This window comes from Salvia splendens, chromosome 15 (assembly GCF_004379255.2).
Source record: "Salvia splendens isolate huo1 chromosome 15, SspV2, whole genome shotgun sequence".
Classification (NCBI taxonomy): domain Eukaryota; kingdom Viridiplantae; phylum Streptophyta; class Magnoliopsida; order Lamiales; family Lamiaceae; genus Salvia; species Salvia splendens.
Window position 1 is genome coordinate 13,999,762 of NC_056046.1, and position 57,428 is coordinate 14,057,189.

Below are 57,428 nucleotides of genomic sequence, written 5' to 3' on the forward strand. Positions count from 1 at the left end.
CCCTAATCTCGTCCAGGAGCTATCTTGTAATCAGATCTCAGTTGGCTCAAAGTTGAGCTCCTCTTCTTGTTCTTCTGTCAAGTCACAGGAACCCAGCAGAATCCTCGGGCTCTTGCCAGGTATGGTACCTTGGCAGGGCGAGGAAGTGGGGATTCAGTGGATTTCCCTTTCGCCTTCTTGGTCTTGGAAGGAGCAATTGTTTCCCATTCCTTTTCTTCTCGGCCGCGTGGCGGCGTTCCTCTGCATCACTCTCCCCTCTGCTCGGTCTGGGAGATTCTGCCTGCTCAGGTGCTGTGGCTTCTGGACCCAGCATTTCTTCTTCCGTCTGCTGGACGGTTTCATCTATCTCATCAAGCAGGCTCCGACGAGCCTGTCTCCGCGCTTCCCTGCGTTAACCGGTGAATCGGTCCTTCGGGGACATCAGTCAGATCCACTATCAAATCCAACCCGACATCGACGGGTTCTTGGACATTCTCAGCACCGAGGGCTTCTCCTTCCTTGTTCAACAATGGGGTTGCCCCTGAAAAATAAACAGGGGTCTCTATCCCTCCAAACCTTCTCCAACGTGGGTTTCTGTACCCGCAGACTTCTCAGGGGTTCCCCCTCTCTGACATCTTCCTCAGTAATTAGGGCTTCGTCGCCCCCAACCACTTCTGGGGTTTCCCCCTCCACATCTCTTTCAGCATCTAGGGCTTCGTTGCCCTCTAGAATTTCAACTCCATCAACAGGGGTTTCCCCCTCAACAAACTCCTCCAAAACAGGGGGTTCCCCCTCAACACGGCTATCAGTAACAGGGTTTCCCCCTCAGAAACACCAACCACTCTATCCTCTAAAACAGGTGTTTCACCCTCAGTGGCAGATCCTAACCTGGGTGCACTTACGGCCAACAACTCCAACCCCGCGGCCATATCTGCTTCGTCTTTGCGAGTTTCTGCAGCGGTTGGTTCTGAAACGGCGGCAGTGGGTTCTGCGACGGCCTCACGCTCAGCGGTGGTTTCTTGAACGGTCTCTGGTGGTGGTGCGGAGGATATTGCGGCGGTTGCGTACGGATTTCCCATTACAGCCGCGAATATGGCAAACGCCTCCATCGCCTTTTCTGGTCCCCCAACTTTTTTGTAGCATGTCTGCCATAACGCCGCCGCACTTGAATCGGCGGATCCTGAGGTGTTCCCGGCACTTTGCTTGTTAGCCATGGAGAATTCCTGCAGAATTTTTTTTTTTTTGACAAAGACTTGGACGGAAACTTCTTTGATTAGGGTTAGAAAAGAAACCTAGAGAGAATTTGGGATGTAGAGAGCGAGAGTAAGTAAGTAAAAATAAAGAACACGGTTATTATCGATAAGTATGGGCGAGGACGGTTTTTGCAGGCGGGTTGCAGGCATGACGCCAGCGACGTACGCCTCCCATAAGGTGTCTTTTGAAATCCGAACGGTGCCAACTCCCTCCAAAATTTTACTTCTCAATTCCCTGCCCAAGTAACTTCCTCTGCAAAATCACACTTAGAGAAAAACCATTAAACTAAAAAAAATGAAACGCCAGACTCCCCGGGTCTAGGGTATGACAGTATCAAAAACATTCCTTAAGGAGTCTAGTATTTCGAAAATATTTTTGGAAGATTATTTTTTTTCTGATTTGTTTGGGTTTTTCTTGATTTTAAAGAAAGCGATTAATATTTACATTTTATGTTCAAGTGTTCTCAAGATTCCCTAGGTCAGGACATGTTAAAACTTCTTGGATGCTGGACCTAGGAAATTCTCTAAGAACACTCACTTCCCAGACCGATTAGGCGATATCAGGGAGTGCGCGTAGTGGCATTTCGTCCACTACACACATCTCCGAATTATCCTTAAATACCTTCACCCTATGGCCATTGACAAGAAATGGAGTAGAGTTTGGAGCACTTCCCTGGATCTCTACTGCTCCATTGCACGAAGACTCACAACAGTGTATGGTCCGACCCATTTGGACTTCAGCTTACCAGGCATCAACTTGAGCCGGGATTGGAATAGGAGAACTTTCTGCCCAACTTGCAATTCCCTTGACTCGGAGGTTCTTGTCATGCCAAAGTCTTGTTTTCTCTTTGTACCACATTGCCGATTCATATGACTCCAGCCTTAGCTCCTCCAACTCCTGCAGCTGCAATTTCCTCTCTTCCTCGCAAGATTCGGGTCTCATGTTTATCTCCTTGACCGCCCAATATGCTCGTGTTCTACTCCCACGGCAAGTGACACATTTTGCCGAACACAAGCCTATATGGTGACATCCCAATAGGCGTCTTGTATGCCATCCGGTAAGCCCATAGTGCGTCTCCAAGCCTCTTACTCCAGTCTTTTCTAGACGGATTAACTGTCTTTTCCAGTATCGCCTTTATCTCTCTGTTGGATATTTCCGCCTGGCCGTTAGATTGAGGATGATAAGGTGTAGACAGTCTGTGGTGGACGCCATACTTTCTCATCAAAGCTTCAATAGTCCGGTTGCGGAAATGCGTCCCATTGTCAGATATTATAGCTCTGGGCACTCCGTACCGATTGAAGATATTAGCTCTAAGAAACTTCGATACCTCCTTAGCTTCGCAAGATGTGGTCGCCTTGGCTTCTATCCATTTCGAAACATAATCCACTGCCACTAGTATGTATGTATTCCCGTATGAAGATGGAAATGGACCCATGAAGTCCATTCCCCAAACATCGAAAATTTCACAAACGATCACCGGGACTTGCGGCATTTCATCTCTTCTGGAGATTCCCCCAGTCTGTTGACACCTCTCACAATTCTGACAAAACTCGAACGCATCCTTATGCAATGTAGGCCAGTAAAAACCACTATCTAACACCTTCCTTGCGGTCTTCCTAGGTCCAAAGTGACCTCCACAAGCTAGGGCATGGCAATGATTCAGCACATGCCTCTGTTCCCACTCCGGAATACACCTCCGGATTACTTGGTCGGCTCCCATTCGCCACAAATACGGGTCATCCCAGAAATAGTTCTTGGCCTAGCTTTTCAATTTCATCTTCTGGGCCCGGGAAATTACTTGCGAACTGGGCACCTCTCCAGTGACTAAGTAATTTGTCAGGTCTACGAACCATGGCTCGGCGTTTTGATGACATTTCCCTTTTTCGGCATACCCTGGACCTGTTAACACCATAATCTCTTCCCAGCTGATAGGTAGAGGAATTTTTTTACGTAGTACAAATGTTCATCTGGGAATGCATTCGGTATTGCTTCCTCGGTCTCCCCTTGAAATATCCTGCTCAGATGATCGGCTACTTTGTTTTCTGTTCCCTTTTTGTCTCTGACTTCCCAATCGAATTCCTGCAAAAGCAACACCCATCGGATTAATCTCGGCTTGGATTCTTTCTTTGGCAACAGGTACTTTATAGCCGCGGTGAAGACTATCACCCTCGACCCAAGCAAGTACGGGCGAAATTTCTCAAATGAGTATACTACCGCCAGCATTTCTTTTTCAGTAGTGTCATAATTTCTCTGAGCTTGATTCAACGTTTTTGAAGCATAAAAGATCACATAGCTTTTCCCATCAACTCTTTGACCTAGCACCGCTCCCACGGCATAATCGCTTGCGTCACACATAATCTCAAAGGGTAGATTCCAGTCGGGCGCTCTAATAATAGGCGCAGATACTAGCCTGTCTTTTAACAACTGAAAAGCCTTTTTGCATTCCTCATCAAAGACAAAATCAACATCGTTATGCAACAAGTGGGTGAGTGGCTGAGCAATTTTTGCGAAACTTTTATGAACCTCCTATAGAATCCTGCATGCCCTAGGAATCCTCTCACCTCCTTCTGATTCGTCGGGTAAGGCAGTTTTGAGATCACCTCAATCTTTGCCTGGTCTACCTGTATACCTCTTTCCGAGACTACGTGCCCTAGGACAATTCCCTCAGGGACCATAAAGTGGCATTTCTCGAAGTTCAAAACCAAATGTTTTTCCTGGCACCTTCTCAATACTATATCCAAACTAGCCAAACATGAGTCAAATGAATTCCCGTACACAGTGAAGTCGTCCATAAAAATCTCGATGCAGTCCTCCAAAAGATCCGAGAAGATACTCATCATACACCGCTGAAAAGTGCCTGGCGCATTGCACAGGCCAAACGGCATCCTCCTGTAAGCGTACGTGCCGAAAGGACACGTGAAAGTTGTCTTCTCCTGGTCCTCGGGATCCACATAGATTTGAAAATACCCACTATACCCGTCTAGGAAACAGAAGTATTGCTTGCCTGCTAGCCTCTCCAGCATGTGGTCAATGAAAGGTAGAGGGATATGGTCTTTCTTGGTCGCTTCATTTAACTTCCTATAATCGATGCACATCCTCCACCCAGTAACTAGTCTGGTGGGCACCAATTCATTCTTGTTGTTCTTGACCACCTGTATTCCTGACTTCTTGGGTACCATATGGACTGTACTCACCCATTCACTGTCTGGTATGGAATAAATGATTCCTAGGGAGAGTAGTTTCAATACTTCTTTCAGCACTTTCTCCCTCATGTTAGGATTCAATTTGCGTTGAGGATCTCTGCAGGCTTTTGCTCCTTCCTCCAAGCGGATGTGATGCATGCACAAATCTGGACTAATTCCTACCAGGTCAGAGAGTGTCCACCCAATAGCCTTCTTGTTTCTTCGGATTACCTTCAGCAGTCCCTCTTCTTGTCCCTCGGTCAAGCTGCTGTTGATAATCACAGGGAAAGTTTCGTTCTCCTCTAGATAAGCATACTTTAGGCCTGGTGGAAATGTTTTCAACTCTTTCTTGGGAACATCTTTTTCCTGGGGCAAGGGATTTTTCCCTGTTACTTCCGTTGTCATTCCCTTCCTCGACCCAGCAGAACCTTCCACACTCGCCACATAAGGTGTATTCCTTGACCTAGCTAGCTCCGGATTTGCACAGAATTTTAGAATTGCTTCAGCTAGCTCCTCATCTGATAACTCGCTTGTGTTCATTGCTTGATACCAACTGGCCACTTCTCTGTCAATGGCATGACTCATCCCGGAGTTCTCAATCTGTTCCTGCATTAATTCCGTCTCAAGGTATTCTTGGACCAAAGGGTTAATAACATCTATAGCATGCAAATTTTCAACGTCAAGAGGTTTCTTCATTGCCTCATCAATGCTGAATGTGTATTTCTCCCCATTATAATCAAGGAAAATTGTTCCATCAAAAACATCAATGATAGTCTTAGCGGTACGTAGGAAGGGTCTCCCTAAAAGTACTCCGTCCGACTCTGCAGACTCATTATCACTCATCTTAATCACATGGAAATCAGCAGGGTACAAGAAGTCATGTACCTTGACTATCACATTCTCAAGCACCCCTTCAGGACAGATGCATGACCTGTCCGCCAGTTGAATCACAACCCTCGTGTCTACCATGCCTACCCCCACTAATTTCTTGTATATGGAAAGTGGTAACGCATTTCTCGACGCACCCAAATCACACATAGCGTGCTCGATTCTCACATCACCAATAAAGATGGGCAAGGTGAACATACCTGGGTCATTGCATTTTGAAGGCATCTTTCTCTTCTGAATCACTGCGGAGACGTTCTCGCCTATCAGAATTTTCCCACTGGGCCTAGCCTTCCCAGCTATAAATTCCTTGATGAACTTGCTAAAGACTGGCATCTTCAGGGCCTGTAAGAATGGCAGATTGATTTCCAACTTCCCAAAAATGTCCATGAAGTCTACCGGTTCTTCCTTCTGTTTCTTGGCTTCCCCCCGACTCGGAAAGGGTTTCAGTCGCTTCCCTGCTCCGGTAGAACTTTCAGCTGATAACTCTCCAGTTTCTTTTCCCACTGCCTCATCTTCCAACTCCGGCTCTGGATCGAGGAAGAATGGTTCAGTTGATCTAGGCAAAGGTTTCTCTAAATCTCCTGTCTTATGATCATCCTTGAGCAAGGGACTTCCTCCCTCCAAGTGTCTTGGCCTAGGAATTGTATCCTCTTCTTCCCTGTCTTCCTTGGGATCTGTCACCTCCTTTGTTCTTACCACTGGCCCATCATATCCCTTCCCGGATCTCAAGGTAATCTGACTTATATTAGCTCTGTCCGGTAGCCTTACGGAGACGGGAATCTTCCCTTCATTTCCCCTCATATCACGCAAAGAAGTAGCTATCTGGGACAATTGCTTAGCCAGCATATCCATGGCTGCTTTCTGCTCCTGTTGAGCATCTTGAAGCTTGTGCACTACGTCATTGTTCGATTGCAGGTTGTTTTGCATATGTTGCTGAGAACTGACGAGGTCGTGCACCATATCATCGATACTTTTTGGTGGTTTCGGTGGCTGACTGGGTCCTGGGCCGATACTTAGAGTCGGTCCACTTGCTTGATTCTGACGGGCATTTCCTTGACCGCCTGAAGAGTTATTGTATTGATTTCCTTGGCCCTGGTAATTGTTCTGAAAATTCCTTTGATGTGGTGGTACATAAGAGTTCCCTTGACTGCTCTGATTCCTGTTTCCCCAGCTCGAGTGGTCTCCTTGGTTCCGATTAATCCAGTTGCCCTGCCCCTCTTGATTCATTCCTGACCAATTACCTTGTCTTTCGGGCTGAGGTGCAAACTACTGACTTTGTTGCGGTGCCGGCTGATTCTGTTCATTGTCAGTCCATCTGAAATTTGGATGGTTTCTCCAGGGCGCATCTCTCTGTCTCCCTGGATTCCAGTTCCCATCGGGATTCCAACTTCCCATTGCATTGACCTGGGCCTGATAATCTCCTTCCTGGGTCCCGTAATATTGTTGAATTTGATTATCTCCTGGACCAGAAGATTTCTCCTTCCCTTGTGAAGCCAGTGGAATCGTTTTTTCAATCGCGTTCAAAAGAGCCTTCTCGAGCCTATTAATCCTTGCTTCGACTTTGTCATCTTCTTGTTCTCTCACAGCATGCACCGATCCTCTTCTCACTGCATTCCTAGGGTTATCGTACGCCTTCTTAGCGTCAATCAACTTCCCTAGGATCTCTCTTGCCTCACTTCCCCTTTTTCTTGTGAAATTTCCCCCACTCGAGGAGTTCATTAAGTCCTTTGACTCGGGAGTGGCTCCTTCGTAAAACAGAGAGTAGGTCTCTGCCTCTATCATTCGGTGATTCGGGCATGCATCCAACAACCCCTTAAATCTCGACCAATACTGACTCAACGATTCATCGTAATCTTGCTTACACTCTAGTATTTCTTTCTTAAGTGCATTCGTCTTATTGGATGGGAAGAAATAATCTAAGAATTCTAACTTGAAGTCCCTCCACGTGCGGATATAATCCGGAGGCAACCTCAATAGCCACGTATTAGCTTCCCCCTTCAAGGTAAACGGAATCGCTCGTAGGCGATAATCCTCCTCTGTTGCATCATTCGGCCTCTTCTGAATACCACATAACTTACTGAATTCATTTAAGAACTCATACGGACACTCATTTCTACGCCCAGAGAACGTCGGCAAGATGCCGAGTACGTTTGTCTTGATCTCGATAGTCCTCTGGCGTGGATTCATCACTATAGCTTGAGCTGGTTCTCCATCTAAATGGGCAGTGAGAGAGCCGATTTCTGGATCCGGGTCTACCACCTGCGCCATGACTACTTCCTCTGCTTCCCCTGTTTCTGACTCTGTTTCTGATTCGGGTGGTGATTCTGGATCTTCGCGTCCTGATGACGTCCAAGATTCGTCGCTAGTAAATTCACTCGGAAACGGACCTCCCGTGGTGAACCCTGATCTGGTGGTCACAGTAGAGACTGTATCCTTAACCCGCCAATCAAACTGGCCGTGTTTCCACCCAGATGAGTTGCTCCAGTAGGTAGATCTTGAGCCTCTGCTCATAAACTGCAAACAAAAGAGAAAGAAAACAAATCAAAACTATTTACGCTACAGACTCTGAACACTAACACTAAGCACGCCATCCATCCCCGGCAACGGCGCCATTTGAAGTGGAGTCTCGCTCGACTCTAATGTCGAATGACTAGACTCAGGAGTAAGCAAGTGTGCACATTTGAGAATTAATGCAAAGCTCGGTCCAGACACAACGCTCCTTAAATCCACTGGATCACTGGGTCCAGGAACTCTAGAGAACTACAGTGTTTTTGTCGTTGGACACACTCGACTCCCCTTCAAAAATAAATCCCTCAACCCGAATACTATGAATTAGTATAGGGAAGTGGGGTCAATCCCACAGAGATGGATTCGCAAAGTAGTGCTAAGAGACTATGGAAACAAACGGCTGCTGCCACACAAAGGGGTTGAGATTTAAACTACCACTAGATCTAGGCAAGAAATGTAAACGCTAGACCTAGGACACAGAAAACTTACTGGAATCAGACATCAATACCGAAAGACACAATTAATCCCTAGACTAAGCAAACGACTACCTAATCTAGCTAAACAGTAAGCAAATAACAGTGGGGACCATATTTCCAGAAATAGCAAGTACGGTAAAAAGCTGCAGATAACCAACCCATGCTCCAACTAACTACGACATGCACCTTCGCAACTAAACTAAACTCGCAGATGAAGAAACAGAGCACACTCCTAGATTCAAACAGAATATAAAGATTTGGACGCCGGAAACTTGCTATGAATCGGAAATACATCAGATCTGCATAAACTAGGCGAAATGAAATGAAAACACGTAAGCTAGGCATAAAATTAAAACACTCCTGCTCAGAATCACTTCAGACGCTTAATCCACTCCGGATCCAAGCCATCCGAACTCAACAACCAACAAAATCAACTCCATAACTCCGATTCTCACAGATCTGCTCCGATCAACTCCAAATTCCAACAATCACAAACAACTCCACAACATCAGCAAAACAAAACCCCGATTCATCCACAAACAAACTCCATTCTTCCAGATCTCACCATTAACCTGCAATATTCCAGAAATTAACCACGAAAACAACCAACTCCAACAATCCAACTCCAGAATTCAAGTAAACACAATCAATCGACAGAAATCATCACGATCGACGTAAGCGAAAACGAAACTTGCATAAAAGTAGAGAAATATCCAGAAACAAAGAGGACCGAGCTTCGAACAGCGAAGCTCGGCGAATTCAGCAGAAACAAAAAAAACAGAAATAAATTGTTTCTTCGCCCAAAAGAAGGACGGTGTTACAACCCACAAACACTATCGGAAAGCTAAATGTGAACCCCAGCGCGAACCCGAGATCCTCCGCGAATTAGAACCAAGTATGTGAAAAGTCAACTGAGCAACAGGCTGTTCGTGAGGCCTCCACCGAGAAGGTCCCTCCAGCTTGCATGCTTCTTCCTTTTATAGATGCGGACATAGCCTTCTAGAGTCTTCGTAGAAATCCCTATTCTACCCTTCAACTCCGAGGCTTCCTCCGTCAAGCAATTTCTTTCATAATGTCCGCTCTTTCGCCAGTTTCCTAGGACTATGCAAGCGTCCTCTTCTTTTCCTGGATCTAGCGAAAACCTTCACACACCTGGCTTAAAACATGCGTTAGACCCAGTAATTTCACGAAATAAAACCCCTAGACCGATGCATGAAATTAGCCTTATCACCCATCCAAGTGCAGGGCCTCCCGGTTATTTTGTCTGGGAGAGATATGATTGGGATTGCTTTCACGGGGTCTGGAAAGACCCTTGTTTTTGTGTTGCCACTCGTTATGATTGCATTGCAGGAGGAGATGATGATGCCAATTAATCCAGGGGAAGGACCTTTTGGATTGGTTGTTTGTCGTTCTAGGGAGCTGGCTAGGCAAACTTTTGAAGTTGTAGAGCTATTTCTTGAATCTTTGAAAGAGGCTGGCTATCCAGAGCTCCGGCCTTTGCTTTGCATTGGAGGAATTGATATGAAGTTGCAACTTGATATAGTGAAAAAAGGAGTTCACATTGTGGTTGCTACTCCGGGGCGACTGAAGGATATGCTAGCAAAGAAGAAAATGAATGTAAACAACTGCAGATATCTGACATTAGATGAGGCGGATCGTTTGGTGGATCTAGGATTCGAAGATGATATTAGGGAAGTTTTTTATCACTTCAAGGGCCAAAGACAGACTCTTCTGTTTTCAGCATGTTGAATCTGATTTTGATGACGAATTAAAAGGCCTCCCCTACGAAGAGTACCACCGGCTGAAGCATCAAAAATTGAGAAAGTCGCTGAAAAATTGTATTTGGAATTGCACTCCTAGCCCCCTAGGGGACCAGATGAAAATTCGGATGCGGATGGAGATCCGGAAGAGGATTTTGGAGGTGAAGATGAGAAACATAGTAAGGTGTTGAAAGCGGAAGTTAAAAAATCGAGAGAGAGTCAATCTGAGTCGGATGTTTCTGCATCTGAATCCGATGATTCTAGGTCGAAGAAGGGTAGGAAATCTGTCTCCGGGAAGAAAAGCAGGAGATCTCCATCGTTATTTGAGAGTGGAAGCGAATCTGCATCAGAATGCCGATGAACAGGCAGGTAATTGGAGTTGGAAAGAAGGTGAAACCAAAGAGGCCAGATCGGCCCTGTTGGAGAAGGGAAAGGTGGCTGCATGCCTGACACCTCTCCTCGATCAAGTTAAGAAAAGAAAAAAGAAGTTCACGGTTTGTCCGGCCGAGAGGGAGAGGAAAAATGCGACCGAACAACTCCTCTCCAAATCTATAATAGTCGTGAAGGCCAAAGATGACCCAAAGGCGCAGCCCATATGTCGGTGGAGCCAGGAAAGATTGGTAGCAAGACAACCCGGAAAGGTAAAGCAGTCAAAGAATTATCCGGCAGAGGGGGAGAGGTTAGCCCCAACCGGATAATTATTCGAGATGATTGGAGTAGCGCATATGCCAGAGAGGAGAAGATAGCTTCAGGCAGAAATGGTTCGGAGAAGAAGAAGCAACCGAGAAAGGAGAATCTACTGCCGAAGAGTTGGCAGCCGTGAGAGGCTGCGAACTCATGTTATAATGGATTAAACGTTTGGCCTAGGGGGAGATATCAAGCCACTGCCAAACGATTCAATCTCCGAATCAAGGAGATAATTGCCGAGGACGAAGGCGGCGCCAATGTCTGCACAACGAGGGGGAGAGAGCTAATGTCTCCGCCACACAACCGCTGTAAAGAGTTGGTGGGAATGAGATGTCGTTAAGAGGACGTTGAGAACCCATTGCCATGAGATGATGTTAAAGGAACAACCGCGGGAAAAGTCAAAGCCAATAAGAGAAGATGAGGCCTTCTAAGATGAGGCCTTCTTAAAGGAACGCACAATGGGAGACAATAGTGTCGCCACACATAGATGGGGGACGCACAATGGCCACGAAGCGTCGGCTGTTGAAGAGTCAGAAACCAGATTGAAGGAGTGACGGGAGAATTCTCACCGTCAGGAGAGAGCAGACTTTGGATGGACGACCAAAAGTATTGTCAGAGAAGTAGTCTCACCACGGAGTTCGGCAATAACTCGATGGAGGTGGCATGGTTTGAGAGTATGTCACCGAGAGAAGTAGTCTCACCACGGAGTTCGGCAATAACTCGATGGAGGTGGCATGGTTTGAGAGTATGTCACCGAGGAAAAACCCATGAAGAAACATAAAGGAGACTGATGGTTTCAGGTCTTCACTTTTAGAGAAGGAAAAATTAAAAGAAAATAATGGGCTCATAGTTTGAGCTGGAATGGATCGAGAATGGTCTTAAGATGGCTCCGAGATATGAGCAAAAACTGTCTAGATTAGCTCCTCGACACGAGTCAAAACTGTCAGAATTAGCTCCTTCACATGAGTCAAAACTGTCCAAATGAGCTCATCGACAAGAGTCAAAACTGTCAGAATTAGCTCCTCGACAAGAGTCAAAACTGTCTAAGATGGCTCCTAGATATGAGTTAAAACTATCTAAGTGGCTCCTAGATACGAGTAAAAACTATCTAAGATGGCTCCTAAATATGAGTAAAAACTGTTTAGACAAGCTCCCGGACACGAGTTAAAACTGTTTAGATTAGCTCCTTGACACGAGTTAAAACCGTCAATGAAAAATTGAAGAACTCCTTGAAACGAGTTTAAACTTTCAATGATGAATGAAGAGCTCCTTGAAACGAGTCTAAACTTTCAATGAAGAAAAAATAACTCTTTGATACGAGTATAAACTATCAATGATGAATTGAAGAAGCTCTATGATACGAGCATAAACTGTCAATGGAAATTGAAGAACTCTTAAATACGAGTATAAACTATTTATCAAACTAAAGATCGTGCAAGTTAAGTGCCGAAAAAGTCGACACTCAACTTGAGGGGGAGTGTTGGAATAAGGAAATTAATTAATTGGAGAACAAGAAGGCAAGTGATGAAGATATGGCAAGAATAAAGAAGGAAATCAATGAAGATTATGGAAAATCAAATAAAAAGGATATTAGTATAATTAGAATATATTTTCCATGTTTAGCTAGAATTAGAGTCTATATATAGTTGTGTAACCATGGAGAGATTAGAATTCAAGTCATTCACAATGTAGTCTTTAAAGTTCTTCCCGTCTTTTACTTTCTGCAATAATATTGTATTTTTCGCATTATATTTTCTGATAAAATGAACTAATGCTTAAAACCAAATTTTGATCTTTTAGCTCTAAACAAGCGAATAAACATAATTCAAATATAACTAATTAGTTATAATCTTTCAAAGAATTTATAGTATAATGTCTATTTTAATACTACTATAGACTTATTTCTTCACCAAAAATATAGCGTAAATTAATCTTTCACCAAAATCTGACGGGTTAGACTCTGGTATGATTATGATATTGCTGTACAGGCAATTATTTCTCCTGGTTCCGAATCCTAATTGTTTTTAGTAGTAATTGAATAATAAATAGAGTACAAAATTAGCAGAAACAAAGATTTTAGGTTCGATGATGTATTAAGTGATCACATGAAAAAAAAAACACTGAGGTCACACATAATACTACATTATAGCGGTAGATAATAATTATCCACGTAAGAAACGTGTTGAATGTGGGATCAAACTATTTAATTGAGTAGCTAACAATATGGGAGACAACCATTATTTTAGTTATTAAGTTATAATCAATGTTAAGTAGAGCTCTCCATGGGTAAAATCAGTGTCCATTAAGAGTAAACTGTGTCCCACAAATGTCACTCTCAAACTAATATAATAGTGTCCATTAAAAAGTATACTTGGCCATGGCCGAAAGTCTACCTTTTTTTTACATACTATTAATTATTTCAAAATCTTTAAAATACTTTATACTGTCGTTGGTTTACCAAATATACTCATTCTTTATTTCTTGTCTCTAATAATTATTAGGGCATCTGGGGGCGCCCTAAAGCTAGCCCTTTGCATCGCCACGTCAACATTTTATCCTGGTACCATTCCATCTGCAGTGGGGCGCCTTAAGGTGCGCCCTATAGGTTTTGCTATTGTTTTGTTAATTAATTTAAATGTTTTCAAATATATAAATGCAAACTAATTAAAAAACACAACGATTAAATGAAAAAACAGAAAATACTACATTGATTAAAAAAAAAGTTACACGGGTTAGAAATAAAAAAAAAGTTCTACTCTACAAAATTCTCAACTTCCGTCGCAGCTCATCGATCAACCCCTGGAGTTATTCGGCTCTGACCGGATCCGTACACTTCATGAGGGCGTTATGCGTGTCCGTGCACTTCATGACCGGCAGGGCGAGTTGGAGACGGCTCCATGTCAGAGAGACCGTGTAACACCCCTTACCCGATTAATTTAATAATCGAATAAGTGATGTCACCTTTTGGTACAAATCCCGACTTAACAGAAAATCATTGATTTTTTTTTTATACAAGGATATATTATTTTCATTATTATTAATCCAAAAAACACTCCAAAGCCTACCTCATCATATCCATTTACATATATCTAATATCAGAAACCCCCAACAACATAATCATAAGTTTAGGTCATCATTCCTTGATCTCATGGAATTTACCAGATTCATAGTCACATATAAATTCATAAACTAATAGGATAGAACACAAAGTAAAGTGCACATCACCAATTATCAAGTTAACCACAGAATATATCACAATATTATTCATACACCAACACTTATACAGAACACCAACATTTTCACGTATCCAACCACACATAACAACACTTGATCTGATGTACCAAATATATCAGAGTTATAACAGAGGTTTCACACAATCACATATCATAACACATAGCGATCACCATTGTTCTCACATATCAGAACACATATAGCCCCATTAAGTGCTTAGTGACAAACTAGGGTACGCGGACCAGATCAGAAACAGAATCAGACAGACGCGGTCATGGTCCTCGAGAGGACGCCGCACAGACCACCCATTAGGGTGCAGACAAATAATCAGATCACCCATGAGGGTGCATATCAGACAGATCAGATAGGGGCCCATCAGATAACAGACGATCCTCGCTTCGGTTATCCAGAAGACGAGAGATCACAGATAATGCAGCGCTGCTGTCCTATGGCATGCCAATTGTACCCACCGAATACACTCAAGCACGGGGCGTAAACACAATCAAATATACTTTATATCTGACAATTTCCGACATAACACATCAACGCATACAGATCAGACATTATCACAGATAGATCAGACATCTTCACATGTAAATCATATAAGTATACATTTCATAGACATATATCATTTATCTCATTTACCTTAATGCTCATTTTCACATTTATCTCATTAACTTTCCAGCCACATTTATATTCATTTTCTAATCAAATTACTTATTTCCAATAATCTTTAACACAACAGATCATCAACTTCTTTTATCACCATATCATATCAATAGCATATTAGATCAGCAACTTCTTTTATCATCATATCAGTGGCTCCATATGTGTCGAAGATGGTACAAAGAAAAACATCTCATAGAGATGATGATTGAAGCATGTCATTAGAGACAAAGGTAAAACATCAACTCAAATCTCAAGTTGCAGAAATGTCTCACGATAGAAGACAATTTAAACAATAGGGTTAAGCGAATGAACCAGTGTAATTTAGGCTCTAATTTTGGTAGAAAAGAAGGCCGACAATTTATAATGAAGAGGTCAACAAAAGATGATAAGGTTAATATTCCATCTCTTTGATATGTGCACTTTACTTTGTGTTCTATCCTATTAGTTTATGAATTTATATGTGACTATGAATCTGGTAAATTCCATGAGATCAAGGAATGATGACCTAAACTTATGATTATGTTGTTGGGGGTTTCTGATATTAGATATATGTAAATGGATATGATGAGGTATGCTTTGGAGTGTTTTTTGGATTAATAATAATGAAAATAATATATCCTTGTATAAAAAAAAAGAATCAAGGATTTTCTGTTAAGTCGGGATTTGTACCAAAAGGTTACATCACTTAGGGCACCCGCAACGCTGTGCTGTTGCGGTTCCTATGTCGTTCCGGCGGAACGGTTCCGCGGCGGCACGCGTTGCAGCCTACGTTCCGTCGCCATTCCGTGCCGCCCCCGTTCCTATGCCGTGCCGCGTTCCGTTCCGGAGGAACGCGGAACGAAACGTTCCGCCACGCGCCTAGGCAACGTGGCGGCCTCCCATTCGACGCGTGAAGCCCACTCGCTGCCCCGCGAGTGGGCTTCGTCCCGGTGACGCAATAATTCAAAATTTTTTTTAAATACGAATTTAATAAAAAAAAATTTTTTGCAACGGTAATGTGACCGTTTTTTTATATCCGTTTTATATATATTTTTATTTTTTATTTATTTATTTACTCTATAAATACTCCTATTTCATACTCATTTCAATCACAAACACACATCTATTCATCTCTATTTCCACCCCAATTTTCATCTCAAATCAACTCTCGTTTCCTTCTCCCAAATTTAATCAAACTAATGGATCCTTTTGAACAAATGCGTCAAATATTGCAACAATCACTTGAAGAAGATCGACGACGGGAGGCCGAAGAAGTCGCGCCGCCCCAACGACGCTCCCGTACGTACATCCATCGTAACTGGGAGGAAGCCGCTGCAAGGTTAGTACGCGACTACTTCTGCGATAACCCGGTTTGGGGAGATACGTACTTCCGTCGCCGTTTCCGCATGGGGAAACCTTTATTTCTCCACATCGCGAATACTTTTGCAGCCCGGGAAAAGTTCTTCCAGGAAGGGTACGACGCGGTCGGCCGTCCCAGCCACACGACGCTGCAGAAATGTACTGCAGCAATCCGCCAGCTTGCCACTGGACAAACGGCCGACATGTTCGACGAATACCTCCACATCGGAGACAGCACTGAGTGAATGTGCTTGCTCAAATTCTGCAAAGGCGTCCGGGCAGCCTTCACCGACGAATTTCTCCGGAGGCCAAGCACGACCGATTGTCAGTTCCTGCTCGACCTTCACGAAACAGTGCACGGATTCCCCGGGATGCTCGGCAGCGTCGATTGCATGCACTAGCAATGGAATAATTGCCCGGTGGCTTGGAAGGGGTCCTACACGAGCGGCCACAAAGGCACCCACCCAACCGTTATACTTGAGGCCGTTGCCGACTACTGTCTTTGGATCTGGCACGCGTACTTCGGGGTCCCCGGGTCGAACAACGACGTAAACGTGCTCCACCAGTCCGACCTCTTGACCGAAGTTTTGGATGGTAAAGCGCCGGCCATCAACTTCGTCGCCAACAACCGGCTTTATAAAATGGGGTACTATCTCGCCGATGGCATCTACCCGAAGTGGCCTACCTTCGTGAAGACGTGCAGTGGGTCTGCGAACCCAAAGCAGGCTCTTTTTGCGCAGAAGCAGGAGGCTGCTCGCAAGGATGTGGAGAGGGCGTTCGGGGTTCTACAAGCGCGCTTCAACATCATCAAAGCCCCGGCTCGTACGTGGTTCATGGAAAACATGGTCGACATCATGTATACGTGCATAATCTTGCACAACATGATTGTCCAAGACGAAGGACCCGAGGCGGGAAATTGGTTCGACGACGAATCCCCGGAAGCTCAACCGCAAGTAGTCCGCCTCGAAGTGGAGCGCATCCGTCTATACAAGAACGGTTATCTATTCGTGCAAGGACACGCGACTCTAGTGCCCACACCCAACTCCAACAGGATCTAATTGAGCACATTTGGGCAAATTTTGGCGGATGAAATTATTAAAATTGTGTACTATTATTTTTTTAGGATTTTAATTGTGTGTTTTTTATTTTTTTTAAGTTTAAGTTGTAATTTTTTTTAATGTTGTGTGTTTTTTAATAAAGTGTGTTTGTTTTTTAATAAAATGTGTTTATTTAAATTGAATTGGGTTGGAAATAAAAAAAAATGAAATTGAATGAATAGTAATTTAAGGAACGGTTAAGGAACGGTTAAGGAACGAAGGGTTGCAGGTTCCGTTCCTTAGTTAAGAAATGGAGTAAAAAAGTACAGTGGGGCCCTCAAATAGTGGTTTAAGGAACGGTATAGGAACGGTATAGGAACAGCGTTGTGGATGGCCTTATTCGATTATTAAATTAATCGGGTAAGGGGTGTTACAGACCGTACGAATCCGTACTGAAATCGGGATCGTACTGCGTGTTGGGGTCGAACGACCGATATTCGTCAGGTTGTGTACCCGGCCAACGTGCACCGTCTCCAAACATCGGGCTATTGGACTTGAGTATTCACCGAAATCCATTTTATAGTGTAAGTTGAGAGTGGAAAATTGAATCGAAAGGTTACAAATGAAATGTGGGATAGGGGTATTTATATAAACACAATTTTTTAATTTAAAAAATAAAATAAAATAAAAAACGCGTTGCATCAATCGCGTCGCCTATAGTGGGCGGCCGATGGCGCGGACGATGTCCTATCGTCCGTGCTTCGTCCGCAGACAAAGCTTAGGGCAAGGACGACGCATCGTCCATCGTCCGCACACCCACAGTGGCGGACGATGGCGCGCCCGAGGCATCGGGCGGCCTATCGTCCGCCCCACTTTGGATGTCCTTAGCTAAGGGAATAATTAGAAGGCATCGAATTGACTTTTATTATACGAAAAGGGGAAAATACAAATAACTGTATTTTATTTAGTTTAGGGATTTAATTTTGTTCGTGGATGTCCTTAGCTAAGGGAATAATTAGAAAGCATCGAATTGACTTTTATTATACGAAAAGGGGAAAATACAAATAACTGTATTTTATTTAGTTTAGGGATTTAATTTTGTTTGTGCAACTGTATCATAGAATTCTTGAATTGAAATGAAGTGCAATATGTTCCTAGTAATGCGTAAAAATATTTATTATTTATTCTTATTTATGGAATGCGCATTAGAGCATGCGCAGCGGTGGCGTCCGTCGCCACCGCCGTCCCCGCCGCTGGCACGGACGCCATCCGCCGCCGCTGGCACGGCGCTGCTCGATGTATCGAGCACGTCCGTGCCAGCGGACGCACACGTGGCGCGCTCCCATTCGTCAACGGCATAGCCGTTGTGTTTAAACATTTTTTATTTTTTTTAAAAATCGGTTTTTTTATTAAAAAAACCGATAAAAAATAAAAAAAAAATTTCACTTCCCCAAAAAAATATATCCGTTTATAACCATTTTTTTACACCTTTTTAATTTTTTTTTCATTTTTTTTACCCCAAAAATACACACTTTCATCTATAAATACCCCCAATTTCACCCCAAAAATTCACATCAAACTGCACAACTCTCATCATCATTCTCCAATATCCATTCTCATCTTCATTTTCTCATACCCTACAACATCACTATGTCCGGCCAAGACGATAACCCTTCGGGCTCCCACGGTTGGAACCCCGAATGGTTCGGTTCACAACCGTTTCCTAGTCCGGAAACGGAATATTCGGCCCCTCCTCTCACCCAAGATTCGGGCATTCCGGGTGGCTACCGGCCATACCCAATCGACGATCAAGGTGCCTCCGATGGGCGCTACGGGTGGACACCGGAGCCTAGGCCTCGCGCCCCTTCCCAAATGCCGACTCCTCCATCTCGCGCCGGTGTCCGCACACCGTACTCACCGGTGGAGATGGAAAGATTGTTCAAGGCGTACTTGGAAATCTCCGAAGATGCGGTGGTTGGAACGAACCAATCCGGCGATCACTTTTGGTGGCGCGTCTCTAACCGGTACAATGCAAACCGGCCGCCGGGAACGATCGAGCGCAACGAGAGTATGGTGCGCAACTGCATCGGCCGAGCCAACGAAGAAATTGGCAAGTTCAACGGCTATTTCATCCAGGAGTCCCGGAATGCCGGGAGCGGCCGAAGCGAGGTCGACATCATCACCGCCGCGCTGAGCACCTACCAATCCATGAACAGTAAGTCGTTCAAATATCTTAACGTTGGCAGGAGACGCGGACGCACCCGAAGTATAAGGGAGGCATAACATCCTCCTCTAGCGGCTCCTCCAAACGATCAAGGTCGGTAGCCCTATCCGACTCCGGCTCGGAAGAAGTGGCTAGCCAACTCGCCGGAGCTAACTTGGGTAGCCCCGACGCCGGACCGAGCGGTTCCCAACGCCGCCCCCAAGGAAGGAATAAGGCGGCGGCCAACCGTCGTCGCGGCTCGACTCCCGAAGCCGCTCCCGCTCCCTATGTGCCACCTCCACCCCCGAACAACTCGCTGTGGATGCTCTTAAGCCAACTCAATATGGCCGATAGGTCATCTATGACCCCCACGCAACTTGAAACACACGAGACCATGATAAAAGGTCTCCAAAAACAATTGGGGTTGATCCCGCCGGATACGTAATCTTATTAGGAGTTTAATTATGTAATTTTTAATTTTAGGATTTTAATTATGTAATTTTTAATTTTAAGGAGTTTAATTATGTAATTTTTAATTTTTAGGATTTTAATTATGTATTTTTTAATTTTATTTGTAATTTGTAATATTTATTGTGGTTTTTAAATGGATTTTAATATTATGGAAATGTTTTTGTTTAATTGAATTTTATATTAATTGTGCTCGTCCTTGCGGAAGAGCACAGTTGTGGGTGTTGTGCTCTTGCCAGAGAGCAGGCATGAATAGTACCGCCCGGGCCCACAACCGTGCCGCTGGCAAGAGCACGGTTGTGGATGCTCTTAGTCCCTCGCATATAGACTGTCGATTTATACATGCAGCGTGTAAAAGAAATAAGTGGACAAATTTTAGGAATCGATATTGTGGATTGATTGAATTTAAATTTGTGATATAGTGATGTTTAACAATTTTCAAATTAATTTAATTTGTGATACGTCAAATTCAAAATGTGTCTTTATCTATTTTCATTTTCAATCTACCGCTACAACGAGTCATTAAATAAGTCAAGAATGCAATTTAAATTGATATTACACAATTAAAACTTGATATTGCATAATTAAAGCATGATTAAAACTTTATCATGATTTAAAACCAATTAATAAAATTTAAGTACACTACTTTTTAATTGATAAAATTAATTAAAATGCTAATTTTATTTCTTATCGAATAACCCAAACCCAACCCGAATTCATCGGGTTCTTATTAGGTGAACCCGATAAGGATCCAAACCCACTAAGTAAACTCATTAATTTTGTGCGGGTTCGTGTCGGATTATCATATCGTGTCGAAAATTACCAATCCTATACCTAATGAGTTAGTGGAAGGTGAGACTATATTACCATTTTGTAAAAGTGAACCGGGACTCCTATTCGCGGACGGACTAAAATGAAAAAACGAGACTCCTATTCGCGGACGGACTAAAATGAAAAAACGAAACTCCTACTCACGGTCGGAGGGAGTAAAACTTAAGAAATAAACAATAAAATAATAGAGTTATTATCTAAGCTCTATAATAATTAGAATTTCACCTTTGATTTCATGCATTGTATAACCAACATGCTATGTGTTTATACGGCTTGTAATAAATTATTTTCAAATTCGAAAAAATATAAATAATGGAGACCTTGTGCTGGAAGAGCTAAGAGCATCCACAACCGTGCTCTTGCCAGCGGCACGGTTGTGGGCCCGACCCCACTTTTTCTGCCTGCTCTCTGGCAAGAGCACAACACCCACAGCTGTGTTCTTCCGCAAGGACGAGCACAATTAATTTAAAATTCAATTACACAAAAACATTTCTATAATACTAAAATTCATTAAAAAACCACAATAAATATTACAAATTACAAATAAAATAAAAAAGACATAATTAAAATCCTAAAAATTAAAAATTACATAATTAAAATGGGAGCCCGTAGGGTTATCGTCTTGGCCGGACATAGTGATGTTGTAGGGTATAAGAGAATGGATATGAAAATAGATATGAGAGATTGAAGATGAAAATGGATATGAGAGAATGAAGATGAGAATTGTGTAGTTTGATGTGAATTTTTTGGAGTGAAATTGGGGGCATTTAAAGATGAAAGTGTGTATTTTTGGGGTAAAAAAATGAAAAAAAATTAAAAAGTGAAAAAAAACGGTTATAAACGGATATATTTTTTTTGGGAAGTGAAATTTTTTTTATCGGTTTTTTTAATTAAAAACCATTTTTTAATTAAAAAAAATTAAACACAACGGCTGTGCCGTTGACTAATCCCAGCGCGCCACGTCAGCTGCTCGCTGGCACGGCGCTGCTCGATGCATCAGCAGCGGCGCGAGCGCAGCGGCGGCGGGTAGCGTCCATGCCAGCGGCGCGGACGGCCGTGGCGACGGACCCCACCGTTGTGGATGCTCTAAGGGCCGAATCGACGGACCATTAAAATCAACTAAACGGGCCGAATCATGTTAGTGGCTAAGAACCCATGTTTAAAGCCCAGTTTACTTTTTTTTATAGTAACCATTAAAAGTATAGCTAAAGAAAAAAAATTTTAAATCAGTGATAAGAAATAATTGTGGAGCATCCAGTGAAATTTGGGTCTCCAATTTTTACCGTAAGATAAATAGTAACAGGATAAGTTCGAGTACACTTTGTAATTCTTTATAGGAAAAATACCAAAATCATCCCAATTTAGAGCACCATTTTTTATTTTGAATAAGAGCCTCCACAATAGCGGACTAGCAGGCGGCTAAATACCAAAATCAGGCCATCCGCATTGCGTCTCGATGTTGTCTCTATCTCGTCTCGGAGAGACGAGACGGCATCGAGACAGCGATGCAGCCATCCATCTCGGTCTCGTCTTGGCGGGCGTCTCTGCCTGGAGGGTGGGTTGGCGAGATGTCTCGCCACGCGACAGCGCCACGTGACGAGCGCTGGCTCTAGGCGTGACGCCCACTCGCCGGCCCGCGAGTGGGCGTCGTCATGTTTTTGGAAAAAGGTCACCAACGCCTACAACGAGAACAAACCAAAGGGGTCCCGCCTGCGCACCATGAAGATGCTCTGCAGTCATTTTGACTGAGTCGACAGAGATGTCAAAAATTTTTGCGGGATCTACAAGAATGAAGCGGCGAATTACTAAGGCGGAGCCAGTGGAGCCGACATTCTGAGAGCGGCTATGCGAGTCTTTTTTTACGACAACAACAAAGAATTCAAAATGTCGATGTTTGGGAGGCGGTCAAAGAGTTGAAAGGTGGGCTGGCGGTGTCCAGTCCAGCACGGGCTCGAGCTCAAAACGCACGAAGCACACTGTGGGTGGCCAATACTCGTCTAGTGAGGGCGGGTCAGGCAACGCCTCACAAGAGATTGAGGGCATGGTCACCGATGCAGGGGGCTCCTCCAGTGGGCGCTGTCGGCCGCAAAGGCAAGGCGGCTAGAGGGAGGAGGGGCCGAGGCGAATCAAGCCAGGCGGGCTCGGTCTCAGGCTCGAACACCCTATTCTCCATGTACTTGACCACCACGATGGCTGACACTTCCCGCATGACGCCTCCCCAATATCAAGCCCATCTTGCCGGAATTGAGTATATGGCAAGTCAAATTGGTATCCTGCCTACAGGTGGCTTGAGTGCACCGCCACCGCCTTTGGGGGATGATTTGCCAGCGGAGTAGTTTTTAAGTGTGTAATTTTTTTATTTCTAGTATTTTAAATTATGTCTTTTTTTATTTATTTTTTTAGATTTTAATTATGTATTTTTTTTTAATTATGTGTTTTTTTAAGATTTTAAATTGTAATTTTATTTTATTTAATGAAGTGTGTTTTTATTAATTGAATTTGTTGGAACTAAAAAAATGAAATTGAATGAATAGTTATGGGATGAGATGGTTAAGAGATGAAGGGATGCATGTGATGTCTCTTAGTTAAGAGATGTAGTGAAAAGTACAGTGGTGCCGTGAATAGTTAAGAGATGTGACGGTTAAGAGGCGGATAAGAGACAGCGTTGCGGATGACCTCATCCCAATTTTGAGCACCATTTTTTATTTTGAATAAGAGCCTCCACAATAGCGGACTAGCCGGCGCCCTAGCTGCCGGCGAATGGCTAGGCGCTCGGTTAGTCCGATATTGCAGTAGGCGAGCCGAACGGAGGGGGAAAAAATCCAAGAGGTCAGGCGTGGACTAACCGGCTAGCCGATCGCTGGCTGCCTATTGCGTGGCGAGCGATCAGTTAGCCAGTTTTTTTTTTATAATTTTGTATTTATACTCTATATTTATAACTCATTGCACTTTATTTTTTGGCTGGACTATTGTTAGACTGTGGCTAGGGCGAAACTATCGTGGATGGTCTAAGTAAAATTGTTTTATGATATAATGTTACTGATTCAATTCTTTAGTAATCGAATAAGGGTATAACACGGAATATTGATCTTGCTTGTGAGCTTCTCCAATTTATCTCCAATATGGGTTTATCTGATTAAAGTGGGCTCGAAATATTTTATTGGCGTACCCAAAAAGCCCTTGCATTTGTTGGCAGGTAACTTTGTTTTTTCCTTCTAAATAGAGTGATATTCAAAATTTCAGTGGCGTGTATATAATACTTATTGATTCTCTTTTCCTGTTTATAGCTATTAGCCTATTACTACGATTCAGACTACAGTCAGTATACTTAAGTAAATATCTTGCACATATAATTCTTTAATGTGGCGATAATCTTAATCGATCATATGAATTCATGAGATTTTATCGCTACATGTGAGTATATCATTCCTTCTTTTATAAAACAGACAAAATCAAATTCTAAAAATAAAACTTCGTTTTTCAATATTTGTTCGAAAATTAAATATTTATTGGGTTTTTAAACATTTCTGCATGCTCTGCAATGATGGGAAATAAATAAAAGACTGGAACCTGAAAAGAAGCTGATTTTATTCAAAAATTCACTTTTCCAAAACATTAAAAAATGGGAGAAGAGGAAGCGGAACATCCCCAAAACTCACCACTCAGCGCCGGCCACCATTTCCCGGTGGGTTCCGCAGTTGAAGTACTGGAAAACGACGCAGGCGTACGTTTCGTCGGCACCGTGGTCCCTCTTCCCAGAAATATCGACCCCGAAAATCAGGGAAAGCTTCACGTGAGGTACAAAGCTCTCCTGGCGCGCAAAGGCCACTCGGACCGCCTGCACGAGTTCGTCGACGTCTCTTCCGTGCGGCCGATGCCCCCGCCGCCGCACAAGGCGGGCAAGCGCTTCGAGGTGAACGACGTCGTCGAAGCGTACTACAAAGACGGCTGGTGGGAGGGCGTCGTCACCGCCGTGGTGGACGGCGGGGAGAGGCTCGTGGTGACGTTTGAAGACCCTCCCGACGAGCTCGAGTTTGCGCCGTCGAGGCTGCGGCCGCTCTGGGATTGGGCCGATGGGGTTTGGACCTGGGCTCAGAGAAAGGGGGAAAATGTAAATTTGGCCTTTAATGTGGGAGAGAAGGTGGAGGTTTCGATTGAGAGAGATGGCGGTGACTGTGATTTTAGGGGCGCTTGGTTTCCGGCGGTGATTGTGAGGGATTTGGGGAATGGGGCTTATTCGGTGGAATTGAAGGATAAAAATGGCGGGAGTGTTGAAGAAGAGGTTGAATTTGCTCGTATTAGGCCTTTCCCTCCGATTCTAGGCGATGGGAAATTTGGGGTTTTTGAGAAAGTGGATGCGTTCTTCGATTTTGGGTGGTGGAGTGGATTGATTATGAAGAAGGTTAAGATGAATGAGTACAGTGTGTTTTTTGAGCACAGTGATTCTACTAAGAAAATGGATCGGCCGGAATTGAGGCCGCATTTGGAATGGAAGGATGGGAAATGGCTCATTGAAGGCGGCTCCGAGGCGGCGACGCCAAAGTCGTCGAAAAGTAGAAGAAAATCGACCTTTTCTGATTCTAGGGTTTCTCTGAAAAAGCACAAGCCCCAAATTGAGCATGCAAATGAAGGAACAGAGCGCGTTGATGAAGACGGAGATGATGTTGAATATGATCGAGAGCGGCGCTCGAAACGGATACAGGATGTACAGATTCCTCCCATGTTGCCATTGATTGGTGATGATGATTCTAGGGCACCAAGTTCTGCGCAGAAACTGCCGTTTGTGAAGCATAACGCTATTTGGAAATCCATAGAGTCGATGGAGGTGCTGCGGAGGATGCCTCAGAGGCCGCATTTTGAGCCGCTGATTGCCTTAAAGGAGAACCAGCGGGAGGGGCTGGCAATAGGGTGTATGGTGACGTTCACGAACGTGGTGGAGGCGAGTTGCAGGTTGAAGTTCAGTGACCCGAAGAGTGTGGCGGAGGACCTCCAGGAGATGCTGTTGGAGTTGGAGACGTATGGTTTCCAAGTTGGGGCGGTGAGGGAGCGGTTGATGAAGTTGTTGAAGGCGAAGGAGGAGGAGGAGAGGCTCGTGAGTCGGGCTAAGGGGATAATGGAGCAGATTGAGGTGCGGAGTGGGAGGAGGGGGGAGATTGAGAGGGATATGCGGGTGATAAGCGAGCATTTGGGGAGGCTGCAGGAGCAGCTTAAGCTGGCAGAGGTGGAGATGGAGAAGGAGGTGGAGGAGATTGGGCGATTGCAGGCCGGATTGGAGGAGGATCGGCAGCAGGTGGAGAGTTTGAGGGCTGATTTTGAAGGTGTGACTGCCTCTGTTTGCAATGGGGATTGATGAGGAGTGTGCATGCCATGGCTTGGTTTAGAATAGTGGGATTCTAGTCCTTTATTTTGTCGTTTTGAAGCTTTGGCATTTTAGGTGTCTTTTGCCTTTGGTGTTAAGTTTTTACTTGAATGAGATGAGAGGAAGCCTTGTTCTAATTATAAAGTTAGTATTTACACAATGGCCTGGCCTCTACTTGTGACAATAAATAATGACAAAAGGTGTGAATTAATAGGAGCTATTTACATGGTCCATTTAATGAAAGTTTCTTCAAACACAAAGGTGGGGAAAAAGAGAGCTGTTCGAGTGTGTAGGATTCGACAAATTGCCACCATTCATTCATCAACAGTTCTCTCAATTCTAAGTTACAGCGAGGAGCTCATAAACTGATAATGAAGTAGGCATTGGTTGTTCATACTTTGGGTTTATTGATATTAATTCATTAATGTACGCATTTTGGTAAAGGAATTGAATATAATGATATGTAAATTTCGAACTAAACAGGTAAAAAGGATATAATTTTGTGGAGTAGTACGGATTACTACAAAAGGGTAAAAGCTGTTAGAGATTATTCCAATTACCATCCTAGTGGAGGGGAATTTGTTTTCATAAAAACGAGATTTTCGTTTTTGGTATATTGAGCATTTGATTTTTGTTTTCTCGTATAATAGGGCAAAAATATTGAAACACTTCATATATTAGCTTGGGTTAATTGAGGATAATTTGTCTCTAAATTCTTAAATTTTCATTAACTTTTAATTTTGTTAATAACTAGTACAAAATATATCTGTAAATTACTAAATTATTTATTTATTTTGATTTAGCAACTAATCAAATTTCTGAAATTGATATAAATTGATGACAGCTTCGCTATCGAATGTCAACAATAGTGATGCCATATTATCAGCAAAGAACAACATCGTATTAGTACATTAAATCAAATAATTTTATTTGCTAAATTACTTTATATTAAAAAATGAGATGGAAGGAAGAATGAAAAATGAAAAATGAGAAATGAGATAAAGGGAGTACAACAAATTCAAATATTTAATTTAGTATAATAAGTTGGTGTTTCGATTAATGTTCGAGATCACGAGTATCACATAATTAAGCCATCACTGTCTTATCAACACTACAATTTTGATTTATTGAAAAATCAAAACAAATTAATAATTTAGTACAGTAATTTATTGACAAATTGTTAAGTTGATATCATAATCAAAATAAAAATTAATAGATGCTTATGAATACAAAAGCAAATACCCTCAATATGTTGGTTTCTGGGATTACAAGATAACAAAACCGGGCGTAATACAACCCAAAAGAAGGAATACAAAAAAGAACTGAAGTTACAACGAAAATGAAACAACTAAACCAGTATGCTATGACAGCCGAGTCGAGGAGGCCTCTTCCCGCAAGACGAGATACGCCCCGGTAGTGCTCTCGGTTTGGCGTGTCGTCCCCAAAGGTAAAACGGCTACGTCTCTTCTGATGCAGCACCGCAATCAGCAGAGCTCCGGCGAACGGGATGGAGGAGAGGGCAGAGCTTCGACAGAAAGACAATGCAGGGAGAGGGAGAGAGCTTATGCAGAGAATGCTTGTAGGTGTGTGTCCTAATGCAGTGGTATGGCTAGCCTATTTATAGGCCAACCACCATGCAGGGTCAACCAGCCATTGAAGGCTCATCATGGCAAAAACGTAACCGACGTCGGTTACAGGCGTGTGGCTGTAATGTGCCACCCGTGTGTGGAGCGTGTGGATTTCTCACGTGGCAACCGTGACTGTGCCTCGCTTGACGACGTGTCAAGCCACTTGGATTGCTGACTCGGCGGTGGTCCAAAAAGAATAGTTTGGGCCAAGCACCAAGCCCAAAGACCAATTGCCAAGATCCAAGTCCAAGTCCAAGTCCGAGATCGAGATCGAGATCGAGATCGGGCTCGGGCCCGAGGCCCGCGGCCCGCGGCTGCGAGCGCGAGCACGGGCTCGGGCTCGGGCGGGCGGGCGGCGGCGGCGGCGCGCGCGTGTGCGCGCGTGTGGGCTCTTTCACCCATCTTGGTCCACTATAATTATTAAGTAACATAAAGTCACTTAATTTATACACATTAAAGATGTGTTAATCCTCCAATGTGGGATAATTAACACTAGTTAATTATTCCCTAAGCTCCATCTCCAAGCTTTAATTAAAAGCTAATTATGCCCAACTTTAATCCACTATTTCTCACTCACCGGAAATCGGATTTGAGAAAGTGAATATACTACATTTACCTACGTAAAATGTAGATCGACGCTATGTCATTTAATTTCACAAAATTAAATGTCTCGTCACATTTATTATTTGGTCAAAATCCATTGACCGGGCATATTTAATCCATGATTTTTACAATCCCCCACATGAGTGGAAATAGCCGAATGCATATGCATGCAGACACAAGCTCAACCCTCGCGAGGTATATAAGCATAAGGATAGGTAGTTGTTGACTTTGAACCCTCCATAGTCGACACCATCGGATACACAGGCGGCTTAGTAGCGCGATGCTTTGAACTAATCCCCCACGGCGTGCACCGAGACAATGGTGTTAACACTTAAACACCTCAACCTCATCCGTTCTCACGTTTTGTGTCCATTGCGGTCTTAGACACCACTTTGGATTCATAAGTGCATTTTTTATGAAGCGACCACACTTCGCACTTACGTAGGTGATTCTTAGTCAAGTACCTTGCCATACTTGGTCTCTTTGAGAATTCCATCTCTTTGAGATCCTTAAGAACCATTAAAAGTCATAGACTTAGCCTTTACCACAAGGCAAGTTCTCCAACACTCTATTGCTCTCTAGGGAATAGATATAGTTTGAGTGTTTTTCCATGAACTCTCATAGCTTAGTTGTCCCTTTGAACCAAGTTCTTGGGATCTCCAGTCATCATGGTTGGGTTACCACTATGACAATTCTTTAGTTTGTGGATTTCAAACCCATTCCCTCTAGCAACTTATTCATTTGATCACGGTTTAACCCTTTGGTTAGCGGATCCGCTAGATTATCTATTGACTTCACATAGTCAATTGTAATCACCCCTGTTGTGATCAAATGTCTCACGGTGTTATGTCGTCGACGTATATGTCGAGACTTACCGTTATAGAAACCATTGTTTGCCCTTCCAATAGCCGCTTGGCTATCGCAGTGAATCAGCACTGGTGGCACTGGCTTAGACCAACATGGAATGTCTTCAAGGAAGTTCTTAAGCCACTCGGCTTCCTCACCAGCCTTATCCAAGGCAATGAACTCCGATTCCATTGTTGATCGGGCTATACAGGTCTGTTTTGTGGATTTCCACGATACAGCACCACCCCCAATAGTAAAGACATATCCACTTGTTGAAAGTGAGTCTCTATTATCGGATATCCAATTGGCATCACAGTACCCTTCAAGCACCGGGGGGTATCTCGAGAAGTGTAGCCCAAGATTTTGAGTGTGTTTTAAATATCTCAAAACCCTCACAAGAGCTCTCCAATGCTCTTTGCTTGGATTGCTCGTGTAACGACTTAACTTGTTCACGGCACAAGCAATGTCAGGTCGAGTGCAATTAGTCAAGTACATAATGCACCCGATGACCCGTGCATACTCTTCTTGTGCAACGGGCTCGCCTTTGTTTTTGCTCAAGTGAACGTCGAGTTCAATTGGAGTCTTAATCGGCGCGCCATCATAGGCTTTGAATTTATTCAATATCTTCTCAACATAATGTGATTGTGTTAAGATGATTCCATCATTCGTTCTTAGAATCTTCATTCCAAGAATTACATCGGCTAGACCCATGTCTTTCATGTCAAAGTTTCTCTTTAACATGGCCTTTGTATCGTTAATTACTTGAGTGTTGCTACCCAAGATTAACATATCATCAACGTAGAGACACACTATAACATGACCGTTATTAGTGCTCTTGATGTAGACACATTTGTCGCACTCGTTGATTTTAAACCCATTTGATAACATCACATTATCAAACTTCAAGTGCCATTGCAATGGCGCTTGTTTCAATCCATATAGGGATTTCACGAGCTTGCATACATTTTTCTCTTGTCCAGGTACTACAAACCCTTCGGGTTGTTCCATGTAGATTTCGTCTTCTAGTTCACCATTCAGAAACGCGGTCTTTACATCCATTTGATGAATCTCGAGATTGTGCAATGCAGCAATAGCGAGAAGCACCCGGATAGATGTAATCCTTGTTACAGGTGAATAGGTATCGAAGAAGTCATGTCCTTCTTTTTGTTTAAAACCCTTTACTACTAATCGGGCTTTATACTTATCAACTGTTCCATCGGCCTTAAACTTTCTTTTAAGAACCCATTTGCATCCTAAAGGTTTAGCACCTTCGGGCAAATCAACCAACACCCATGTGTGGTTTAGCAAAATTGAATCAATTTCGCTTTGAACAGCTTCTCTCCAATGCAGCCCGTCTGGGCCAGCAAAGGCTACTTTATCGATGTTGGGTTCTTCATCCAACATGAAAGCAATGTAGTCAGGACCAAAAGTTTTTGGTGTTCTGACTCTATTACCACGTCTTAGTACTGTATCTTTTGGATCGGGCCTTGCACGCTTGCGCGATTCAGGTTCCGCATCTGTTGATTTAGAACTAGTGGCTTCTTCTTCCACTTGTTTAGAACTAGTGGCTTCTTCAATTCTTGTCTCAGAATTGGTTGATACTTTTTCCTTATCTTTGCAAGGAAAGGTATTTTCGAGAAATACAGCATTCCTCGACTCAATTGTTGTTCCTACTGTGATAGTCGATATTTCAGACTTGTGAACAACAAATCGATATGCACTACTGTTAAGTGCATATCCAATGAAGATGCAATCAACCGTCTTAGGTCCGATTGTAACTTCTTTGGGCGGAGGAACCATCACCTTTGCCAAACACCCCCACATGTTATGTGGTAATCCTGAACTGAGTAGCAGTGCATTCATCATCTCTTTTAGAGTTCGATTCTTGCGTTCTGCAACACCATTAGATTGTGGTGAATATGGAGCAGTTGTTTGATGAATTATACCACTTGCGTTGCATAACTCCTCAAACGTCGCCTCCTCTATCGCTTCGAATCATTTTGATTTTACAACCAAGTTGATTCTCAACTTCGTTCTTATAATTTTTGAACGCCTCTATTGCTTCATCTTTGCTTCTTAAAAGATAAATGTAGCAATATCTTGTGCAATCATCTATGAAAGTGATAAAGTACTTTTTACCACCTCTAGTTTGCAACATCTTTAAATCACATACATCCGTGTGAATTAATTCAAGGGGTTTTGTGCTTCGTTCAACCGAGTGAAACGGCAACTTAGTCATTTTTGCTTCAAGACAAATTTCACATTTATCTTGGATATCCAATTCATTAGCCTTTAGTAAATCTAAATTTACTAATCTTTTAATGGCTTTTGAATTTACATGTCCCAATCTACAATGCCACAAATTTGAAGACTCAATCAAATAAGAGGAAGTAGATGCTTTATTCTTATTGGCCAATGGCTTCGCAACACTTCGAGTTGCTACACTAAGCTTGAAAAGCCCATCGGTTACATAACCTTTTCCGATGGATTTTCCAAACTTATACAAGACAAACCTATCGGACTCAAATACAAGTTTAAACCCTTTATTAACTAGTATTGATCCTGACACTAGGTTCTTGCGGATGTCCGGGACATGCAGCACATCCTTCAAAGTGATAGTTAGGCCAGACGTCATCATGAGAATCGCGTTGCCAACGCCGAGGACTTCGGACGATGCTTGATTCCCCATGTTGATCTTCCTCCCTTCAACAGCAGTGTAGGAGGCAAACTTGCTCCTGTCGGAGCAAACATGAGCAGTAGCGCCGGTGTCGATGTACCAGCCTCCCTTGTTATCAACAAGGTTAACCTCTTCAGTGACCACTGCAATGAGGTCGTTCTCATCCCAGTCCTTGAACTCCTTCTCAACGACGTGGGCAGCCGGCTTTCTCTTCTTGCTGCGGCAGTCTTTAGCAAAGTGGCCTGGTTTGCCACACTTGTAGCAGTCGCCTTCAAACTTCTTTGAAGGCTGCTTTCCCTTCCCTTTGTCGTTTGGACGGTTTGGGCGAGGGCGTTTGTTGGAGGGACCGCCCCGCTCCAACAGGTTGGCTTTGGCTTCATTTGGGGTGAAGCCCTTAGCCTTTTGATCACTTTTGCGCACGTCGGCCTCAATGCGCAACTTCACGATCAAGTCCTTCAAGGGTCATCTGCTTTCGCTTGTGCTTGAGATAACTCTTGAAGTCCTTCCAACTTGGAGGGAGCTTGTCAATGATCGTGCACCTTAGGAACTTATCGGGCAAGGTCATCCCTTCAGCCACTAAGGAGTGGATGATCATTTGGAGCTCTTGGACTTGCTCCATGATGGGTCGAGAGTCGACCATCTTGTAGTCCATAAACTTGGATGCTACAACCTGTTCAGTCCCTGCAGCATTGTCTATGCTATATTTCTTCTCTAGGCTTTCCCACATTTGTTTAGATATGGTTACATTGGAGTATACATTATAGAGGCTATCATCTAATGCACTTAAAATAAAGTTTTTACATAGATAATCCCCTTTTCTCCAAACTTCATAGTCCGCCATGACTTCGAGCCTAGTCTCTTGGTCGCTTGGCGCGGGCGGCTCGTTCTCCGTGAGGAAGTTGGCGACGCCCAATGTTGTCAAGTAGAACAACATCTTTTGATACCACCGCTTGAAGTCAGATCCTCCAAACTTTGGTGGTTTCTCGGCAGGTGGCATCATTCTTGGTGCCAAAGGTGCCGCAGTTGGTCCTTGGAAGGAACCAATTCCGTTGCCCCCGAAGGAGCCAACAACATGGTTGGGCATAGAGCCCCCACCATTCATGTTGGGCATAGAGCCCGCCATGGTCGTACCAGCCCCGAAGGGACTAGCACCCGCATGAGACCCGAAGGTCCCAGCATTCGTGTGAGACCCGAAGGCCCCAGCACTCGATCCGTTAAAGGACCCGAAGGAACCACTAAAAGTGGAACCAACCGAACCACCAAAGGTGGAACCAGTGGACGCCCCGAAGGGGTTGTCCCAAACCCAAGGGACGGTGGATGAAGCGGCTGGGAAGCCAGGAGTTGGCATCATCGAGGGAATCGATGAAGTGTTGACCGGTCCAGTGGTCGCCATGGTGGAGGGAATGGCGGCGGTGGCGTTGGCAGCAGCAGTGTTGGATTCCGTCGACATCTCCAGCAAAAGGTGTTAATGTTTCGGAACTTTTAGTTCAGTTTAGAAGTTCAAAATCCTTCAAAGGCAAGCTATCTCGTCTTGCGATTGTTGGTTTCTGGGATTACAAGATAACAAAACCGGGCGTAATACAACCCAAAAGAAGGAATACAAAAAAGAACTGAAGTTACAACGAAAATGAAACAACTAAACCAGTATGCTATGACAGCCGAGTCGAGGAGGCCTCTTCCCGCAAGACGAGATACGCCCCGGTAGTGCTCTCGGTTTGGCGTGTCGTCCCCAAAGGTAAAACGGCTACGTCTCTTCTGATGCAGCACCGCAATCAGCAGAGCTCCGGCGAACGGGATGGAGGAGAGGGCAGAGCTTCGACAGAAAGACAATGCAGGGAGAGGGAGAGAGCTTATGCAGAGAATGCTTGTAGGTGTGTGTCCTAATGCAGTGGTATGGCTAGCCTATTTATAGGCCAACCACCATGCAGGGTCAACCAGCCATTGAAGGCTCATCATGGCAAAAACGTAACCGACGTCGGTTACAGGCGTGTGGCTGTAATGTGCCACCCGTGTGTGGAGCGTGTGGATTTCTCACGTGGCAACCGTGACTGTGCCTCGCTTGACGACGTGTCAAGCCACTTGGATTGCTGACTCGGCGGTGGTCCAAAAAGAATAGTTTGGGCCAAGCACCAAGCCCAAAGACCACCCAAAGACCAAGATCCAAGTCCAAGTCCAAGTCCAAGTCCAAGTCCAAGATCGAGATCGGGCTCGGGCCCGAGGCCCGCGACCGCGACCGCGACCGCGACCGCGACCGCGACCGCGAGCACGAGCACGGGCTCGGGCGGGCGGGCGGCGGCGGCGGCGCGCGCGTGTGCGCGCGTGTGGGCTCTTTCACCCATCTTGGTCCACTATAATTATTAAGTAACATAAAGTCACTTAATTTATACACATTAAAGATGTGTTAATCCTCCAATGTGGGATAATTAACACTAGTTAATTATTCCCTAAGCTCCATCTCCAAGCTTTAATTAAAAGCTAATTATGCCCAACTTTAATCCACTATTTCTCACTCACCGGAAATCGGATTTGAGAAAGTGAATATACTACATTTACCTACGTAAAATGTAGATCGACGCTATGTCATTTAATTTCACAAAATTAAATGTCTCGTCACATTTATTATTTGGTCAAAATCCATTGACCGGGCATATTTAATCCATGATTTTTACACAATATCTATATCACCAGAAACTTGCTTTTTTTTCTGGGCTAAACATACGTATCATCGACTCCTAAAAATAAAATGTTTTCCTTTTCAAGTTGTCCACTGAAAATGACACATATTTTAAAATAAAAATAATAATACTATTATAAAATAACACAATATAAAACTCGTGCCAAAAAGTAAATAGTAGGTAGTAAGTATTTCGTATCTAGTGAGAGTATTGTTTATTAATGCCACTAGACTACTTTGTTTTTTAATTTATCAAATTTTTGTCGTATAAAAAATGTTGAAGCCCTATTCCAACCATGTCATCGAAAGTTACTTTTAATAGCAACTTTTTATAAGACAATCCACGAAAAAGAGGAAGTAAAAAAAACTAATGTAAATAAAGAAGATCTTAATAGACTTGACATTGATGGAGGCTGTCTCAGCCAGCTGCTCCCCATCATGAATTCAGACCACACCCCAATGCCGACTCCACCGCCCACTCTCCCTCTCCCCTCATTCCACAATTCAGTAGCCGCAATTTCGTTGATCACTTAATATTTTAGTTTTCCAACTAAAACACCACCCTGGCCCCAATCTATTCCATCTTTTTAGCTCCAAATTTAGCCATAATCTCAAAAGTTAGTTAATTAAATTAAGATTTCTGACTTTTTTAACCTTCTTCGTTTTTTATTTTTATTTTTTTAAAATCAACTCCTATATAAGGGAGTAAATTACAAATAAACTCCTATACATAAGAGGAAATTACAACTGGGGCTCGAACTCGGCACCTCATGCAATAATGTCTAAGCTCCTTGCCGCTAGGACAAAGATTCTAGACTTTGTAACATTCTTCGTTCTATCTTAGTAATTTGCTCTCCTTGGAACTTGATCTTAGGCACATGCACATCCAATTGTAATCCCATTTTTCAATTGGATACTTTTTGAAACCTACCCAATCTCCACATAGCTTCTCAATAGGTGTTTAGCAACGTAAATTTATCTGGATTTCTATACACGCCCTAATAATCTCACTTAGCTTTCTCCTCTTGAAACACATTCACAAAATCCAACAACCCGGCCCCTTCTCATATTTCGATTGTTTTAGCAAAACAAATGGTGCAATTGTTTTACTACATGTTTACAAGTTTGTTTTTTATTTGACGGATTATAAATTGTTTCTTTTGCGAATTATCATAGCCAAAAAAAGTGTAGGGGTTGAATTTGTTATGTTTTATGTAGTAAAAACGATGGAGTTTTGTTAGAGAATGTTTTTGAATAGGTTGGTGGGTTTGTTGTAGAATAAAATGGCTGCACGGATTATAAGTAATTGTCCGATGAGTTGAGTGTTTTATTAGAGAGAGCATGACATCTTAGTTGTATATAATCGGGTATACTCGTAAACCGGCAAACTTTCTGGACTTCATCCTGACCCGCTACCTGACTTTTACGGCTATCAAACCTGATATAAAATCAAATGTGTATCGGTCCTGTTAGCAAGAGAATTCATATTTTTATTATTCAAACGCAATTCCACTTTTTGTAAAATTAATGTTAATACGAGTTGTATTTCGGAGGGAGATTACACATTCAAATTTTGTATTTCGAAATTGTGTAGTAATAATTAGTTCAAAGAAAGGTTATTCACTGTTTTAACGTGTAACAATGATACTATATGGCACTCTTATAATTTCATTGTTGCCATATATAGCACACAAGCTAATGTGAAAAATTGACTAGTACTGTATATTTTAATTTCATGTATCTACTGTATATTTTAATTTCATGTATCTCAATATTTATTAGAACATGTGATACGAGGGTACTCGTATCGGTTCCGGCAGCGCGAAGTCGCCGGAGAAGGGTTAGGTTCGTTCGCGGGATCCTCCCGTCGAGCAGCCTAGGGTTCTCGGTCAATTAGGGTTTGACGAGATGAACTTGCGGAAAATAAAGTACAATAAAAGATAAAGTAACGATAAAGAATAAACTGCATTGATATTTCTTAAATGATTGAACTAAAGAACAATGTCCACTATTTATAATAGTGGATACTAACTTAATGAGCAAGACAAAAGATATGAAAAAGATATGCAAATCTATAATTAACTAACTAAATAATAATAATAATAATCGTATCAACTCCCCCACGGTTGAAATTCACCTTGTCCTCAAGGTGGGCACCATGAAGCAACGATGAGTGTCGAGGAATCCTCCTGGGTCAAACATACACCGAATAGTTGAGCGTCTCCCTGTATCAATGCGACCATGAATGCTCAAGCATAAAGTGTCATTTTGCGGAGGAATCAACTTCTTCATATCCTCAATGGAACCATCTTCGTCCTCTTTCAACAAAAAAGAATCAATCTTGTTGCTCAACATTGTAAAATCCAACCTGTTATGCTCCACCACATATATAGGTTCTCGGCAAGTAAAAACAACATTACATGGATCATCTATGCCATCTTTACTACCATAAATTGGTCCACTAACATCAACACTAGAATGAATAACATTTTTTCCTCTTTGTCATTGTCAACGACAATTAATTCCATCGAGTCATACCCGAAATTGGAGTCGCACGACAAAGATATTGTGGCTGGTGGAGGCGGGATAGCAACGACAACAGGCAGCGAGCTTCTAGATGGATCGTGATGAAGATCAGCTGGGGCGGCGGCGGTCATCTGTGGTAGGGGACACGATACCGGCTCCGTGTACATGACACTGGCTGTAAGGTCTGGTGGAGGTCGTGTCGCGGCGTGTGGATCGCCCAGGAAGCGTTTGTTTGCATCCATCAGAGACGTCAGTTGCTTGACAGTAGCAGTCAAACGCTCGAGCTGTGAAGCTAATGCAGCCACCGTTAGGTTCGGTTCAGATTCCGGCGTCACTAGATCACGTGGCATGTGGAGAGGCTCCATATGGCCGACATCGTTGGTCGTTGGGAGACATTGCCAATCCGGTTGATAGGGAGGTTGCGGATATAACAATGGCGAGTTTGGATAGGAGTATCCAAATTGCACGTTCTGGCTCTGGAGGTACCAACACGATGTGGGGCTCGGCATGGGCAGTGGCGAGAGGAACGGTCTATTGAACTGGCGATGGACGTAGTTAGTGTAGGTGAATGACATGATAGCGGAAATACGGAGGATGAGATCACAATGAAAGCACCAGATGATACGAGGGTACTCGTATCGGTTCCGGCAGCGCGAAGTCGCCGGAGAAGGGTTAGGTTCGTTCGCGGGATCCTCCCGTCGAGCAGCCTAGGGTTCTCGGTCAATTAGGGTTTGACGAGATGAACTTACGGAAAATAAAGTACAATAAAAGATAAAGTAACGATAAAGAATAAACTGAATTGATATTTCTTGAATGATTGAACTAAAGAACAATGTCCACTATTTATAATGGTGGATACTAACTTAATGAGCAAGACAAAAGATATGAAAAAGATATGCAAATCTATAATTAACTAACTAAATAATAATAATAATAATAATAATAATAATAATAATAATAATAACAATCGTATCAACATGTACAGGGGAAATATGCTATGCTACTCATGTGAGCTCCTTACGTGACCATCACTCTCGTTTGATGCGCGTTTAACGTTGTTCCTTTTGATTTAGAATATATTTAGTTGATTCTAATACATTATTATTTAAATTTTTTTATTTCACAAAATTGATAAAAATGAAAGCTTGATATGCTATTTTATTTAAATTTATAGAGACAACGAGCAAATCGAGCTTTGATTTTTATGAAATTTGTAAAATTAAAATTTTCAATAACATTTATTAATGTATTATTAGAATCAAACTAAATATTTAAATTGAAACGAACAACACTAAATATGCTTCAATAAGAGTGGTGCTCATGTAAGGAGCCCACGTAAAATATATAGCATATCATTTCTCTAACATATACATAGCTTATGGAATTCATGTGCCATTATCTCTTGTAGTAAGTATGAAAGATGATTTTCAGTTTTCACCCTTTCTTATTCATCTTTTTCCATAAGCACCACGTTGCAGTGATAATCTTATTTTTTATTGGTAACATGAAAATAAGAAATTAAGTAAATCTATATTTTAAAATAAATTTATTATTCTTTATATGCCAGCAACCTGTTGAATATTATTACTTTTGTATTCAAAGCGAACTATATTTGGAATTCACAAGTACTCCGTACTTTATCTAAAAGTAAGATATCTGTTAAATTATAAGCCAAGCATTACTAACATTTAATGAACACCTAAAATTAAAACAAAAAACTCTTCAATGGAAAGAAAATTAAAGTTCAATTATAAGCATATATAGCAAATATGTGATATAGTGTCTCCTAAAGCATGATATTAAAATATTGATAGGATTAAAACGAATCTTACTTCATGAGAGAATAATCTAAACCCAAATATTAAATAAAATAAATCGAAAATTACCTAAAATTATGAGCAGTAAAAAGAATGAAGCAATATAATTTCAGTTCAAAGGTCAATATACATATTGCTCATCTCGTTGCTCTGCTACCAAAATCATCTTAATTATAATAGCGATTCTTAACCCAATAGCTAATATTTTGTCGATTCTTATTTAGCCATCAAATTTAAAATTGGTGAAAAGTAAATATGTAATGATTGCAAATGTTATAAGATAAAATTAGGTTTGCACAAAAGTCGTAGGTGTAAGAAATGGTCCTTCCAATGTCTCCTATCATTTCCATTGTTTTCAAAATCGTCTGCGTCTTAAAATTTCACTTCATCAACACCCCAAATTAATTTTCCGATTTCAACACACATCCCTTTCCTCTCTTACTCCTCTCTTTGATGATTATTTTGACTTACTCAATCCTTAGTACACTGTCCCTTTCTTATGGTCCTTCACAAAAATTAATTACAATTATTAACGCTACTATATATCAACATATATCTGTCAACTTAAAATAGAAAGAAGCTCTATCCAAAAAACATGTAAATTGCATAGATAATCATTGAGAGCCTAGTACAAGGAGTACATTATAAAAAAAACATTACTTAATGTTTGATCATCAATTTTACACACACCACACACATACCAACAAAAGAGGGGTTTAGCAAAAAAAAATTCAGGGTTTGGAATTGAAATTGCTCTACTTTGTTGTTGATATGCAACCCTAAATATAATACCCTATCAATTTTAATAAAATATAATCTCTAATCATGCACTATTCAGCGTATCCTCCAAAATCAAATTATGCATGCAAAATTATCTTCTTTTTTTCAATTTAATTTTTCCCTATATATACTAAAAGTGGCTCCACAAGCCATCACTGCCGAAAATCTCCGGCCACTCTTCCGGCGGTGGCGACGTCTCCAACCGAGGCGGGCTAACCAGCATCCCCTCCGCCATATCCACAAGCAAATTAGGCATGTAAAACAACTCCTCCTCATCAACATACGCATGCATTTCGCTCACCATTTTCGCATCCTCCGCCGCCGTCTCCTCACCGGCGGCGGCCTCCTTGGGGCGCATGAGCTCGGCGGCCCCGGCGGCAGCGCGGCGGATATCGGGAGGCGAGGAGGAAGCCGGGATGGGAAACGAGGCTGCGTGATCCGGTAAGTTCAATGGGACTTGGCCGCCTTTGAGGGCGAGGGCGGCAACGTCGTAGGCGGCCGCGGCCATCTCCGGCGAGGGATAGGTGCCGAGCCATATACGCGTAGTTTTTCTTGGCTGGCGAATCTCGGACACCCATTTGCCGCTGCGGCACCTTATTCCGCGGTATATTGGATGTTTTCCTGAGGTCGGGGAGGGGGAGGAGGCGGCGGCGGAGGAGCTTGTTTTGGTGGCTTTGTTTGGAGTGTTAGCCATACATGGAATCATGAGTGAGTCACTGTGTGTGTGTATATATATATATATATATGCTACATATAATTGTAATGGTTGAATTTGGGGTATAATATACTATGATTGTTGAATGGTTGATTTATGGAAGAAATTATAAGAGAAACTATATATATATATATATATATATATATATATGTATATAAGGGAATAGGATTGTGTCGAAAAAAAAAGAACCCGTGGGAAATTCGTGGGTAAATTGACGACATGGGTGGAGACAAGCATAAAATTAAAACACGTATTGTTGTAGCATAAAAAAGTGAGCTAATATTGAGCTGTTTGTTTACAGAGGTCAATACCTTTCGTTTTCAACTTATATCTCTGAAAATGAAAAGAATATGGTGCAAGTGTAATTGTATGAATTTTATGATGAATAGTTTGTTGGGAACGACCGCTTACTCAGTGTTTTCTTTTTATTTGTTAATTTCTTGTTTTTCATTCTCATAAAACGTGGTGAGTTGAATTGAAGGGAATGTTACCGGTGAATTACTATAGCTATATTTTGACACTTTGATACCATCATAAACATGCAATTGCTACTAGCATAAATATGTGAATCACCTATGTTTTACTTGATTATGTAGCATAAATATGTGAATCACCAATGTCTTACTTGATTATCTTAGTTTGACTCTTAAAATATTAAGGTCCAAAATATTTGAAACTTTTATAAAGATAAATTAAGGTATATATGATATGAGTGGTAGGCAGCAGGATTATGATCAATGTCGAACTAATTACTAGTGCCAAACCGTCGAGTCCTTCATTTTTAGTTTGTGTTAGTTCATTTTAGAACATTGTAGATAACAAGGAGTTCATTTTTAGTTTATGTTAATTCATTTCAGAACATTGTTAGATAACAACGAGTTCATTTTTAGTACATTTTATACGGAGTTCATTTGTAGATTGTTTTAGTCCATTCTAGTAAGAATGAACTAAAACGATCGTAAAATGAACTCCGCGTTATCTAATAATGAAGTCTGTATTGGTTCGACGGTTCAACACTAGGAATGAGTTTTGCATATATCACAACTTGTAGGCAGGGCTCATTTGCAATTAATGAGATAGTGGCGTTGGATTAATCCATATTTAATGAAATAGTATGAATAATGGGTTTGGCACGGGTTTTAATAAATAGGGGAAAGTAAGAGAGAGAGAGAGAGAGAGAGAGAGAGAGAATGGTAGTGGAAATAATGTTAATGGAGAGTGTGGTCCAAATTATTGTAATGGTATAAGTTGGTAATGGTAACGATATAAGTTGTAAATAAAATGACGTGTAGGGGCAATGTGTTGTTTGACTTTTTCAAAATTAGAAAGTTAATACTTTTCCGGACGGATGAAAAAAAGAAATAGTTCATACTCTTTGGTGACGGAAGGAGTATTATTTCAAAAGTATTCCTCCAGTCCTATTAAAAATCTTCATTGAATATTAAGAAAAAATTGATTAAAGTGCTAAATGTATTAATTCACGTGTAGTTTTAGACTGAGAGAAAAAAGTGAAAGACAAATATACAACTAGTAATTAACAATTGAAATAAGACAACTTAAATAAACGGAGTGAGTAATTTGGAAGCGAAACACATCCCGTCATCAAAACTCAGAAAATCCACACTTGCTTGTAGATCCGATCCCTCAAACAATTTTCTCGAAAATATCGATTTAGAATTGCAGATGTTGACTGTAATCTTGGATGTTGGGATGGTTAAATTATAATTTATTTGAAAATAAAATAAAAATAAATGAAACAAAAGAGATAGATAGGAAACCAATATTATCTTCTTAATAAATTAAAAAATATACTATCATTTTGGATTGTGTTTCCTTTCACCATGAGCAATAGTAATCAATGCAATGAAGGGAGATGAGGTGTGAGAAACTGAATCCCAATTAAGCTTGGTATCACTCACTGTCACAACTCAATTTGGGTATCTAAAGGTCATAAGAAACCGCCCAGCATAAAATTATTGAGATCATGTACTATATTAATAGTATAAATTTCTTACAAACTATACAAAAAAAAATATACTACTCCCTCCCGTCAGCCATTAATTTAAAACACATTCACACATAAGCAAAACATTAATTTTTATTGAGCCTTTGCATTCGAAAATAAGCCTAATAAGTGTTTAAACATGTTTCTACTCGTAAATAAAAGAAAATTAAATAAATAGTCACTAGAATTTCACAATAAAAACGAGAACACAAATGGTGTCCAGCACCATAAAATGGGCAACGCCAACAATAGTAGTACAACATTAACAAATTTAAGAAAACACCTAATTTTCCTATCAAATCATCAGACTACATGGCACATCTTATTTTTCATCTGTGAATTCCCATCATCATATCTATAGGTATAGGGGAAACAACATGAATTTCCCTGCCTACAAACAAATTACAGAATCAGCAGCATCCTAACAAAACTTATGGCACTTGTGGGCTTGATTTCTTCCCACTAGAACCCTTTAAAAATAATTCCACAACCCAATATGCCAACAAAATGAAATAATGGAAATCTAAATTCAGACCAATCACTTTGCAAGATGTGTACCGAAGTTCAAATAAGCACATCCTTGTGTAGAAAACCAATTTCCCCAATGAAAACGACGATACTGCACGAATCCAGTCACGATGTGTTAAACTTCAAGATCCAATAAGAAAGCTACTGGAAATCATCGCCCAAATGCATCCCCAGCTGAAAATGCCTCCAATAATTAGTGCCAACAAACAGCAAGACCAGATGACAGGAATGACAGTGTGAATCTTGCAAGACGGCATACAATGAAAATTCTCCAGCACAAGGATCATTGTAGTTGATACTTCCGTAGCTTGTCCTTCACAGGTGGCTCCAAAGCGGACATGCATTGTTCCCATGCTCCATCCTTGAGCATCTGGCAACATTTCAAGTAAGCAGTGAGTCGTCATCAATTCATTCTTCCACAAATTACAAATGATCATTAACAACATCCTCTCCAACCAAGTATACTTTCCAAATTCTAGAGTGGAATTTAGTCACAACGAGCGGTATAATTGATCAAAATGCCCCAATTCAACTCTTTAAAAGAAAAGAAACAATCTAGGATAGGAATTGAAAATATCAATAAAAAGTACTCCACTTACTTGTTTATACCCATGTAACACCTGGCATACTTCATTGTGTAGGTCCTCGCTCCTTATTTCCTGGGAACATAACATAAAATAAGAAAAGGGACTCGTTGCATATACCACACAAAGAAACTAGTGAAGCATCACTTACATGCCAACTTGCAATTGCCTTGCACATGAAAACCAGTGAATTTAAGGCCCCTGATGGATTTGCTCTAACCTGAAACCAATCAATAACATGTTGTCAAATCATGCTACAAAGTAAGTCACTGTTAAAATACCATGGGCATATGAGAACATAATCCTCTTACCATTGCACACAAACCTCTGAAAGCATCTTCCTTCTCTATGTCATCTCGTATCCTAATTTAATTCCACAGAAAAAAAGGTTATCAAACTAGCTTCGAAATGAAGAAATTTGAAATCATCATGAAACCGATTCAAATTAATGAACTTTTTTCCTGCATAGTTTACGAGTGTACAAGACAGACAAGTATTTTAAGTTGAAACTGTCTGCCAAAATAAAAGGAGATGTATTTCCTGCAGTTTTTCCAACAAGATGTTCAAACTCTCATTTGCAAATATATTATTGGCCTTTACATCACCTTCTCTGGTGATGCATTAGATGCAATTAACTTAACCCTTAACTGTTCTTAATACATTGAAATGCCAAGTCTCACCTTGATAGAGAAAATTCAAGTAGTCAAAAAAAATAATTGATACAAATGAAGAGAACTTACATGGACAAAGCAATACACCAAGACTGCATGAAATGCTCCATGTGAGGTGAGACAAGCTCGGGGCACACCCATGCAAGTCTTCCTAGCGTAATTGCTGTATTTTCAATGAGTGATTTGTTGAGGCCCTGGAATATTGGCATAAACAGCATGAGAAGAGCAATTAGACATACTCTCCCAATATAATATCACTGATTCCAGGGCATTAAAATTGAATGGACTGGCCAACTGTGCGTCCAACAAAAGAAAGAATCAAGGAACGGTGGTTACCTCAGGATGTTGAAGTATTAATACCAAGGCTGATACCACAGTCAGAACTACTGGAGACATCTCCTTGCGAACCTGAAGTTAAAAAGTTTCAACCAAAAAATGTCAAGGCTCATTAAAGATATGAGAGAGTTCTTTCTGCCATTCAAAATAATGGGGTCCTTTTTGGTATTCACAGAGACTTGTTAAGAACAGGCTCACAGACTAGACCACAAGAGAAACTGTGAAATTGAGAAAGCACTGGAACAAAATGCTGAAGAACACCAAATGCATCAAGATGGGAAGAAAGTTACAATCAGGAGGTGAAGGATCTAAATGCACCCATAGTAAACATGCAGATACATGCTAGTGCAAGTACTTCCTCTAGAATAGCAGAGTGTTGCGCACTGCAAGGCTTCACGAATCACTTCGTTGTCAATAGTTATCGGCAATCATTTCGCATGAATATGATGCCATCTCATATTCCTTTTTTTTATCCGACAAAATATTATATCAGGAATGTTTACGAATAAATTAAGAGATTCTGCATCATACCTAGGAGATTATTCACATTTCTCAACTTTTTACAATATACGCAAGAAAAGGCTTGACACTACGCAAGAAGGACGATACCTTTATTGCTAGTTCTCCGATTGCCCAGCATGCATTGTTGGCAACAGATACTGTTTCCTTCAGCTTTGGGGGGTTCTGATGAGAGTGAAGTAAATTGAATCATTAGAAAGGAAGGTCTAATAAAACAATAGCCAACGTAACAGATAAATTATTCTACTTACCAATTGCTTAGCAGAAACATCAAGGAATTCAGCTAATCGTGGATGTAAATGAACTGGACAGACCTAATCATATCATCAAAGAAAAGCCCGTTGAATGAACGCCCCAGCTAGGGTAGCTAGTTGGACCAGCACTAAAAAAGAATCATTCTCAACTTACTCTAGCAAGGTCCCCCAGCAGTGCAAAAGCACTTTGCCTGACATCATAGGCATCATCCATACAACATTGCAGCAGCAAGTCTCGTAAATTACTTTGCGAAACCTAAAGAGATAAAAACATAATTAGTAAAAATGATAATATGAAATTTTGAGCCCCACAACAAAAAATATACAAGAAAACAGATGTTATGAACTCATTCACATATTTTTATGCTATTTTTTTAAAGTTAGATTTCAGAACTTGTGACATAGCAAGTAAAAGCTGAAGTTTGCCACAGCAATAACAGAGTTCAACAAAGAACAACTCAAAGTAGTTGCCATTCAAAAAAAATGCTTATCCAATAAAAAAATCAATGGGAAGAATATAACGCTATATCACTCAAGTGCAAGGGGCTCCACACAATGAATAATTCCCCAAAAATAAATTGTAAAACAAGATGAGTACGTGGTGCAGCATCACAACATTAGGCATTATCAGGCAGGAGGAAAATTACCAAACTCTCTATGCCAGGACCAAGACCCTCAGTAAGTCCAGAGAGAAGATCCAAACAGCAAACTATGAACTCTTTATCATATGGTGAGCCAGCTGAAATAGGATCAGCCTGAATGGAGAAGTGCAACTTTTAGAGTATTCATTGCAAGAAGGAAAAAAAAGTACAAAATTTTCGTCAATAACCTTAGTGTAGCAAGAGATTACGGGAGAAATAATTAATTGTAAAAAAGTCAAGTTGATTCAAAGGTACCCACTCTATTAAACTGAAATGCATCAGGCACTTTCTAACTATTATATTTGCACATTTTCAAAGCAAAAGAACCAAATAGTTCAATCCCTTAGGCTCTACAGATGATTTGTATAAGTTCTGATCTCGTGCATAATAGAACAAAGCGGAAAGAAACACTAAATCTAATGAAACCACAACATGAGGATCAGGGGCCACTACTCAAGTAAATACTAAGTAACAAGTTACACGAGCTAAGGACTCAGTAAGCAGGTATTATATACTCCCTCCGTCCACGAAAAATAGGGCTATTCCATTTTTATCCCTCGTTTTGGAAAAATGATAATAAATAGTTAAAGTGGAGAGAAAGAAAAGTAAGAGAGAGAATAATATAGACAGGTCTCTCCACTTTTCTTTTCTATATTATTCTCTCTCTTACTTTTCTTTCTCTCCACTTTAACTATTTATTATCATTTTTCCAAAACGAGGGATAAAAATGGAATAGCCCTATTTTTCATGGACGGAGGGAGTATTACTAATTCAAACCTTTGCCAGTTGTTGAGTCTGGATGATGCTTATACACCTCTGATACACTGGTTGAGCAAACTGTAAAAATCCAGTACCCAGTGCCTGAAAGAGACCATGCTATTCAGTTTCTCTTGACTATATTGTCCCAGATATACTCAATTCATATAGTTTTCCCTATTTGCACAGCAATAAGTGCAAAAAGCCAAAAATTCAAATATATTTTCCAAAGAGATTACAGTTTACCTGTGCTATTGACGTAAAGCATTCTAGCAGTGGGAAAAGATCTTTGTCAGAGTTTGAAAGCTGCTGCCACTTTGTAATCAGTGGGGGCATCAAGATTTCAAGATATTTAGGCTGCAATAGAGTGAACAACATTTTTCCTTATAATGCTGAACAAGGGGGAACACGTAAATAATACAATTGTAGTGAACAATCATGCACAGTACAGACCTGATTCAGTTCCCCTCCAACAGCATCTGCTAATGTTCCAATGGCATCATACACAATTCTGAGATTCCTCCTCTGTGAACAAAAAGGCGCTCGTGAAAAAGAAAAAGAAGAAAGAAAGTAGTAGAAAAAAGGAGTTAAATATGCACTGGAAAAGTTACACACGTATTTGACTAATAAGAAGTTATGAAGCTTTCTACCCAGTAACCACATAACTGGAATAAAGAACATTCAGAGGAGGAGCACAATGAACCTGATATTTCCCAAAGGCACACATTAAGTGTTGCAGAATGACATCCAGTCGTGGTACCAACTCTTCCGCAGCTTCCTGAAAATTTTAAGAGAAAAAAGAACATTATAGGGAAGAAAGAAAAAACAGTATATGAATCAATAGTAACTTCAATATGACTCCATTTACTAAAAGCTTCTTAAAAGACAAATGTAGGCGAAAGAGACCTCTTCAAGTGTCGCAAACGCTGAACAAGCAGCTTCTTGTACCCTCTTATTATCATCCAACAATCTTCGTAGGAAACCCGTCAAAACTTTGTCAAACTGATCATGACCTTCTCGATGTGCAGTACCCTACAACAATTTCCAATAGAGTTCAGTTTACATAAAGGAAAGAAGAGAGATTGATAAACTCATTAATCTCGTAATGGGCACCAAATGAACATAAAACCAATTAAGACGAAACAAAAAGCCACAAAACATATTAAAAAAACAATAGAACACTGAGAATCTTGAGCAAATCGACTATAAGTCTCCAATACAAGGCTGATCAGATGACAAGAGGTGAGCAAAGTGAATAGCCTCACATGGAAATATTTTCCCCCAATTAAAACACCAATTCCCAAAACAATATCCATTCCAGGAAAGCAGAGAAATATCCCTAATACAAAAGCACACCAACTCCAAGATGCTTCTTGACTGGATGTGGAAAGCAAGGAATTACAATAATTTACCTGAACAATATATTTGCTGAAACGTGATAGTGTCCAACAAGAGATGCTCCTTATCAGAGGATACTTGTCATCTAAGAGAGGAACAAGAAATGCAATAATCTGCAAAAGAATTAGACACGAATGTATCAAGGAAAATCAGATTGGGGGAAAATACAAATGTATACTATTCATTAAGGATTGAACTTTTGAATACAATAAAATTAATGAACCAAAACCACATTAAAGGTATCAATTCCTTAAAAAAACAAAGTAAACAATACAACAAACCAGGATCATTATACACATGCAATGCCCATTAGGAAAGAGCTTATATCAAATGAAGAAATAGACAGATAGACAGCATGCACTGAAATTGGCATGATAGGAGGGAGAGGAGGATATGATTGAAATTACAAGCAGAAACCAAAAAAAAAATCAACTATCAACTACAGAAGCCTTTTGAAGTATAGATATCTATCTCAGTGACACCATGAGAGATTAGATTATGTAGCTAATTTGCAAGATCACCCTGATAAACTGCTCAGTCTCTACACATTTCCACTACTAATAAGGTTAATCAACTAATCCTGATAAAATGAAACAACTCTTACGAATCCAAGGGATATGACTTCCATTCACAACAGTACATCTGTTAAGCCTTCCATTGCAAAAACATCTTGCGAATTAAAGGGTTGGATATTTAAACTCCTTGTGGGAGTGGTAATTACATACATATGAGCCCTCTGGACCTGAATGCTGAAGCATCACGCCAAAGCCTTAGAAGTCTACTGTGATCCAGTTTTCTTCTAAGATTAAGATGTACATTGCAAATTATTTCTATTAAATATAAACCTCAGTACATTTACTTTCTTCCCTCGCTGTTCTAGCAACCCATTACCACAGATATCCACACTACCAAAAGTTGCACTTATGTACCATGCATGCAATCGCAATAAAAAAAATAAAAGATAACATTAGAATATGAAACATTCTGCAGGAATGTAATCTACTGAGGTTCGGCACTATATCTCCAGAAAATGAGATGTTACTAGCACCAAATAACCTGCGAACATGCTCGGATGGAACACGAATGCTAGGAGCTTCAGGGAGGAGACATACATGAGAGAAAGGTTGAAACATGCCTCATCTGTTTACCTTCTTGGGGCAGAGAAGAAATAGCAAAGTCATCAATATGAAGAATCCAACTGCATTTGGCCAGGTTTCTAATGAGCTTACTTTGCTGCTACCTCCGTCCACGGAAAATCTTGTTTTTCAATTTTGGGCGGTCCACCAAAATTAGTCTATCTATTTATATTAAGTTTTTTTTTCTGGTAATGAAGTGGGTCCATTTTCCACTAACAACACTTCAACAACTTTTTCTCTATATCTCTCTCTTACTTTACCCTTTTGGCATTAAAACCCATGCCGTCCACAACCAAGACTATTTTTTTAGGACAGAGGTAGTGGTAAGTAAAAGAAACATATATATTTTCTATTCAGGGCACGAGTCATATATATTTATTCGCCAATGGACGAATTGGAAGTTATGCATGCAATTAAAAACTTTAACAAACATAATGCAAATGAATCAAAATTATAATGGAAAGCAGCTAGAGCAGGCTTGAAGTGTTATCCAGCTTATGTTGGCAGGGTAATAGAAACATAAAAGGAGGAATATAAGTGCTACTGCAAGAGGGGCTCCAACCAATTCAGCTTTATGTTAGTAGATAAACAACAAGCAACTCTTGATAGACAAAGCATGACGCATACAGCAACAGACACAGCAAACAAGTTAACCTCTGGATAAAACTTAAAAGCGAACAAATATCAAAGAACTTCCAGGCGCACAAAACGCACCTATGTGTTAGAAACATAATTAGCTATTAATGCGTGTCAATGAAAATTACCTCAGATAAATGTGGATAGAGGCCATTAATGCATCCCTCGCCTATGGCACCAAAGGCTAAAACGGCAGCTTCCCTATCTTTCCAGGCTTCATCACCAGTAGCAGACAACTTTGCCTGCAAAGAAAGCCAACCACAATTTCAACAAAATTGAGCAACAGCAAATATGTAAACATCAATAGAAAAAAATATGGCAGCAGTATGTATCCACTGTATTATTCTCATGCCACGTTATGTTTCTCATCAGCTCCTATAATGGATACAGAATAACATTTGACTTTCTAATTCAATATAACACTTGTAGAATCAAAGGATCACTAAATTAAAATTGTCAGAGTGAGTCCACCTATGTGTCCTGCTAATTGTTGTTTTTGGAACCTTTCATGTCCAGCAACTAAAATAAGCAACTGAGACACTTGAATCTTCATGAACTTTTGCAGCTTTATACAGTTGAGAATGTTATTTAGTGTATCAGTACAACATTTTTTGAAAGCCTCCACCATTTAAACATCATTTAGCAAAGAATTACATATAGAAACTCCATCGAGATTTGAAATAAAATTTTAAAAAGAAATAACAACAATCTCAACCATCAATGATGAAAGGGAAAGTAACCAAAAAGAAAAAAAGATAAATAACAGGAATACAGAAAATCTTTCACCAAACATCATTACCTGCACAATGGGCATCAAGGTGGGCAAGATCTCATCTCCAAACACATTGGAAATAAAGTCCAGAGCAGCTGCACTGCATTTACGTAAGTTCCACACATTTACAATATCATCATCCTGAAATCACAAGAAAGAAAGCACCAGTTGAATATACTAAACAAAAGACTTGAAAGGGGCACAAGTAAAAATATGAAGAAATAAAACAACATTAATGAATTATGAATCTGTATCTGTATTACTCCCTCCGTCCCACTCTAAGCGGAGCCTTTCTTATTCGACATGGGATTTTATGTGTTGTTGTTTTGTTAGTTAAGTGGAGAGAGTATAAATTAAGAGAGAATAAAGTAGAGGGTGATGTTTCGAATTTAAGAGGAAGTATTATTTAGAGTAGAAGGGTTAGCAAGCCAATGCCAGTCAAAATGTTCAATTGGTACTAAATGATAGCAACCCCAGACTTGAGCCTACTAGATGACCACTCCTAAAGTTACTTCAATGTTTATTTTCCATATTTTTCTTACACCCTCCGTCCCACTGAAGATGACCCACTTTCCTTTTTGGTTTGTCCCAATCAAGAATTCAAGATGATCCACTACTATAAATGGAAACACCTTTCTCCCTACTTTATTCCTTCTCTCTTACTTTACTCTCTTCATTCCACACACAAAATAAAATTGCATAAATTCCCGTGCCGCCCAAGGAAGGGGTCATCTTCCTTGGGACGGAGGGAGTACTAGTTAGTAGTTAGTAGTTAGTAGTTGTATAAGCATGGTGTCCTAGGTTGTGTTTGAAGTCATGCATTTGTGTTTTGGTTTCCTACTTATGTAAGTATAGGATTGGAGTCAACAATTACGATCATCTCAGAGAACTTTGAGACGACAGATTTTTTGAGAGGCTACGATGTGAATATTTTTCTCTTTCTACAAGTTCAGTTCAGCGCAGTACATTAATTTGTTTGATTTCTTCTTTTCTCTCAGTTGTCATTTGAATTTACCAATTCAGTCCAACTTGCCCTTCCACCACATTTATAATTCAAATGAGCTGCATCAAGGATTTGTCGGCTGAGATTGCACTCTACTAAGTAGCTCAGCAAATTCAATTAGTTGAACAAGACTGACGTCTTGAGCAACTTATCATGCCTGTTCTCCATGGCAAGGCCTGAAGTGGACACAGGGCCCAGAGCCGATTTTCCTAGACAATTCACACGTTTACCGAATCTTGCAGTTGCGGTTAGACCAACCTCTTAGTAAGATTGAGTTTCCACTTTTTCATAGTGATGACCCAAATTATTAGCTCAGTCAGGCAAAAAAGTATTTATTCGTCCATCACAGTCCTGATTCTTCTAACTCCTTTCATTACTAATTCTGAGGAAGTAGGCCTACCCTTGATTGCAATGGATGGCATCTCCCTACAAGGGAGTCAATGGGTGCTTAGCTATTGCTAGGAGTTAGGCCCTGCATGTGTGATTTTAGTTTTCCTTATTATCTAAGTGGGAAGGTTGGAGCAATTTACATTCCCCTCCGGAAACCAAAAATTTGTTATTATTGAAACCCTTTTTGTCCACGTCGACAAATTTGTGGTCTTCACTCATCTATTAATGAGTGGATAACCCTCCCCTTATTAGGCCTTTTAAGGGGGGGAGTAGCCCATTTCTAACATGGTATCGAAGCGGGCCCAAGTCAGTGATGGGTTTCTTTGTCGCAAGTGTGGGAGTCCGATGACCATTCCGGCCCACACATTGTGGGGCAGTATTGAACCCCCCCCCCCCCCCCCTCTCTTGTCCCACATCGACAAATTGGTGATCTCGACTCCTGTATAAAAGAGTGGATAACCCTCCCCCTTATAAGGTGTTTTAACGGGGTGGGTGGCCTATTTCTAACAGTTATTTTGGCAACTTTCTTGGACAGGCTACTTATGCACCTATTAATCCTTGACTCTGTTTCTACCACCAAAACCAATGAGAAATGTCATAATTACCTCATCTTCCACATCCTCTGATCCATGAAAGCGAGATGCATGAAAGCGAGGCTTCAGATCCTGCATTAATTAATTTCCTCAGGAACATGTCGCATATCAAAATGCTACATCCAAATGGAACAGTAGGAATTGCAATATAACCTGCTCTCTGTCTGGAAGAGATCCATCCTCCTTCAAAAAAGAGAAAGAATGAAGAGAAAACAAACAGAATTAATTTCAATAAATCAATAAATAAAGGGTAAATCAATAAATAAGGGTTGAAAGAATATTCACAAAAAGAACAATGAGAATAATAAGCGAACCTCAGCTTCAACAATAGATTCATCATCATCAGAATATGCCATGTTTGAAAGCAAAATCTGTAGAAGTAGGATGGCATATTAATGAAATGAATTGGTAAAGCAAGCTATTCAATAGAGAGGACTGCATCAAGCATGAATCGTACTGGAAGAAGACGTGGTAAAAACTCTCTCAAGTTTTCAGGAGGCAATTCTGCTTCGCAATAAGCAGACCTGTCCAGTGAAAATAAGGAAAATAAGTACAAAAACAAAGATAGATCTCAACATCCACGAGTTAATTCTCAGAGGAGACAAAAAGATAGTGAAAATAAGGAACATCAAAAACAGCATCTGCATAGGAAACAGATGGAAAAACTCTAGTTCCTGTAATTATATGCAAGAGATGTATAGTGCTAAACTTATAGCTCACACCATTAACGTGATTTACTATGTCGTATGCACTACAGATAATTTTGTCATGCAGCAGAAAATAATCCTGGAAACTAAAGAAAATATAGTCAGTTCAACTTCAAAACCTTCAAAACCATTTATAAAGATTTTATGAAAATTTCTGATCTATATACACTAAGGCCATTCTTGGTGTGATAAATGGAATGCTCATGTGATGGAATGGAGGAGAGAATGGAATGGAAATGCAAAGGAATTGTTTTTCATTCCTACTTTCATTCCATTCTATCATACAAAGAAGGGCCTAAGAACTAAGAACTAAAACTTCAGCCACCAGAGAGAATCCCCGCTAGAAAGGAAGCGAGAAAAACAGAACATAGATTGCATGACCACCTATTCATAGGGTAAAGAGGTGACTCAAATATTAAATAGATATCAACTTCATCTTGCTTTTCCCTTTCTAACCATACAGAAATACTGTTTTACAGTTAAATAAAGTAATCTAACAAAACATTCAAACTAAATCAGGACATGAGCTTTTCAGAAGATTGGAATTTAGATTCATGATCAGAGAAGTCATATACAGCGATCATTAATTGAAGTTACAGAACTCTTTAGTTGAGATATAGAATAGCTCAATATTCCACAGAAAAAAAGCCAAACTTGGTAACAAATAAAATGACAACATAGCACATCATAGATTTCTAAATGGTCAGAGCTGTAAAATATATCTTGAGAGGAACTATATACCAAAATTCACAGGCCTCTAGAGCCACTTCATCATCTTGGTCTTTGTTGACTACCAACATATACTCGATGACGTTCCTTAAATGTGGCTGCAGTATAAGTTTGAAATGGTATCCAGAACATCAGCATAAACATTTTTGTGAATACAATAGATATATTAGTCAAAATCAACAAAGTATTAGCAACTTAAATTTAAAGATTAAGGACATTTTAAACTATACATATCTATACACATTTAAAATGTATTAATTGAATTACACACCTCCAATACAGAAGAACGAACTTCAATTAGCTGAACAAACGCAGCACACACCTGTGTAGCAAAAGTGTGTCAAAAACCCCAGTTATTAGATAGTAGATATTGCTTAAAACCTGGATAGTCTCATAATAATGTATGAGCTACCAATAATTGGGGCAACATGGCACACATTTCCAAGAAACCATATAATACAGAAAGGATTTTTCACCTCAACAAATCCTATGCTCAGTTAATGTGAATAAATACAAAAGAAAAAATGTCTAGATTGTCGAACATGAGATGCAAATGTTAAGACATGGAACAAGGGAAAGAAGGGCAACAGGCAACAATTGACAAATCCCATCAGCTAAATCAGAAACAAATGCATAAACAACAAAACTTTATAGAGGAAATAGAAGTGAAACAAATGTATAAACAACCAATGTCTGTACGACTGTTTTATTACATTGTTTGCCACATATCCACACATTATTAGCATTGAATTCAAACAAGTTAGAAATAAAAAATAAATAATTAATTAAAGAATCTTACCAGCTTCCGCACCTCCGGAGTTGGGTCATTAGCAAGAAGAAACAAACCTTGCAAATATTTATCCATAGACACAGATAGAACCTGCACATTGGTCACAACAGCTTTTTATAACATTGAACAGTAGCTAAAGAGACAGAAGAAACTAATTTTTCCGAATCCAAATTCAACTGCACTCACAGTAGGCATTAGCATAACATACTGATTCACCGAACCCAAAGCAAGCTTCCGTAGTGTAGCATGTGGTGACTGGAAGAGCTGTTTTTGCACAAATGACATACAAAATAAACCTTGATATCATAGGTTAAAGTGTCGATGGACATAGGAAGGGAGGGACAGCAAGAAAAGCACATCACACGAACCTGAAGAAATCTAGGAACAAAAGCATTAATGGGCCGTTCAGATAATCCAGAAATATCAGAATCTAGCACTTGGGGAACATCTTCACAAATCTGCATTGAAAGACATTAAATTAGAGCATTTGTATGTACAGAGCTACATATTCAGCTTCATGATTATTTTCTCAAAACAAGTCACTGAGTCAAAAGGGTGAGGTCTCTCATCCCAAAACGAGAATGCTGAAGATTACAGAAAGATTATACGCAATTTTACAAAATATGTTCAGCTCTTTTTTCTTCCAATGCAAGAAGAATAGTTTGAGAACAGACAAAGGAAAACAAATGAAAAGTATTACTACCACTGCAAAAGATACCAGGAAAGAAAATTCCCACATAATATCTTGCATCACTCCGTTTTACATCTTATTGGGGCAAAGAGATACAGAATGGTAAAGTGTGATAATTCAGATAATCCAACAATGCAGAATGAACTTATGACATAGAAAAATGATAGAAGGAACAAAAATGAAACAAAGACAAGTGTCTGAGATACTGGCAAATCAAGAAATTATACCTTAGACAAAGCATCCATAGCACCTTCCATATGATTGACATCATTACTATCCAAACACTTTACAAGCGCATGTAGCAATTCAGGCCACTCAGCAACTCCCCCAATCTGAACAAAAGTACTAATAATGGTCCCAGCTGTAGACCTAATTTGTTTATCAGCTGCTCCCACACAAGGTAACAACTCTAACTTTATATATTGTTGATTGGTAGGTGGCATGGTTTTGAGTGCACTTCTAAGGTTGTTTTTCAGAAGCAGGCCAGCTGCTTGCCTAACCTCAACTGAGATTCCCTGTTATATTACATTTACGTATGAGTACATTGACTGAGGCAACACAAGTTCAACACCAACAGCTATTGGACACAATACTTTATTATTAGCAGCTTCTCAACCAACACCAGCGAATCAAAAGTTCTAACTATCCAGGAGTTATATAGTTCAAGCAACTACGCTTATCCTAGCCAAATTTGGACCTCACACAAAAGCAGTTGTTTTTTATACAGTATTACCATGTCAGTTCAAAAGAAATGAATTGCTTCCACAACATCTTCCATTGATTGCATTTTCAGTTAAACTTAATGGTATTTTGTTTGACTTAGTAGCACAACTTTCTGAAAAAATGAACGAGGATAAATTACAACAAACTAACATTAAGTTATTACGCTCATTCTAAATCCCCACCAGAATATGAAGTCAGTACTAACTAAAACAAAACAATGAAACGCCACAACAGGCGAAGTTTTAGCATTATCCTACAACCGATGAATCCATAAAGCCCTAACTGGTAGAATTCCGAAAAACAGCCTTTTTAATAATGTGACCCCAAACCTAATCAGTCCATGTATAACTGGACCGAGCAAGTAACAGCAGTCGTAAGCACAATCTAGAAAAAGTTTAAAAACAAAGTCAATGTTGAGAGTTATGACGCAAATCAACCTCCGCTCGCGCAAAAATGAAGGCGAGATAATTATTGAAATCGGGGAACTGAGAGTAGTGCTCCAGCTTCTGCCAAACCGCAGACTTGTCATCGGCGGTGGGAGCCATCTGCTGCTGTAGAAGCCCACAGATCTCCCTCAGTCCCTCCTTCTGCGGCACCCACGCCGCTGCTTCGCCACCGGACGCCATCCCTTACTACTTCAACACAAAAATTAATCCCGTTTACCAAAGAAAATACTGAATTAAAAAACAGATAAAAGTGATCGACACGATATTAGGACAATAAGAAAGAGAGAGAAAGACGAGAAGCAGAACCAACGATGAATTTTGAAGGCTCTGTTCTCAGATGAAGAAGAAGGAGAAGACTGAGAAAGATTTGAGTTTTTCTTTTTCTTTTTTTTTATTTTGGCTTTGAAGAGTCGGGATCGAGTGCGGGCGGGTGTTGGGGATACTGTAGAGAGAACAAATAAAAGTAAGTGGTGTTTGGGAAATTTGTTGATTAGAAGGTGGGCCCGGGAGCAAGTGGGCGGTGAATAACGGGGAACAAAAAAACCAGCCACAGTTGGCTTACTTTTTGGAATAAAGTCTCACGATGTTCATATTTTCTTTGCAAGAATCATAATCTAATCATTATTTCTCAAACAATCAGATGATGTTATAATTTAAATTGTACTTGGAGTATATTACTTCATAGAGAGTGTGCATAATTACACAAATCCATATTTTTTTTCGATTTTTTGTATTAAATACACTGTGTTTCATACTACTAATTTTGTTTATATGAGCCATAATATTCATGACTAGCAGTATTAAGCTTGAAATTTTGTTTATGATATTCTCAAATCATTTGTATTCATTATTAATTTTTTGTTAATAATTTTGAAAAATCGAGTATATCCCACAGTTATATATTTTCATAAGGTCTCTCTTGTAATATTAATAGTTTTTTTAAGTAGTATTAAATAACTTAATAGTGATAGTTTTTCAAAATTC

General features: G+C 40.7%; 5 protein-coding genes across 5 annotated transcripts in view; 3 read left to right on the plus strand and 2 right to left on the minus strand.

The window, feature by feature from the left end:
* The window catches only part of LOC121767754 (DEAD-box ATP-dependent RNA helicase 35-like), a 19,440-nt gene extending 9,436 nt beyond the window's left edge, over window positions 1–10,004 (plus strand). The window contains exon 2 of the mRNA XM_042164081.1: window positions 9,519–10,004. The gene's annotated coding sequence lies outside the window, so the exon portion shown is untranslated. The remainder of the gene's footprint in view (window positions 1–9,518) is intronic.
* LOC121766727 (DEAD-box ATP-dependent RNA helicase 35A-like) lies at window positions 9,563–10,408 on the plus strand. The gene is made up of 2 exons (XM_042162986.1): window positions 9,563–9,982; window positions 10,148–10,408. Exons 1-2 carry the CDS (start codon window positions 9,563–9,565, stop codon window positions 10,406–10,408), a joined length of 681 nt encoding a protein of 226 aa, XP_042018920.1.
* Window positions 10,409–24,063: 13,655 nt separating this feature from the next.
* On the plus strand, window positions 24,064–26,007 carry LOC121767446 (DUF724 domain-containing protein 2-like). Its single transcript, XM_042163710.1, has one exon. It carries the CDS (start codon window positions 24,134–24,136, stop codon window positions 25,859–25,861), a length of 1,728 nt encoding a protein of 575 aa, XP_042019644.1. The 5' UTR covers window positions 24,064–24,133; the 3' UTR covers window positions 25,862–26,007.
* A 13,398-nt stretch (window positions 26,008–39,405) lies between these two features.
* LOC121767946 (ethylene-responsive transcription factor ERF026-like) lies at window positions 39,406–40,211 on the minus strand. The gene has a single exon (XM_042164274.1). It carries the CDS (start codon window positions 40,125–40,127, stop codon window positions 39,552–39,554), a length of 576 nt encoding a protein of 191 aa, XP_042020208.1. The 5' UTR covers window positions 40,128–40,211; the 3' UTR covers window positions 39,406–39,551.
* Window positions 40,212–42,297: 2,086 nt separating this feature from the next.
* Window positions 42,298–56,845, minus strand: LOC121768405 (transportin-1-like). The gene is made up of 29 exons (XM_042164906.1): window positions 56,436–56,845; window positions 55,503–55,790; window positions 54,953–55,042; window positions 54,771–54,848; window positions 54,594–54,674; window positions 54,066–54,116; window positions 53,807–53,892; window positions 52,816–52,882; window positions 52,673–52,729; window positions 52,512–52,541; window positions 52,371–52,430; window positions 50,400–50,513; window positions 49,729–49,842; window positions 47,843–47,941; window positions 47,337–47,462; window positions 47,134–47,208; window positions 46,884–46,955; window positions 46,677–46,787; window positions 46,452–46,535; window positions 45,681–45,788; window positions 45,188–45,289; window positions 45,031–45,093; window positions 44,870–44,944; window positions 44,261–44,332; window positions 43,994–44,118; window positions 43,565–43,616; window positions 43,405–43,473; window positions 43,269–43,328; window positions 42,298–43,039 (listed from the first exon to the last, which is right to left on the minus strand). The coding sequence occupies exons 1-29, from the start codon at window positions 56,622–56,624 to the stop codon at window positions 42,953–42,955; spliced, it is 2,685 nt and encodes an 894-aa protein (XP_042020840.1). The 5' UTR covers window positions 56,625–56,845; the 3' UTR covers window positions 42,298–42,952.
* Between the last annotated feature and the right edge of the window lie 583 nt (window positions 56,846–57,428).

Excerpts from the sequence above, each read along its gene's own strand:
- LOC121766727 (XM_042162986.1), top strand. The coding sequence starts at position 9,563 with ATGATTGGGATTGCTTTCACGGGGTCTGGAAAGACCCTTGTTTTTGTG. Across the intron at positions 9,983-10,147 it reads TCGAAGATGATATTAGGGAA|CCCCCTAGGGGACCAGATGA; the intron begins GTTTTTTATCAC and ends TTGCACTCCTAG.
- LOC121767446 (XM_042163710.1), top strand. The coding sequence starts at position 24,134 with ATGGGAGAAGAGGAAGCGGAACATCCCCAAAACTCACCACTCAGCGCC.
- LOC121767946 (XM_042164274.1), bottom strand. The coding sequence starts at position 40,127 with ATGATTCCATGTATGGCTAACACTCCAAACAAAGCCACCAAAACAAGC.
- LOC121768405 (XM_042164906.1), bottom strand. The coding sequence starts at position 56,624 with ATGGCGTCCGGTGGCGAAGCAGCGGCGTGGGTGCCGCAGAAGGAGGGA. Across the intron at positions 55,791-56,435 it reads TCATTTTTGCGCGAGCGGAG|GGAATCTCAGTTGAGGTTAG; the intron begins GTTGATTTGCGT and ends GTAATATAACAG. Across the intron at positions 47,942-49,728 it reads TCTATCCACATTTATCTGAG|ATTATTGCATTTCTTGTTCC; the intron begins GTAATTTTCATT and ends ATTCTTTTGCAG.